General features: G+C 42.9%; 3 protein-coding genes across 3 annotated transcripts in view; all 3 read left to right on the forward strand.

Annotated features, from left to right (window-relative positions):
• The first annotated feature begins 11,612 nt into the window (after nt 1-11,612).
• Nucleotides 11,613-20,056, forward strand: LOC132320879 (E3 ubiquitin-protein ligase TRIM36-like). Its single transcript, XM_059834505.1, has 8 exons — nt 11,613-11,945; nt 13,400-13,546; nt 14,644-14,739; nt 15,680-15,933; nt 16,595-16,719; nt 17,274-17,567; nt 17,870-18,167; nt 19,702-20,056. Exons 1-8 carry the CDS (start codon nt 11,787-11,789, stop codon nt 20,054-20,056), a joined length of 1,728 nt encoding a protein of 575 aa, XP_059690488.1. The 5' UTR covers nt 11,613-11,786.
• A 15,425-nt stretch (nt 20,057-35,481) lies between these two features.
• On the forward strand, nt 35,482-48,796 carry LOC132320868 (E3 ubiquitin-protein ligase TRIM36-like). The gene is made up of 12 exons (XM_059834493.1): nt 35,482-35,501; nt 36,217-36,250; nt 36,888-37,121; nt 38,951-38,960; nt 40,360-40,685; nt 42,140-42,286; nt 43,384-43,479; nt 44,420-44,673; nt 45,335-45,459; nt 46,014-46,307; nt 46,610-46,907; nt 48,442-48,796. The coding sequence occupies exons 1-12, from the start codon at nt 35,482-35,484 to the stop codon at nt 48,794-48,796; spliced, it is 2,193 nt and encodes a 730-aa protein (XP_059690476.1).
• Nucleotides 48,797-69,977: 21,181 nt separating this feature from the next.
• The window catches only part of LOC132320878 (E3 ubiquitin-protein ligase TRIM36-like), an 8,274-nt gene continuing 6,642 nt past the window's right edge, over nt 69,978-71,609 (forward strand). The window contains exons 1-2 of the mRNA XM_059834504.1: nt 69,978-70,136; nt 71,591-71,609. The exon at nt 71,591-71,609 is cut by the window's right edge and continues 128 nt beyond it. Of these exons, the coding sequence (XP_059690487.1) occupies nt 69,978-70,136; nt 71,591-71,609 (178 nt within the window). The remainder of the gene's footprint in view (nt 70,137-71,590) is intronic.

Raw genomic sequence — 71,609 nt, forward strand, 5'->3', positions numbered from 1 at the left:
TGAAAAACAAACCAAGACATTCCCAAGCACCCCAGTCTTCCATGTTCCCCTCACTGCACTTCTATGAAACATCTCACAAATCAAAGAAAGTTAGCAGAATAATGCTCTTCATCTAGTACAGAATATTTCTTTAACTTTTTTAACAGCTTATGAAGATGTCCAAGACTTAAAAGCATTACATTTTGAACTACACGGTGCCTAAAGAGCACAGAAATAAGAAAACTCTCTTTCTAGAGTAATTTCTACACTGCAAAGCTAGGAACCAATTTTTTTAGCAGTGCAGTAAATGTCGAGAATGTATCAGACTGTAAACGATGCCAAATGCCACTGAAAACACTTAGGACACCACTTTCTGTTATTGCTATTCAGTGTATATTCATTCTGTCACATAATTACCATCTGGAGAATTCAGAGACTTACATTTATATAATTTCATAGTCTTTCATGCGACTATTTAAAGGAACCACCAGACAAAAATACAAAGAGACTGTCTCTTCTATTTTTAATCACTTTCAAAAAAATTAACAAGTTATGCTTTGCAAGGCAGTTAAATAAAGAAATTAGAATGAGTGCCTAATACTGAGCCCCTTCTATACAAATGATTCAACTAAACATGAGTACGGGTGAAATGCTTTCAGTACTGCACATACTAAGAATTCCTTCCTACATTACAGAAACACACATCTAGACTCATCCTTATACTGAATGGCTTTTACACAGATGAACACACCAGTACAACAACAGGGCACAACATGAGCTTTGAAAAAGGAAAACAAAGACAAAACTAACACTGACAAAGAAAGGTATAAGATGAAAAATACCAGGTTAGATCTTTTTCTTCTGAATTGTCCACAAATCACTCCTGCCAGGCTGTTTGTTAGACAGAGATCAAGACACTCAAGTTATTTACATTGTGACTGAAAGCCAGGTAGACACAAAGGGAAAGTTTCTTGCTAAAACAAAAGTTGTTAGTTGAAACTCAAACCATGTTAAGCCAGTTCTGGGGATGGAGGTAAAACACAGCGAAGGGTACGGTCACATTACCAGACACTACCGAGTCACACCAAAAGAATGGATTATTGTTCACCACCTGAGCTGTGGCAATGAGCGACAAACTGCCTCGGTTAGAGGCAAGTATGTGCCAGTTCCACATCTCCAGGCACCACCACCAGTAACTCCTCATGCTGCAGCGGTCCAGTCCTTTGGCTTATAAACATCAAATTTAAGCATGCTTTAGTGAGACAGAAGCAAAAGGGTCAGAAGAACTGCTGTAAGGAAAAGGGATCCACACTGTTAGTGCTGGAGGAACAGACAGGCACCTCTTGCTCCCGCTTGCATTTAAAAGAGCGTGTAGGTTGTTACAAACTTCTCCCTCAGCCTGCTTTGTGCTAAGGCTCTTTGCTGGAGCAGCCATTCTGTGAACAGAGCTCTAGTTCGCATTTGACATGCCACTTTAAATTGTCCATCGGTTCTATATCTAACGACAAAATACAGTTTTTCTTTGGTCTCTAGACCCAACATCATCATTGTCAAAATCATTGCTCTGTTTTATCTGGAAAGGACAGATCAGGACTGCATGCTTCATTCTGATAGGAGCAGTGGACCAGTTAATTGCCCTCTTCAGAAAGATCCAAACAAGCAATCAGGGATCTTCCCTACAGGCAGGGAGATGAGGCAAGTTCTTTGGACAGGTTTCAAATACCCAAACTCCAACAGGAGCAGACCATACTAAGAGATTTCCTTATCAGCAGAATTAATCTGCATCCTTCAAGTCCCTTCTTGGAGCAGCAAGGGCTTCTGCCATTCCAAAGTGCAAAGGCCCTGATTGCTAACCCACAAGGTAGGAAAAGGCTCTTCCTCCCTCCCAACAACACCGGACAAAGAAGTGCTCTCCAAAGTGGTGCTTTAGTCCCTGCAGAAAATCCCTCTCCCCGCTTTAGCAACTCAGGTTCCTAAGGTGCAAGGAAAACACGTCTCTGCCCCATGAAGCTGTCCGCTAACTGGTTTGGCTTGGTCAGTAACTGATAAAGCAAGAAAGAAACAGAAAAAGTATTTTTAAAACTTCAGCTTCTCCCTTAACATCTCTTTGCTATTATGATTCTGTGTCTGTAGAAATAAATGATATTCTTAAGGAGCCAAGCATTATAACTTGAACTATACGATGCTACCAATTGTATTTTCTTTATAATCCAGACAATGCAACAGGGGAGCAAAGCCAGGATAACTTGGAATCAGTTCAAAAATCTTTTGGAGTTAACTGATGAGTTTACGGTGAAACACTGACTTCATTACCATGTTTAAGAAACACTTGTATAACCAGGGCTCCGAAATGATGTTGGTATGCAGTCATGTCAAGGTCTAAATAACGTATCTGAAACAATTGCATAAGTCCTACGTGAGATGTGGTAAGCTATTCTCCTCTGTCTCCAACGGGCACTAGAACCTGCAGACTACCTGTCCAGCCATTGCTGAGGAAGAGCAAGATCACGTACAAACTCATACACCCAGAGCCAGCTGACCCACTACCAAAGGACAAGGCACCGGGAAGGAGATTTTAGTACAACGACAGAGCAGTACAAGGAAACCTACGCCAGAAATCCCACTCACGTGTAGTTTGTAGCCTTCAGAAGAGGAATTACATTCCCAGCTACACACCCTTCCCAAAACCAACTCAGAGCAAAGCCAATGTCCCTCCCACCTATGCACTAAGCCAACTTTTTCACCTCAACACCTGCCTTAGAAAAACAAAGAGAACACAGAAGTCTGCAGTAAGGAAGCAAAGGAGTGTCTTTTTTATCCAGGAATGTGAAGAAACTGCCCAAGTGCACAAGTGTGGAAAGCAACAGTCTCCACAGAAGAGAGGAAGCTGCTGCAATCGCGTGCGTGAGGCAGCACAGACACCTTTTCCCTCACTGCTTGAGTTCTCACACCCCTTGTACTGACAGGTCCGTAGGATGAAAACATTGGCAACACACCTTCACAGAATACATCAACTGCCAGACTCGGCGTGGCTCAAGTGTCGATACAAGCACAAGGGAGAGAAACATTCGAATATGCACATGCATTCTACAATTAAAAAAATAACTCTATAATTAAAGGGAATGATATACTTGGCAATGAGGTATAAAGCATAGGGGAAACCCACAAGACCAAGGGCTGTTGCTTAGCACATACATCACACCTGGCAGAGCCCACAAATAAGGGGTCTTGCTGCATATAGTGCAATGGCACCAAAAGATCCAGGACCAATATGTTACTTGTCAGAAAAATCACTACCAACTTCAGTAGCACTAAGGAGGTATGCTACACATCTTGGATTTCTCCTCCTCCACAGACATTTGCAGGGAATAATGTGCAGAGCATAGCCCACGCTGCTTGTAACTCATGAACTCACGATGTGGCTCTGTCTCTTTCCTCAAGGGTGGACCAAATTTTACTTGACCAACTACAGAGGAGAAAAGGAAAACAAGAATCGAAGTTGGACTGTAATTAGACCCAATTCAGCTCCAAAGGCTAACCAAAAAGGCAAATCCAGTTTAATGAGTGCATCACAGCCCCACTGATGGAAACTTCTGACATAGGCACACCCGCAACTTGTGCCTGCTGGAAACTAAGGGGCACAGAAAGTACTCTTCTGTCACAAAGGCAGCACGATCGCCACTTGCCCACCCGCTCATTAGGAAGGATGAGGAAAACCATTCCGCAAACAAGGCCGTCAAGTGCCCTCTTTAGAGCACCAATACAGATGTAATTTAGAGAAAACACGTTCTTTGGGGTGATTCAATAGCACTAAAGTGAATGAAGTTTGGAGAGAGCTTATCGCATCTTCTAGGAAAGCTCTTTGGCAGATGCTCTTTAACACTCCTTCCCACAATTTTAGCTTCAGAAAAGACAACTAAAGCTCCAAGGATTGCTCTGATTTAATTCAAGCAAAAGAATGACCACAGTTTGGGGGATGGAGTCTGCTTTTAATGGCCAGCGATCAACCACCTCCTTTCCTGATTTCTAAAGGACTGTTTCAGTTCAAAAGCAAAAACCACAACAAGAGACTAAATTAAGGCAGAAAAATCTTCCTCTGCCATTCTGCTACCTAGCACAATCTGGCATCACTCCGAATATCCCTGCTGCAGTGGCAGGGATACCAGTGGGATACCAGTGGGATACCAAACAGCTCTCAGAAAAGCTCAGGTTGCGTCCTGTTCTGTTAAGATGAAGCAATAGTGACATTTGCTGAAGTGCTGACAAAAGGGGTATTCAAATGTTTTACACTAATGTTTCTTTTGCATAGTCATCTAGAAACTATATCCGTAAGTGAAACAGCGTTTTTCTTTTCCTGAATATCACTAAAACTGTTTCTATATATGTCAGCTATGCAGAATACGAGTTGAAATAAGTGAATATCAATGATTATTTTAAGAATAGTTAATGTTGTCATAGTACACATGCTTACAGTTTATTTCAGAGCGTGTCTTTTCTCCTCTCCCATTTCTAATTGTCAAATGAATCCTCTGAGGCACTAGCAGAGGCTAGAAGTGAACAATAAAATACTTCAATTCCAAAATATATTCACTTTAAAGCCAGTATTGTGTACCTGGGTTTTAGCAGGTTTCTTTAGCATAATAGCAACAAAGACAGACAGAAATCAAGCGGAAGCTAAAAATAAAGATTGCATGTACTTTTTAGTACATGAAAGTTAGAATTATTTGGAGACATTTTATCTGTAGAGTGTCTTTAACTTCAAGACAAGGGTTTTTAAAACACTGGATTTGAGCAAGTGAAGACAATGCTGGCCGGCATTTGTCTTTGCTCAGATAACATTTCCTTTTTGGCCTCTCAGTTTAACGGTATTGATAGTTGGAAAGTCTTCACTAACATACAGTTAAGTATGAAGACAGGATGCAGTAACAGAATATCTGTTTTCTCTTGTTTATGAAACACTTCAGTCCTGCACCGCTTATCACCTTCCATAAGCGTGCTGTTTCTTCCCAGCTGTTAAAGCAGAAAGTCAGAAACTTTGTCTCTGACAAAACCGTAAGTGAAATGGAGTTTCAGAGTATTCCAAGAGAGAAAATAGAATCTGCAAGAAACACATACCAAACTGCTTGACAAAAACAACTACAGGATTGTTCTCTCCTTCTCATAAGAAAGCAAATGAGGAACAAAAGAACAAGTTCTGCAGAGGTAGAACACGATTTTTATGAATGCTTGCTTTGCAGATGAATGGAAACATAATTCCACAAAGAAACAGAAAGCAGAATGCACGACAGAAATCGGGACTGGAGAAGCAGTCCACACATACTGCTACAAAATTGTTGAAGGACAACCACAAACAAAATTTTAAAGTGTTTTCATCTCTTTCTCTTTGAGTGTCTCTCCCCCAAATATAATGAGTTTTGCTAAGGGCCTGGACGTGTGACAGAGCAGCACAACCAAAAGTAAAAGCAACCCTTGAGCCTGTTCCCAGATCACAAAACATTCTGTGGCTCAAGAAATCATAAGCATTTAGTTTTGTCGGCAAACGAAAACTTAATCTGAGTCTGTGATTAAAATGTATTCCCACCTCAGGATCATCGTCATCAAAATCACGGTAAGTGGAATGCTCAGAATTATTCATTTTATCCAAAAGTTCAATAGCAAGACTTGGATTTAATGGCTGGGTAACAAAAAGGATGCTGAAAGACAGAAGGAAAAACACAGATTAAAATTCCAACCACTCATATTAAGCATATTTTAATTTTAGAACTTAAAAAAAATCCCATACATAAATTTATACCTGTAGTAACTTTTCAGCTGTCGGTCCTTTTTTAGGATTTTTTCCTAAGTACCATTTTCACAGAATGATGGAAACTATTGGACCTGTAAAAGGAAGTGGTAGTCGTGAGAATCAATTGCCCAGTGAACTACATGATCATTATCTACTGAAACAGAAAAGTACTTGCCATTTCATTTTGTCCTTTAATTCAGGAGGCTGGAAGTTGCTTTTCATCATTAGCAGAAGCGCTCTAAAAAATCCAACAGTATTTCTGTGGGTTACATGGCAGTACATATCTGCCATGAATTTTGAATGCATTGTTTAGTTGGCAGGAAGAAGTCCATCCGTTTAAGAGATGCTACCAGGACAATATGATGCATTTATGCAGCACCTTTTCTTCCTACTGCAGCAACTTCTGGCGCCATCCTAAAGGGTAAAAGACATTTTTAGATAAAATTCTCGCCCCAAATCAAACATTCTTCTGTACGCAGCAGTTTACTACTCTTTTTCCTAAAGCTCTCAACCTGTAAGCTCACAGCATATACACTTACAGATGTGGATATAGACACATGCGTGCACGTGTGCGCGCGTGTGTGTAAAAAGTTACGTGATGTATCCATGAAGTTCTCCTCAATCACCTTCTAGTAACTAACAGGCAGTTTCCAAAACAGCTATTTAGGCTGTGGGACAACAGGAGGAAAATGTGTGCTCTAGGTTTGTCCACGCTAGCAACACCCACCTCTGCTGGCATCTACACCTCTGGCATGAAGTGCAGAATGGTTTGCCTTGCTGTGCCACCAAAGACCAATTTCTTCACACTGTTTCAAAGGTGGCAGCAGAGCCAAAGGGGCTTTGTTCTGGTCTGCGGCTGCTAGTTTATTTGGCCCCAAATAAACCACATCCGATGTCAGCGATGGGTAGTGTGCCAATGTAGACAAGGGCTTAGGAAGAGCTCCATCCTTTAAAGCCTGCCTGTAACATCGGGAAGTTTGGGGATGGCGGAGGTGGTTAAGGGGTAATAGAGTTATTCAGAAGCTTGCAAATTATTACTCAAAACATAGTTGGAAGGCTGACAACTCACGTCCTTACCAGTCCGTTCTCCCCCCGCCTCGGTTAAGTAACATGTTTCAGTTTGAATATACAGACTGTGCATTACTGGCATTATCAGAATCATTTCAAGCACAGTGTTTTGTATTTTTATGAAGGTGGTTTCTAAAGTAGATGTGAAATAACATCTTTACATGTGTTCTCTAGTTCTTTGTAACACCAGGCGTGCAGAAACATCACGGGCGTGGCCGCTGCGGGCGTGGCCGCCCCGGCGCCGCGCCCCTGGTGCCCGGGGGGAGCCTGGGGACGCGGCCGCCGGGTCGGGGTTTGTCGTCCCCTCCGCTGTTGCGCCCTGTGCTGCGGGGGGGCGGGGGGGGCGGTGGATTGGGGGGTGTTTGCCCCCCGCGGTGTGCGCCGGCAGCCTCGTCCCTGCCCGGCTGGGAGCGGCACCGGCGGCAGCCCGAGGTGCTGGGGCGGCGGGCAGGGCTGGCCCCTAGATCTTCAGACGGGGCTCGGTGCTGGCGGGGGAACCGCATAAATAAAGTCGGTCTGGTCTGGCGGCGGGCTGGACGGTGAAAACCCACCCGAGAGGGGACGAGCGGGCGCTGGGCAGCCGGTGTCCGCGCCCGCCACTTGATGCTTCGCTGGGTTTCGGTTGCCGTTGGCTCTCCCGGCAGATACTCCGGCCTCGGAGCGCAGTGCCAGATGGCTGTGGGGTCATTAAATTACTGAAGAGCTGCACAGATCCACGGGCGCCTCTTTGTGCAGGAAATAAATAAACAAACAGATAATGTTCCGGACTGGAACTATTAGCCTAACGAAGTCAAGGCAGTTCCAGTGCTTAAATGTGGATTACACGGCGGGAAAGCCTGTTGTTTAACCAGTCTGACACTTAATTTCTTTTTTCTCCCTCCCCCACCCCCCCTTCTTGAAAAGCGAGCGAGCGAGCTGAGTTAAACATATGGATTCCTATTGTTAAGAAGTATGGTTGCTTTCGTTTCACTAGGTCCTTGAGTGGAATTAAGACTACTCCCCTCCTCTCCTTTCCTCCCCTGCAAGGCAGACATGACCTAAAGATGAACCGAGTTTGCCTAGTGGCGGTGTTCATTTCAGTTGAAAGGAATGTTGTCAGTGCTTTCATAAATGTTAATTGAGATTTGTTTGCAGCGTTAACCAGCGGAATGCCTCAAACCAGCTAGAATGTGCGATTCTAGAATAGAACGATTATTCTAGAGAGCTGGGCTTTTGTGACATACAGACATACAGCTGTGCAGTAAGTCTTGCTGGCTCACGTTTTCTGCACTTACACTTGTTTTTCCCTCTTTCTGTCATGAAGGTTACCATTAAGGGTATCGAAAGAGAGCTCATCTGCCCAGCATGCAAGGAATTATTTACCCATCCACTGATCCTTCCTTGCCAGCACAATGTCTGTCACAAATGTGTGAAAGAAATACTCTCTGCATTTGAAGACTCTTTTGCTGATGGAGGCTCTGAATCCTCTAATCAGAGTAGCCCTCAAATTCAAAGCTCTTCTTCCAGCATGGACAGGATTAGTAGATCAGGTACGTATCGGAATTTTTGCGTGTTTTCCTTATTTTATGTGTTCGACTGACTTGAGCCGAATTGCGTCTGCATTGGTAAAATGTCTTCCCGGTACTCCTGATGCAGTTAAAGAGATGACTTAGGGATAGTGCGAGTCTTGTTCATTCTGTGGCAAGAACAATGGGAATATTTTTAAGGACAGTGCACTCTATTTCATATATAATAGATCAGTCTTTGTGGCGTCCTGTAAATCTTTGTAACCATTGTATTTGTTTATTCCTGTATTTCAGTTACATTGAGATACAGTAGCATCATGTTCAATAGCGTCGATGTTGAGGTGTAGATTTCAGCAGTTTTATTGCCTGTCAGTGGTACTGTTGAGGTGGTTCTCTCAGGTTTCGGCCAGCCTAAATTGAGTAGTTCGACTTCCTTCTGAGCCTCTGCAGACTTTGCAAATGATGGGTTTGTCCTACCCAATTCATTACGCTTACAATAAATCATTTTCCATAGACGATGGTTATTGCACGGTTGCAGAATTGGGAGACAGATGACTGTAAGAAGACTGCGCTAACCGCCTCTTCCAGTGTGGTCTGCTCTGGAAGCTTTAAGGAGCACTCCTCATGCTCTTTGTGATGTCACACTAGAAAGATTCTTACAGCTGTTGTGTAATCCACAGATGAGTTGTTCTTTTACACAGATACATCGAAAGTACTTCTTGAAAGAAACCTCATCTTGGCTTTTAGGCTTCCTTCTGACGTAACTGTCCACTTTAAAACCGCAGTCCGCAGTGATCTGGAAGAGTCGCCCACAAGACAAACCCTAAAGCTGTGTCTTGTATTTCGTATGTTACTAACGTTCATCATCCCCTTCCCAGTTTTCAAAGCTCAAATATTTTATTTCACCCACTTCTTTTAAACAACTCTTGAGTTGTTAGTACTGGTACTCTTTCAGGATCAGTTTGATAAGCAAATGCTGTGTTTGCTGTAGCTTGGCAGGTTGAGGCTTGCATCATTTGAGGGAATCCCCAAACGAAATAGCTAGTTGTCTTCATTACAGTCCTGTTTTCTGGATATGGGGTGCACAGCCCCACAATCACTGTTTAGCTCTGCATACATTTCAGCTGCTTTCTCAGCTCTCTCTACCTGCAGCGTTATGTGAAGTTTGAACGAAGAGAGCCCACTGGTGACTGCCATCTCCCAAATCCAAGTCTAGTCCCTTTTTTCCTCAGTAAGCATGATGTTCTGTCACGGCATTGTATGCATGGACTGAAGCGGTCACCGGTTTCCGCTGCAGCTGTCCACTACGTGGTTTTACAACGTGGACATCAGGGCACCAGGTTGGGTGCCTAAGGAGTGGTGGGCGCACCGTGGGTGACCTGGCCTCCTTGTGAGAACTGTGGCTTGCCAAGTGTGGGAGTATCAGACAGGCTGTGCGTGGGGACCAGGCCCCCCATGCTGCTTTCAGCAGTGTAAGTAAGGAGGTAATCCTTAATCTTCCGTGGAAAGCTGCCCTCCAGCTTGCTCTCTGTCGGGCAGTAGAAACAGTGATCTAGCATGATGGGGTGCGCAGGCAGTGCTGTGGCACCATCCACGCTGTGCACAGAGGAGGCAGAGCTCCCTTGGGAACCTGACATTTAGATGCTACTAGATGTCACCCATACTGTTCTGTTAATGCAGTCTAGCTGTTCTGCTCAGAACCTACAGAAAAGCATAAGACCAGCCGAGTTTGAGACTGACATTTATTCATGCTCTGGTTGTGGCTTCTTAGCTGATAGTGATGCATAACTACCATGGGGTACATTTTGAAGATTTTTAAAGGAACTAGTTTCTTACAGGAGTGTTGGTTTGGTTTTTTAAAGAGACTGGAAAGGGCGTGAGAGGTAGGGAGGTTTTGGATTGTTGGGTGAAGCACCCACAGAAGAGTGACACAAGGCAAGTGTCTTTTGGATAGCATCAAAGGACACTTCAAAAAGAAATGAAGCATCAACATTTCTGATGGGAAGATCCTCACTAAATACAGATGGGACCAAATTTCACTTTCTGAAGAAGAACCAATTTCAACACTAAGAATTCAGCTTGAAGTCATACCTCTATTTACAAATTAGTTATACCAACATGCCGTCATCTCAAGGGGATCTTAAAACCATGCTCCAGCTCGAGAGAATGGTTTTTTATTTCTTTGTAAGGGGAGGCTGAGAGGATACATGTTAAGCCTAAACACTGGCTTAACCTGCTTCAGTAATACATAAAGGACTAATTTTGATAGTTGTGCCCTGTGGGTTCATGAGTGAGACATGGGGATGCACTCTCTGTTTGATAGCCTCAAGAATGTTACCCTGTAAATAGTTTTTGGGTCTGTGTGAGCCATCCCCTGGAACAGGCTCCAAAGAATCCCTAGGCTTGCGACTTGACTTGAGCCTTGGATCACTTTATTTTGGAGAAGAGGGGAAATTTGTGCATAGCTGTTTCGTAGGAGGGCAGCTTCTCTACTGTCCCCTTTTGAAATGAAAAGAGATAAGCTGTACCCTTGTGTAACCATGCAGATCTGGGGTTCCCCAGTTCAAGGTAGAGGAATCTCTCAGACATAACCGTCTCAGCATCCCCTTTGGTGTGCGGGGCTTACTTAGCAGCCCTCCTTTATCAAGGCCGTTCAGCAAGGGCCAAGTCAGCCTCTACGTATTTGGACTGAATGATTTGGCTGAGATTTCGTACTGGTGATATCTAGTTCTCTTGTTTTCCTCTTTAGATTTTTATGATGCCTCTTGGGGTAAGCCAGATAAGTTTGACTCGGCCAAAGCAAACTTCAGGGAGCTCCAAGTTGGCTATATTTGTCTGGGAATAACCAGTCTCACTCTGGGAATAGACATCTTACACTTCAGCGTGTTACGAAGCTGTTGCTCTCTATGTGGGCAGCCAGTTAGCCTAAAACCAACTGGTTTCCGGAAGGTTTTGTGTTTAGTCTTTTGAAAGGCTGCGGCTTGAGTGCATGCAAAACTAGACGAAGAAGATAGGATTGGAATAGCTAAATTAACCTTACCGTAGAATTAAGTTTTAGAGCAGTAGTTTGTAATGCCCCCTGAACTCAGACATTACACTACCTTGTCATGGCAAATGTATTCTCTTTGGCTTGGCAGAGTGCATATGAATTGGTATTGTACTGGTTTGGATGATGTGCTACGATAGTTTGAAATTGGTTCATAAATTCCTGTGCTTCTCCCTTTAAAATCTAAACCTCTTCTGTTTACACTCCTCCTAAATCAGGATTTGGTGTCTACACAGGCAGAAAACGTAATTCACTGACTCCTAGATCGAGTCTGTTTCCTTGTCCGGGTTGCCAGCGGGATACTGATCTCGGAGAACGTGGCATCAATGGCTTATTTCGCAACTTTACTTTGGAAACCATTGTGGAAAGATACAGACAGGCAGCCAGGGCAGCCGTTGCTATTATGTGCGATTTCTGCAAACCTCCACCTCAAGAGGCCACAAAGAGCTGCATGGACTGCAGGGCAAGCTATTGCAACGAATGTTTCAAAATACACCATCCTTGGGGAACTGTGAAAGCCCAACATAAACATGTAGGACCAACCACCAACTTCAGACCCAAGGTAAGTATACCGTATCTTACAGAATTTGGGTTGCAGCATTTGCATATAGCTTCAGACATATCTGTGCAATGGTAGTTGCTTTTTGGGACCGTTGTTCCTTTTTTGACTATTGCTGTTATTCATTGAGTGAACCATAAGCTTTTGTTCTTGCTGACAGCATGACTGCAGTTTTGAACATGTCTGCCTGCACAGATGATTTTCCTGAAAGTTTCCTTCCCTCCTCGCACCTCCCCCCGAATCCAGCAGTCAATGACAATGGGATAGCTTATTGCATATTCTGCTGAATGACAGTCTTATGTACCAAGGTGCTAGCGAGACTGGTGTCTCTGGGCTTTTCACCATAGACTAAGATAACATTTGGGGCTTGAGAGTTGGTTTCAGAGATGGTTTGCAATTTTAGCTTAGTGTGTCCATATTTATGCTACTCACTTCTATTTTTGAGCCCTTTCCTGTCCTTTCTTGTATGTGTGTGCGTGTGTTAAAAGATGATGCTTTTAAAGCTTGACTGTTGGCACTGATGTCGTGTTCTCCTCCTTGACATGACACTGAAAAGCTTTCTCAAGAGCTTCTCTTTGGTAACATGGAGTAGATGGACCCAAATGTCTTTCAGTGCTCTGGAATGAGGCAAAGCATTTCTTTTTTTTTAAAACACACACGCACACATGTGCACAAGCACACCCACCCACCCCCACCCACCCCCTTTTAGACGGTTTTATCTGTTGCTTGAGCTTGGAGTTGAGCAGCACTTTTTTTGCCTCTTCGAGCAGTTACTTCAACGTGTTCAATTTTTGAAAGATTACTTTTAGCAAACACCAGCTTTTTCGCAATGCTGTTTAAGCTGGTACTGGAATTAACGCTCAGCATGAACAACTTGTAATTGGAGTCAGACAGAAAAAATGAAACACTGGAGCCTTTTATCTTTAAAATGACTGTGACTGGGGGTGTGGCTGCATTTCATCTGTTGCTCCAAGAGCAATGGCTATGTGGCTGATCAGAGTCTAGCTTAAATTTAAATCATTACAGTATTATGTCAACTCCTGCTTTAAGACAGTTCGTAGTTGTTTCAAGAGATGCTGGCATGGACACAGTTGAATTTGACAGCGTGGCTGTGTTATATATTGCATTTACAGCTCTGAACAGGAGTGTAGGGAGCTTGAGGCACACAAACAACTTCAGGGATTAGCAAAATGGTTGATTGCAGTATGGAGGCTACATGATGTGTACACAGACATCGCTACAGGTTTACTCACTGTGAACCTCGTGAAACTGTGTGTGTTCATCTGCTGGCTTTCACTGGCATAGACAAATATAAAAGGTGGAAGATAAACTGAATATAAAGAATCCACTGATGAAATCAGATGCTGCTGTGGGGTGATTTAGTGTTTTGATGGTTTGTTGGCCACCTCAGTTTTTGGAAGTACACCTGCATTCTCTCTGCTCTCTTTTTTTTTCAGATTTTGATGTGTCCAGAACATGAAATGGAGAGGGTAAACATGTACTGTGAAATCTGCAGAAGGCCTGTTTGTCATCTTTGTAAACTGGGTGGATGTCATGCAAACCATAGAGTAACAACCATGAGAACTGCCTACAAAACCCTTAAGGTAAAAGTAAATATTGTTGGACCTGGCCTTAAGAAGGGGAAAAGTACTGAGCTTCTGGTGTAAGGGCAAACTCCCTGTGGCAGGAAGCCAGGATGTGTGTTTAGAGGACACTGAACCAGTCATGAGGCATGCTGTTGTGCAACATCTGTTAATATCTATATTAGTGTGACATAGCGCACTTCTGAGAAACTGTATTTTCTATGAGGCTTGAAACATAACCTCTTAAAAGTCCTTCCACCTTGTTTTAGCCAACTGTATAGCAGTACTGACCAATGCAAAAGGTTTAAGCAGTTTATACTTTACAATCTAGCTTTTTTAAGGTAAGTGTCCTTGTGGCTTGGATTAGCTGATACTTCAGAAGCACTCCTGAAAAATTTGCATTGGAAGTATCTGTTGGGACCTTGTATGTTTCTGAAGTTGCATAGCTGTTAATTCGCAGTACAACAGGGAAGACTTGCAAACATTGCTTTGTTGTTAAAGAATGATTGCTTCTACCTCCTCTTCTTCCTTCTCTTCCTCTCTTGCTCACAAGAAAAAAAAAAAGGGGGGGCGGGGGTGGGGGGGAAGACCAGACCAGCCTGCCTTGTGCTCTTTGGCCTCCTTGCCTGTTTGCAAGGCTTTTCCTGTACAGCTGTTAACTCTTGCAAGTCGGGAAATGCAGAGACACTCATAAGTTCATGCTTTGAACCACTCATTCTTCTAGCAAATCTTACTACAAATGAGTTAATAACTAACGTGGCTTTTCTGTAAGTTTTAGTAACGTCCTGAAGCCTCATGTTCCTAGCCTAAGAGAAGGTGGCACTTGTGGCTGGGGAAGACTGAGCCAGCTGAGGCTGTTACCTCTTGTCCTTAGAGGCTGTTACCTCTTGTCCTTAGAGGCTGTGCCCCCAGTCCTGCCCACATCAGTGGCCTGATGTCCCTGTGCAGTCATTGCGGGTCACTGAGCAATTCTCCGCAGGGTTGCTGCTCATAACTGGTGGCAGGCTGTTGTCCTTGTAACTAGATAAAGCGAGTGCTAGCTGGATGACCTGCCTGTGCTGGTTGTCGGTTTGGGTGGGATACCCTTCTTCTGCTAGCTCGCTGTTTTGTTTTCACAGGAGAAGCTTTCAAAAGATATTGAGTACCTCATCAGTAAGGAGAGCCAGGTGAAAGCTCACATCACACAGCTGGATCTGCTGCTGAAAGAAACAGAGGTAAGAGTGTCTTCCGTGTTGGCTGGGGATAGCCCTTGCAGGGACACAGCAGAGACTCAAACTGTTTTCACTGAAGTGTTTCAAATCCTTTGGCTTTTTTCAGTTAGCCAGTAAAACAATTTCTGAACAGTTTGTGTTAGTCCTGAATCACAAATGGTAAGACCTAATCCTGACAGTGTTGGAAATATGGGCAACATACAGAGGGAAGTTAAGTTTTGGGTGCTGCTGTAAATTTAATTGAAAGAAAGCTTGTTTGATACCTTAATCAAAGAGAGGTGGGTTAGACTTACAGCTCTTGTGTATTAACGGTGCTTCACAATTTACACTGGCTGTTTGCCGCCTTGAGGATGTTGCAATAAAGTCAGAATGAAGAGTCAAATCTCCCTGCAGAAGAGTCAGAGCTGGGAGCTCACGTACAAGCTGAAAAACACAATGGCAGAAATTGCAGGAGCTCCTGGCCCTGCCTGCATCTTGATAAAGATTGTCTCTGTGCTTTGTAGTTCCTTTTATCCAGGGCACTAGTTAGAGGTGACCCTACAGTTCTGAGGGCATATGTGAGAAGCTGGGCTGGACCCCCATCTCAGTGTGGTTGGGGAAGGTGGAGGAGCACCTAGCTCTTGGGCATGAAGACTTCAGAAACTGACCTGTTTTTACAGTGCTTTTCCATGAGCTGTTTAGACACATGCTATGCGTAACTCAAGACATAATCAGAGGAATACTTTCCTGCTCTTCGTTCTCTGTGTTGATCCAGTAAACGCTCACTAGCTTGGGTGCAGTGCTGATCACATTTTCAGTGCTGATGGGCATAACAAAGCTCATTAGTCTTGTCTGTCAAATGGATGACTAGATTGCTGTGATACCTTGAACAACTTGAGGTATGTTTCTGTAGACAGCCACAGTGCTGTGGAATCTGTCTAAAATGTCTTTTGTTCCCTCCTAGTGCAACAGTGAACGAGCTAAAGAAGAAGCATCTCAGAGCTTTGAGAAATTATCTCATGTCCTAGAAGAGAAGAAGTCCGCAGCTCTTAGGGCAATTGAAACTTCTAAGAATTTAAGGCTGGAAAAATTGCAAACGCAAGCAGAGGAATATCAAGGGCTCCTGGAAAATAATGGCCTTGTAGGATATGCTCAAGAGGTGCTTAAAGAAACTGATCCATCTTGTTTTGTTCAAACAGCAAAACAGCTTCATGACAGGTATCTTAATTATCTTCTGTTTGAAGTACAGATACTGTTCCAGGATGTCTGGTCAGTCATATTCTTTTGACACCTGCTAGCAAAGTACTGAATGCAGTACCTTGTATTGCAAAGGCTCAGAGATGGTCCCAGTACCGTTCAGTAGAAATTGCTACATTACAGTGTGCGTTAAGAAACAGCAGTCAGGAGGGGCTCTGTCCTGTGACAACACGTGGCCTTGTTCAGTAGGACTGCACTGGAAGGGTAGCCCATTCAGCTCACTGACACATTCCTTTGCTCAGAGATTGTATCGGGTATTTGCAAGTTAATCTAACAGGTCTCTTCTGGCTTTAAAGTCTTTGATCTTAATAGCTGTTCTCCATTAGCGCTTCACATCTATTTTGTTCTTTGAACATAATGCCCCAAATTGTTAAAATGCTCTACCAGCTGAACGATTACCTCTTCATTATCTTTACACTGATACCTTTACACTGATGTACAAAAGACCTTAAATTTTGCATTTGAATTCTGTCTAGAGAGACAGAAATTTCTGGGAGACATCAGTAAGTACATGAAAACAGCACTTTTTATAAAGCAAAACCTAGCATTTTTAGTTTAAGGAATGCACACATGTGAATTCCCTTTTCTCTGTTCTGCCATCCCTTTGCTTCTGTGCTTTCAGAATCCAAAAAGCTACTGAATCTCTGAAGAGCTTCAGGCCAGCAGCTGAAACTACTTTTGAAGACTTTGTGGTGGACATAGCTAAGCAAGAAGAGATCCTTGGTGACTTGTCCTTCCATTCCAATGGTAAATTGCGAGAGCATCAGGTCTTTCTCAAGTTACGACTTGAAGGGCTTCTCTGGAAAGAGGCAAAACTTATGCAGGGCTGCAGCTGCAGAACTCAGTCTTGTGACTTGCATTGTCCCTTCTGTCTCTGTGATCCACAAGGCATTACCTGGCAGCAATGCTAGCTTCAGCTTTGAAAAAGAAGCTAAGATGCCGTTGCATTCAGTACCAGTTTACATTGGCTTCCAAAACATTGTAGTTAAGTAATACTAGGTCTTCCTAGAAGCTTTTTGTTAACATGACAGAAAAGAATAGGCTTTTAGATGCTTTTTTAGCTGCCAGCAAAAATAAACAATACAACTTTCGAAGTAAAAACAGAAAGTAAGGGATTTATGTAAGTGCATGAATGGAACCATCCTCATCTGTACTCTTTAACGGATTGAGTCAGATTTCTGCCCCCACCCCCACCCCCCCCAAGTACTATAGCCACTCAACAAAGGGCTTGTATGGTTAATTCTAAAACAACAGATATCTAAATTTGAGGGTTTTTTTCTCCTGAATCTCTGGCATTCCAGGTCTAGAAATACCAGAAATCAATGAAGAGCAGAGCAGAATGTACAACAAAGCTCTGATCAGCTGGGAATGCCCTGGGAAGACAGACTCAGCTGATATCTATGTTCTTGAGTATCGTAAGCTTAATAGAGAAGAGGAGAGTGCGACGTGGCAGGAGATCAAAGTTTGCAGCAAGAGCAAAGTAATATCTGATCTTGATGATGACAGCTCCTATGCCTTTAGAGTTCGAGGATATAAAGGGTCCATCTGTAGCCCTTGGAGCCGAGAAGTTATTTTGCGTACGCCTCCAGCTCCAGGTATTGGGTTTTCTTCTGTCCACAAGGTGTTGAATCTGTGTCTGTCGGTGTGAAGAGCTGTAGGTGGTTTCCAGTAGTTCCCAGACTTCTACTCTACTGTTACCGGTTGCGTAAATGTTTAGAAGCACTGTTAACAAACAGGTTAAGTAGGTGGCGTGCTGAGACCGTTTTAGCTTGCATGACGTTCCCTTAGCCTTTAAAAGTGAGAAATTCTGATGCCAGCATGACTTAAAATGTAGTTTATAAGCACAGAAGGCCAAATACTTAACTAAGAGGAAATTTTTTTGGATACTGTTTTTCAGTTTTCAGTTTTCTTTTTGATGACAAATGTGGGTACAACAGCGAACATCTCCTGCTGAACCCAGGAAGAACCTCTGTGGAAAGCAGGGCTGGATTTCCTCTACTGCTGGGATCTGAGCGCATGCAGGTCGGATGCTACACAACCCTGGATTACATCATTGGCGACACCGGGATTGCCAAAGGGAAGCACGTCTGGGCTTTTCGTGTGGAAGCCTATTCATACCTGGTGAAAGTGGGAGTTGTTTCTAGCAACCAGATACAGAAATTGTTCCATAATACCCATGATGTGACCAGCCCAAGGTAAATTGCAGACTCTTGCTCAATACATGTTTTATATAAGGAGATGGCTTTTTAAAAAATAAGTTAAGAGTGAGTCTGGTCGCAATTAGTACACAAGGTGAACCTAACTAGTGGAAAGTAGCTTGAAGGATATGCTGTAAGCAGGTTGTCCTGTTCATCCCCTGCTATTAGCAGAAAGGTGTTGTAATTATCCAGAGTCCTATTTTCATTCTTTTTGGGAAAGAAAGGAGGTTCCTATAGATGTCAAGATGTGCCAGTTAAAGCAAGAAGGTAAAAAAAAAGCATCACTTGCAAGATTGAAGCAATGTTTAATTGTCAATAGTAAGACTCTGCCTTAATTTCCTTAGCATACTAGGTTTGGCAGCCATTCAGAGGTACAATGTTCACTGTGTGTATCTGTGTATCTTTGCTGTAGCTTGCGTCACGGTGGATTCCAAGTCACTGGCTTATCCCAGGCTATACACTTGCATATGGTACTGGAGTGCTACTGATCCCAAGCCAAAGTACAGTGGACAAACCAATAAAAAGATTTCAGCTCTGAAGTATGGTTGTAGTAAGCCTGGATGTGTCTAGGAACTGCAGGCTGGGAGGCTATCTCCTGAGGACTCTTAACTTTTTCAGGAATGTAAAAAATGTATCAGCTTCCTCCTGTGTAACATACTGAAAGTGTAAGAACGCCTGTGTCTTGAGCTGCTTAAAGCCAGACGGAGGCTTTTTGCAAAGTGAGAAATTAGATCCTGATTTCCTGATTTCTTTTTCCTTATCCACACAAATACCTGGAAAACTTTGGCTGACACAAATCCAATCTCCCCCCAGACATCCCAAAAATGCAAACCTAGCTAGGGATTGTCGGCACAGAAGAATGTGTGCTTCTCCAGTGTGTCTTCATCTGGTGACAGAAGTAGGGGGCAAAAGCATGTAGACTGAACAAATCTGGCCACAAACTTTCCCCAGTAACCAGCTGGGAAACAGGGGTTCATGGAAACCTCCAGGCAGAGCGCTTTAAAAAAAACCAAACCACCAAACCAAAAACTTAAACCACTACTTTTTGTGTTGTGAATTTTAAAGACAATGTAATACAGCAGTGGTGAGGAAAACTCATAGGACAACAGTCATGTTAAATGTATTTACTCGTGTCATTTAACATTATGTAAATGAAGTTAAACATACCTTGTCTGTAATCATTAGTCATAGTCGCTAAATTACTTTTCAAGTTAACTAATTTGCTCTACCTGTAGGTTCATTAATGATTACCTAGCATGAGTACATTTAGATACATCCGCTCCTTAGTAAAGCCTTCTGTGGTCTTGTCCTCGTTAGCGTTTAGCTGTTATTTATTGTCTGAAGTGGCCCAAGTGAGTGTTCTCCACCTACTAAATGCGTCTTCCCTCCTGGCTTAGGTATATTTTTACCCCACAAGGTTTTGCAGGTGACCATGTGGTGTTTCTTGTCTTACAAAAATGTTTTCTCCAGTTCACATCACTGATCCCCCTTCAGAATTTGACAAAAGCAAATGGTTGTTTTTCTGTTCTAGGTACGAGCAAGACAGTGGTCATGACAGTGGGAGTGAAGATGCCTTCTTTGACTCACCACAGCCTTTCACACTGGTCACTTTAGGCATGAAGAAGTTCTTTATCCCCACAACACCTGCTGCCCCCAAGGATCCAGCGAGCAGAATCCTTCCCCTGCCATCGTGCTTGGGCATCTGCCTCGACTGTGACAAAGGCAAGGTGGGGTTCTACGACGCAGGCCGTATGAAATGCCTTTATGAGTGCGAGGTGGACTGCTCTGGCATAATGTACCCAGCATTTGCCTTAATGGGTGGTGCAGCAGTTCATCTTGAGGAACCTGTCACAGCAAAGTACGGGGAGTACCACGACGACATCTAGTGCAGTGATCTCTTCCCATTGCTGTTCTGAGGTGGAAGACGAGAGAGAGCAGAAGAATTCTACCTTAGTTTTCACTCCTGATTAATTACATTCTGTCCACATGTTGCTTACAAGCCTCTGGGTCATGCTTTTTTTAAACAAACGGTTCAGACACGTCCCACACTAGTGGGAAATGTTCTTCCAGGAACTCTCCTGCCTTTCTTGTGATCTGTGCAATGCTTTTCTCCACAGACTTTCTTCCCAGGGGGAAGCAGGGAAGAAGTTTGACTAGCAACCAAAATTACTCTTCGGGGGTAGAAATCTACCTTTTGTGTAACGTAAATCCTTACATAGTCAGTTTTGCATTTAATGAAATCAAAGCTGACAGCGTGTGATTGCCATTCTCCTTTCAAGAAATCTGCCTGAATGCCTCTGAGGGGTCAAATGCTTTCCAATTAACCCCTGAGCACCAGGGGTTGGGCCCTTCAGCACGAAATAACATTTGCAAAAATACAGTATAAAGCAGGGAGAAATCAGAACTGCAGCTGAACGTTTAGGTTTTATTTGGAAAGAGGAGGGTAAACTAGAATCTGATTGCATGTCATATACCTTTAATGTGACGGTAAGCTAAAACTCTAATTCTGACACCTGGTGTCGTGTAGTTGGTGGCATAATGGTAAGTTTCTTGACTCTTCCAGGCTTTTACTATAGGCTATATAAAAATATATAAAGTGCAATTCTACCTTAAACATCAGACTTACTTTAGAGTCCAAAATCAGAAGTGTTTGCATGTGTGAGTAATTGTACCTGGTATTTAGGCAAAAGCATATGAGTTACTGACATGAGTAATAATATGTGAACTTTTAAAAAAAAATCAGGTATTTCTTTTAATACTTGTTTCTATAAGTTAATTTTTGGATCTAGTAGCAGCTTGGTTTTTTAGTAAGAATGTTAAAAATGCACTGATTAAGTCCTGAGACCCGATTTCTGCCTTAAAGGATGTCTCACCTCAAATTTCTGTTCCTCTCCTTTTAAAAACTGTATCACATAGTAGTTTTGCGTAGAATCATAGAACCACAGAATGGTTTGGTTTGGAAGGGACCTGTAAAGATCATCTAGTCCAATCCCCCTGCCATGGGCAGGGACATCTTTCGCTAGATCAGGTTGCTCAAAGCCCTGTCCAACATAACCTTGAACACTTCCAGGGTTGGGACAGCCACAGCTTCTCTGGGCAACCTGTTCCAGGGTCTCACCACCCTCACCATTAGAAATTTCTTCCTTCTATCTAATCTAAATCTCCCTCTTTCTGTTTAAGCCCTCTTTATATATTGAAAGGCTGCAATGAAGTCTTCCCTGGAGCCTTCTCCAGGCTGAGCAACCCCAACTCTCTCAGCCTTTCTTCACAGGGAAGGTGTTCCAGCACTCTGACCATTTTTGTGGCCCATTTTACATCCCCCAGTCTGTACTGATACTGGGGATTGCCTGGACCCGAGTGCAGGACCTTGCACTTGGTCTTGGCGAATCTCACAGAATCACTAAGGTTGGAAAAGACCTGTAAGATCATCAAGTCCAACCATCAACCAACACCACCGTGCCCACTCATGAGGTTCACATGGGCCTGCTCCTCAGGCCTGTCAAGGTCCCTCTGAATGGCATCCCTTCCCTCTAGCGAATGAACTGCTCAGCTTGGTGTCATCTGCAAACTTGCTGAGGGTGCACTCAATCCCACTGTCTGTGTTGTTAATGAAGATACTAAATAATATTGGTGCCAGCACAGACCCTTGAGGGACCCCACTCGTTACTGGTTTCCACTTGGACATTGAGCTATTGACTATAACTCTTTGGACGTGGCCATCCAGCCAATTCCTTATCCGTTGAACAGTCCATACATCAAGCCCATCTCTCTCAAATTTAGAGATAAGAATGTTGTGGAGGATCGTATCAAAGGCCTTACACAAGTCCAGGTATATGACATCTGTAGCTCTTCCCTTGTCCACTCGTGCAGTCACTCCATCACAGAAGGTCACTAGATGAGTCAGGCATGATTTGCCCTTGGTGAACCCATGTTGGCTGTTTCTAATCACCTGCCTGTCTTCCATATGTCTTGACATATCTTCCAGGAGCATCTGTTAGGTGATCTTACTGGGCATGGAGGTGGACTGCATCTGTTTATAGAAATCTACGTAAAAAAACATTTGGGTACTTGCACTGTTAACTTGTGTTGTGGAAAAATAAGGCTATAAAGTGAAGGATGTTTCTTATACATACTTGGTGCTTTCTAATTTGGGGATATGCTTTCTAATTTGGGGATAGTGTTGCATCTTGATGAATGTGTGTGAAGTATGCTTACTAAGTACGTGTATACAGCTGTAGAGCTATGAAATGGGACCTGAAAATCACAATACACTTAAATGAATGTAGGTCATAATGCAAAACCTTTGTGTGCTTTGCTGTCTGAACTGTTGTACTGATCTGACCTGGAGTACTCCCCTCCAGTGTCCTCTCTCTTAAGCCCTTGTCCAGTGGCCACTGTCAGAAGAAATTGGCAGAAATGGTAATTGGCAGAAGTTCCATCTGCGACAGAGTGCGCCTGACAGCCCTTTTGGGGCTAGAAAGGCCCGGCAAGAGCAACTTCTTGTCTGGGTCTCACCCGCAAATGTTTCTGCCTTAGTAAGGCTGCGTGGAAGTACATTCCACAGCTTCATTATGCACTTGTGTCAGAAACACTTTGATGACCCAGGCAGCAGCTGTGAAGCAGTGGATATCTTCTGGAACTTCCTGTTGCAGGAGAAATGGCAAATTGTCCCTCGCTAGTTACCATTTAGGTAATTTCTTTTTGTAATAGATGGTTGTCATAGCCTTTCTTTCCTATTGTGCCCTCCCCTTCATGTTTCCTCTTGCTGGATGGAAGCCATTCTGTACTGGCGAGCATCCTGCTGCCCCTCTCTCTCCTCTTGCCTTCTGAGACTGACTGAAGGAGCCCTCCATACAGACACTCTGTTGTTGTGAAGGATGACAAAATGCTGGGTTTTCCTTCTTTCCATAGTCCTGAAACCGTATTTGCCTTTTTGGTCAATACCGAGTATTAAGCTGACATTTACCAAGTTTCTTCTGCAGTGTTTTCCACACAATCCTGATGGTGAGTTGTAAACAAGCTGTGCACATACAGGGTTTCCCCACCTGGTGTGTTATTTTGCATTTGTTAATACTGAGTTTCATCTGCTCGTTTACCTGGTCACTTAGTCCTGAGGGCCTCCTGCAGCTCTTCAGTCACTTCTAGACTTGAATGTTCCTGAGTAGCTTCATAGGTAACACAAACGTCATCATTCTTTTGTTGGCTTGCTTTTCCAGATCTTGGAGCAACTTCAGTTGTAGTCAGATGCAGCAAATCTCTTTCTGCTGTTAAAATTTATTGTTTCTTCCACTTTTTTTCCCCTCAGTCATTTATTAAACCATGACTAGCAAGTCAAGCACTGAGAACTTCTACATGTTAGTACACTCTGTTGAGTAGATGAGTCATGTTCTTGTGTGTGTGAGCCCAGTAGTCAAATAGACCCGGGAGGCAGGATTCTCTCTGCAGTAGCTGTGACTTCTCCCATTGTATAATCACCATTTGTCTGTTCATCTACCAAACTTAGTATTGGCTTAAAGCTATAGATGATAGGGTTGAACTTTCTCATTTGTTGTTCCCAGACCAAATCTCTTTCCACAGACAAATATATAATTTTTGATTCCTCAGCTTCAGAAACCGGTCTAAATTAAGGGTTTATGTCATGGTTAGCACGCCACAGTTCCACATTTGGATTCTTTAGAAGCATCTGGACCAATACCACCAGGCTTTGGCCTTTCATTCTTTCATGGAAATACTCATAAACTGAACACTATCTTAGATATGACGACAGTCTCTCAGACTCATTTATTTTAAAAAGATTAAATTTTACTGGTTTGACAATATAGAAGTAAAAAATTAAAGATTTAGGGGTTTTTTTCTACTATAGCTTTATCTTACATTACTTTAAGATGTGCTCTGCTATGCAATTACTTATTCTCCTGGACAGAGACTGACGCCACTTTAAACATTTACCTACCTTTTGATATGTCTGTTTGTATCTATCTCATTCTGAGTTTAAAAATTGATTTGGCTTTTGGTGTCACCTGAATACTTAGGATGCATTCATTACAGTACTCTATGGTGCTTAGTCCAGCTTATTAAATAAAAACACACACTGTCAGAGGCACTGACAACACACTGTCAGATTTTTTCCGCTACGATGGAAGTGTCACCTTTCAGAAATACAGTTCAACAGTACTTGCCTATCCAGATACTTATTTTTCCAGAACAAGTTTCTTCCTACGAAACAGCACTTTACAATGTAGACTAAGCTAAGAAAGGTGTGGTATTGTGTGGATCTTTGTGCAATATAGCTGTTTGGTGACTACTGTGTGATTTGCAAAGCTTCATGCAGGTGTGAATCATGTAGACACTTTTTAGATGTCTAAAGCTTGAGCAAAAAGGCCTTGTTTAAAAACATTCTGACATTAAAAAGGCAAATTAGGAAAATATGTCAGGAGACAAATTGGCTACTCCATCTAGTGAATTGGCTAAATTACAACGGCCTTTGCAATCTTCCCTATTGGCTTTAGAAACTAACCAGTGGCTGTTGTCAAACATATTACCAAAATGGGAAAAGGTCAATGTGGAAGACCATGAATTTCGTTGTAGATGCACTCGGTGTGGCCCAAGATAACCTGTCTTTGGTTCTCAGTTGTATCCAGGCTCAACTGTGGGCGCAATCAGTGGCCGCTTCAATCATAAGAGAGGGTGAAGAAGGCAATCTCCCCACCGAGATTCGGAAAATAATTTGAGATAGTGCCACTGATTTAGAGAAAAAACTCCAGTCCTGGTGGAATTTGGTAAACTTTACCCACGATCCCATCACAAGTACAGCCACAACTTTTGTATTAACTAGACATAATGCTTCAATATATTCCATCTACCCTGTTATTGCATTAGGATTGAATCACAGTAATACTACATATCATAAATTGGAGGATGATGAATCAATTAACTCGTTTGGCATCTATACTTGATGCACATAATCAGCTTAACTGATTAAAATGAAAGTATTGAAATAATTTTCAGAACTTTCACAGGGGGGAACTTTTGTAAATACTCTGATTTTTTAAAAAAATAATCAAGAATTAATCATATAGAAAGGTTAAATTTGATTAATCAATAAAATAATAAAATACAAATGCATATGTTAGGATTGTTCCGTTAGAAACAATAACCATAGGAACCTCACCAGGGAGTCGCTGTTCCATACTAAGGAACTAACAGTAATGAGATGGAACGATGAAGAACTGAATAGAAAAGTCTGGTTTGAGTCCCGTGACAATGTGACCTGATATGCACCAATGATGCTGCTTGGAAAATTCCTTACCTTTCCCATCTTGATTCAAATATCAAGAATGCCAATCAATAGATATTAATAGAAGTAACCATTGATTATTTTAAGGATGGATATTGATAGAATAGTATAATCCAGAGAGCGATTAATAAAAATTAAATTTTATATATTCTGTATGAAGGTAACGAGGTATGACTTATCTGTGATTTCATCATAAACTAACTGCTGAACAATGTAGCACTGTGAATAGGCAGGATTTGCTTGTCAAGAGAATGATAAGTTGTAGACCTGGTCAGGAAACCGAGGAAAACTTAAGAAGATTCCAAGAATGGGATTTTGCAACCAACCTGAGCAAAGATGGCGTTCAACTAAAGGACACCATGAGGAAGACTATGGATGACCACCAGAGGACCTTAGACGACCACCTGTGTACCTGAAGGCGCATGCCTCACGAGCTTTTACATATATTAACGAGTTCTCGGAAATCGTATGAATATGTTAATATTCATGGAAATATGGAAATATGATGAATATGTATACTTTGATTGTATATAACTTTTGTAGCAGAGAAACTAGGCACGCACACGTGGTGGAGTGATCCCCTGTGCGTCCAGCGCTGCAATAAAGAAGTGCCTGCTCACCTACATGCAGTGTATACATGAGTTTTTATATTGCAGATTTGTAACAAACTGGTATTATTTTTCAGCTCACTATGAAAGGGAGGAAAGATTTTTTGCCACAATACTTCCTTGCAGATAAGGATAACCTGAATGAAAATATTTTTATTTGCTCAACATGACCTTTTGTTTTGAATCAGAACAACAATAAGCTCTGTTGCTCAGAAATGGGGCTTCTGGGGCTAGAAGCCAAATTCTCGTACAGATTCCCCTGGGCTGACCCCACCACTGCTGAGTACAACACGTCACCTCTGGGAGGTGGATGCACTTACACATACAGCAACAGCTCTGCAGAAGCTGGGTTTAAGAGCCCTTACTCCCGCCTTCTCTCTACCCCACGCACCTCCCTCCACCACACTGACACAGCCATTGCAACGCCACACAGGGAACCCGAACGGGGAACCGACCTGGTGGAAACAAGAACCTGAAAGAAGCTGCACGTTCTTCCTCAGCATGTCACGTACTTGAGACTGCTTCTGAACATAGGCTTAATTACAGCAAAAACCTTTCAACTGACAGAAATTGGGTCCTACCACACCAGCTCAGGTAGGTTCCCGAGACTGTCATCGTGATGGCTGCCGCAATACAAGATGAACACTCATACATGTCGTTAGCCATTGGATTTTCAGGTGCTTCTCCCAGGATCAATAGCATAAAACTCAAAAATTGTTCCAGAGCAAAGGTGCACATATTTTTGCAGAAGATTACTTTGATCTAAACCATTTACTGAGCTCACTGCAAATGCAATGCTCAGCGCTCCCACTTATTTGAGTCTGTATCCAAACAAATGCTTTTAAAGTACACAGAAAGATAGGGAAAAATATGGGAGAAGCATTTGTTTGAGGTCTACCCTACGTGAAGTCTAATGTGCAAGGAAGGTAAGACTGTTTTTGTTTTTTTTTTTTAAAGACCGGCATACCTCTGCTGCTCCTGAGGCAAAGGAGATTGTCAGAAAACAGCTGCCAAAACACAGTGCAATGACCGGAATAGGAACAGGAGGAACTCAAAATGACAGGAAGCAGAATGTGCAAGACAATCTGAAACGGCGGAAGGTGCCCAAGTTAGTAAGTTCCTCAGAAACTTGTTGTCTAGGTGCAGAAAAACTAAAAAAGACCTATCCTGAAAAAGAGAAGAGCCCTGTACCTAGAGCACAATATTCTATTATTCTGTCTTTAGATATGAATCAAAGGGGTACATTTGTAGAAGATCAAAGAGGAGTACTATCTTGTTCTTGTCTGTTTGCCATTTGCATGAAGGGATATTGGGGTTTGGACACGGAATTTTCCCTGCAAACAAGACCTTTACTGAATTTCTCCGTCCTTCTGGCAGATCCAGGTAGCTGTTTCAGGAGCACAGTGGCAGAGGGAGGGAGAAGAGGAAAAGGAGAGGAATGCTTTTTAAGGGTAACCACATCGTAGCTGTCAAGTTTTTAAAAGGTAATGTGCATGGTGACTGCATAAGCTGCCATACGATCCATCCAGCTGTGCCAAATGCGAGGTAATAGGTAAAAAAACTCTCACGCACTCCCCAGATTTGCTCCCAACCTTGACTGTATACCTTTTATGACTCATGATGCCCCCAATATGTCTCAATTTCTGATGATTTTTTGGGGGCAGGATCTTACAGACACGTTGCTGCGCAAAAGAGTTGCTGCTCATAAGGTATTTTATAAACCCAGTAGAACAGCATGGGAAAGACCCCAGCAGTAGTAGGTGATATATTATGCTTCTGAAAAAGTAGTTTTTTCCTCTTGATGATGTTTGAAAAATCCACATATCACTTTTCTCACTGAACGTAGCCGAAGCCAATACTGTCAGAGCAGGAGCGGGGAGTGGGGGAAGGACAGAGACAGAGAGAGAAAGTCTGATCAGTGTGTGCTGGTCCACAACAGAAGAAGGAACCAACTACTAAATAGTTCTCCTAGTTTCAAGAAGGATTAGGTCTTACTGGAAAAACCTCACAAATGGGTGAAGCATTGCCACCAAACCAGAATTCTCCTCTTTGATTCACAATGAGCACAGGAGGTTGTGAAGAAAGCAGTGAAACACAGAAAGTGCTGTCGATTGACTTTAAAAACCCTCCCACGAATGGGACAACAACAGTACTTTATAAGCTTGGTCATAGTAATAATTTTTGAAGAGGGTACTGAACGGCATGGGGCAAAAGAAGGATGGGAAAGGACAGTCCAGTTAGGAGACATGTTCTCAGCTGTCTCTCAGACCCCCAGATACGAGGCTAGCAAGACATGCGACAAACACTGAAAGTATCCTGAAAAAGGCAGGTTTTAAAAAGTGTTAAACTGAAAAGATGAAACCAAAAGAAAACCAAACCGAAAACCCAAAACCACACTCCCCAAACCAGAGCTATTGCACACGATGGAGGTGCTCCAACCGCGTACAGAGAAATCTAAGCTACTCATCTCAACACAATTTATGAAACATTTTCATAATCAAGCAATACAGGAAATTCCTTCCACGAACGGGGAAGACAGTCTAAGCTCTCAGTAACTATGGTATTGGCAGATTCACGTCACACCAAGCCAACTCATGCCAAAACAAACAAACAAATCCAAAACAAAAAACACCACATGGAAAACAAACCAAGACATTCCCAAGCACCCCAGTCTTCCATGTTCCCCTCACTGCACTTCTATGCAACATCTCACAAATCAAAGAAAGTTAGCAGAATAATGCTCTTCATCTAGTACAGAATATTTCTTTAACTTCTTTAACAGTATATGAAGATGTCCAAGACTTAAAAGCATTACATTTTGAACTACACAGTGCCTAAAGAGCACAGAAATAAGAAAACTCTCTTTCTAGAGTAATTTCTACACTGGGAACCAATTTTTTTAGCAGTGCAGTAAATGTCGAGAATGTATCAGACTGTAAACGATGCCAAATGCCACTGAAAACACTTAGGACACCACTTTCTGTTATTGCTATTCAGTGTATATTCATTCTGTCACATAATTACCATCTGGAGAATTCAGAGACTTACATTTATATAATTTCATAGTCTTTCATGCGACTATTTAAAGGAACCACCAGACAAAAATACAAAGAGACTGTCTCTTCTATTTTTAATCACTTTCAAAAAAATTAACAAGTTATGCTTTGCAAGGCAGTTAAATAAAGAAATTAGAATGAGTGCCTAATACTGAGCCCCTTCTATACAAATGATTCAACTAAACATGAATACGGGTGAAATGCTTTCAGTACTGCACATACTAAGAATTCCTTCCTACATTACAGAAACACACATCTAGACTCATCCTTATACTGAATGGCTTTTACACAGATGAACACACCAGTACAACAACAGGGCACAACATGAGCTTTGAAAAAGGAAAACAAAGACAAAACTAACACTGACAAAGAAAGGTATAAGATGAAAAATACCAGGTTAGATCTTGCAGTGTAGTATTTTTCTTCTGAATTGTCCAAAAATCACTCCTGCCAGGCTGTTTGTTAGACAGAGATCAAGACACTCAAGTTATTTACATTGTGACTGAAAGCCAGGTAGACACAAAGGGAAAGTTTCTTGCTAAAACAAAAGTTGTTAGTTGAAACTCAAACCATGTTAAGCCAGTTCTGGGGATGGAGGTAAAACACAGCGAAGGGTACGGTCACATTACCAGACACTACCGAGTCACACCAAAAGAATGGATTATTGTTCACCACCTGAGCTGTGGCAATGAGCGACAAACTGCCTCAGTTAGAGGCAAGTATGTGCCAGTTCCACATCTCCAGGCACCACCACCACCAGTAACTCCTCATGCTGCAGCGGTCCAGTCCTTTGGCTTATAAACATCAAATTTAAGCATGCTTTAGTGAGACAGAAGCAAAAGGGTCAGAAGAACTGCTGTAAGGAAAAGGGATCCACACTGTTAGTGCTGGAGGAACAGACAGGCACCTCTTGCTCCCGCTTGCATTTAAAAGAGCGTGTAGGTTGTTACAAACTTCTCCCTCAGCCTGCTTTGTGCTAAGGCTCTTTGCTGGAGCAGCCATTCTGTGAACAGAGCTCTAGTTCGCATTTGACATGCCACTTTAAATTGTCCATCGGTTCTATATCTAATGACAAAATACAGTTTTTCTTTGGTCTCTAGACCCAACATCATCATTTTCAAAATCATAGCTCTGTTTTATCTGGAAAGGACAGATCAGGACTGCATGCTTCATTCTGATAGGAGCAGTGGACCAGTTAATTGCCCTCTTCAGAAAGATCCAAACAAGCAATCAGGGATCTTCCCTACAGGCAGGGAGATGAGGCAAGTTCTTTGGACAGGTTTCAAATACCCAAACTCCAACAGGAGCAGACCATACTAAGAGATTTCCTTATCAGCAGAATTAATCTGGATCCTTCAAGTCCCTTCTTGGAGCAGCAAGGGCTTCTGCCATTCCAAAGTGCAAAGGCCCTGATTGCTAACCCACAAGGTAGGAAAAGGCTCTGCTCCTCCCTCCCAACAACACCGGACAAAGAAGTGCTCTCCAAAGTGGTGCTTTAGTCCCTGCAGAAAATCCCTCTCCCCGGTTTAGCAACTCAGGTTCCTAAGGTGCAAGGAAAACACGTCTCTGCCCCATGAAGCTGTCCGCTAACTGGTTTGGTTTGGTCAGTAACTGATAAAGCAAGAAAGAAACAGAAAAAGTATTTTTCAAACTTCAGCTTCTCCCTTAACATCTCTTTGCAATTATGATTCTGTGTCTGTAGAAATAAATGACATTCTTAAGGAGCCAAGCATTATAATTTCAACTACACGATGCTACCAATTGTATTTTCTTTATAATCCAGACAATGCAACAGGGGAGCAAAGCCAGGATAACTTGGAATCAGTTCAAAAATCTTTTGGAGTTTACGGTGATGAGTTTATGGTGAAACACTGACTTCATTACCATGTTTAGGAAACACTTGTATAACCAGGGCTCCGAAATGATGTTGGTATGCAGTCATGTCAAGGTCTAAATAACGTATCTGAAACAATTGCATAAGTCCTACGTGAGATGTGGTAAGCTATTCTCCTCTGTCTCCAACGGGCACTAGAACCTGCAGACTACCTGTCCAGCCATTGCTGAGGAAGAGCAAGATCACGTACAAACTCATACACCCAGAGCCAGCTGACCCACTACCAAAGGACAAGGCACGGGGAAGGAGATTTTAGTACAACGACAGAGCAGTACAAGGAAACCTACGCCAGAAATCCCACTCACGTGTAGTTTGTAGCCTTCAGAAGAGAAATTACATTCCCAGCTACACACCCTTCCCAAAACCAACTCAGAGCAAAGCCAATGTCCCTCCCACCTATGCACTAAGCCAACTTTTTCACCTCAACACCTGCCTTAGAAAAACAAAGAGAACACAGAAGTCTGCAGTAAGGAAGCAAAGGAGTGTCTTTTTTATCCAGGAATGTGAAGAAACTGCCCAAGTGCACAAGTGTGGAAAGCAACAGTCTCCACAGAAGAGAGGAAGCTGCTGCAATCGCGTGCGTGAGGCAGCACAGACACCTTTTCCCTCACTGCTTGAGTTCTCACACCCCTTGTACTGACAGGTCCGTAGGATGAAAACATTGGCAACACACCTTCACAGAATACATCAACTGCCAGACTCGGCGTGGCTCAAGTGTCAATACAAGGACAAGGGAGAGAAACATTCGAATATGCACAGTAATTCTACAATTAAAAAAATAACTCTATAATTAAAGGGAATGATATACTTGGCAATGAGGTATAAAGCATAGGGGAAACCCACAAGACCAAGGGCTGTTGCTTAGCACATACATCACACCTGGCAGAGCCCACAAATAAGGGGTCTTGCTGCATATAGTGCAATGGCACCAAAAGATCCAGGACCAATATGTTACTTGTCAGAAAAATCACTACCAACTTCAGTAGCGCTAAGGAGGTATGCTACACATCTTGGATTTCTCCTCCTCCACAGACATTTGCAGGGAATAATGTGCAGAGCATAGCCCACGCTGCTTGTAACTCACGAACTCACGATGTGGCTCCGTCTCTTCCCTCAAGGGTGGACCAAATTTTACTTGACCAACTACAGAGGAGAAAAGGAAAACAAGAATCGAAGTTGGACTGTAATTAGACCCAATTCAGCTCCAAAGGCTAACCAAAAAGGCAAATCCAGTTTAATGAGTGCATCACAGCCCCACTGATGGAAACTTCTGACACAGGCACACCCCCAACTTGTGCCTGCTGGAAACTAAGGGGCACAGAAAGTACTCTTCTGTCACAAAGGCAGCACGATCGCCACTTGCCCCACCCGCTCATTAGGAAGGATGAGGAAAACCATTCAGCAAACAAGGCCGTCAAGTGCCCTCTTTAGAGCACCAATACAGATGTAATTTAGAGAAAACACGTTCTTTGGGGCGATTCAATAGCACTAAAGAGCCATGAATGAAGTTTGGAGAGAGCTTATCGCATCTTCTAGGAAAGCTCTTTGGCAGACACTCTTTAACACTCCTTCCCACAATTTTAGCTTCAGAAAAGACAACTAAAGCTCCAAGGATTGCTCTGATTTAATTCAAGCAAAAGAATGACCACAGTTTGGGGGATGGAGTCTGCTTTTAATGGCCAGCGATCAACCACCTCCTTTCCTGATTTCTAAAGGACTGTTTCAGTTCAAAAGCAAAAACCACAACAAGAGACTAAATTAAGGCAGAAAAATCTTCCTCTGCCATTCTGCTACCTAGCACAATCTGGCATCACTCCGAATATCCCTGCTGCAGTGGCAGGGATACCAGTGGGATACCAGTGGGATACCAAACAGCTCTCAGAAGAGCTCAGGTTGCGTCCTGTTCTGTTAAGATGAAGCAATAGTGACATTTGCTGAAGTGCTGACAAAAGGAGCATTCAAATGTTTTACACTAATGTTTCTTTTGCATAGTCATCTAGAAACTATATCCGTAAGTGAAACAGCGTAAGATTTTCTTTTCCTGAATATCACTAAAACTGTTTCTATATACGTCAGCTATGCAGAATACGAGTTGAAATAAGTGAATATCAATGATTATTTTAAGAATAGTTAATGTTGTCATAGTACACATGCTTACAGTTTATTTCAGAGCGTGTCTTTTCTCCTCTCCCATTTCTACTTGTCAAATGAATCCTCTGAGGCACTAGCAGAGGCTAGAAGTGAACAATAAAATACTTCAATTCCAAAATATATTCACTTTAAAGCCAGTATTGTGTACCTGGGTTTTAGCAGGTTTCTTTAGCATAATAGCAACAAAGACAGACAGAAATCAAGCGGAAGCTAAAAATAAAGATTGCATGTACTTTTTAGTACATGAAAGTTAGAATTATTTGGAGACATTTTATCTGTAGAGTGTCTTTAACTTCAAGACAAGGGTTTTTCAAACACTGGATTTGAGCAAGTAAAGACAATGCTGGCCGGCATTTGTCTTTGCTCAGATAACATTTCCTTTTTGGCCTCTCAGTTTAACGGTATTGATAGTTGGAAAGTCTTCACTAACATACAGTTAAGTATGAAGACAGGATGCAGTAACAGAATATCTGTTTTCTCTTGTTTATGAAACACTTCAGTCCTGCACCGCTTATCACCTTCCATAAGCGTGCTGTTTCTTCCCAGCTGTTAAAGCAGAAAGTCAGAAACTTTGTCTTTGACAAAACCTGTAGGTGAAATGGAGTTTCAGAGTATTCCAAGAGAGAAAATAGAATCTGCAAGAAACACATAGCAAACTGCTTGACAAAAACAACTACAGGATCGTTCTCTCCTTCTCATAAGAAAGCAAATGAGGAACAAAAGAACAAGTTCTGCAGAGGTAGAACACGATTTTTATGAATGCTTGCTTTGCAGATGAATGGAAACATAATTCCACAAAGAAACAGAAAGCAGAATGCACGCCAGAACTCGGGACTGGAGAAGCAGTCCACACATACTGCTGCAAAATTGTTGAAGGACAACCGCAAACAAAATTTTAAAGTGTTTTCATCTCTTTCTCTTTGAGTGTCTCTCCCCCAAATATAATGAGTTTTGCTAAGGGCCTGTACGTGTGACAGAGCAGCACAACCAAAAGTAAAAGCAACCCTTGAGCCTGTTCCCAGATCACAAAACATTCTGTGGCTCAAGAAAGCATAAGCATTTAGTTTTGTCGGCAAACGAAAACTTAATCTGAGTCTGTGATTAAAATGTATTCCCACCTCAGGATCATCGTCATCAAAATCACGGTAAGTGGAATGCTCAGAATTATTCATTTTATCCAAAAGTTCAATAGCAAGACTTGGATTTAATGGCTGGGTAACAAAAAGGATGCTGAAAGACAGAAGGAAAAACACAGATTAAAATTCCAACCACTCATATTAAGCATATTTTAATTTTAGAACTTAAAAAAAATCCCATACATAAATTTATACCTGTAGTAACTTTTCAGCTGTCGGTCTTTTTTTAGGATTTTTTTCTAAGTACCATTTTCACAGAATGATGGAAACTATTGGACCTGCAAAAGGAAGTGGTAAACATGAGAATCAATTGCCCAGTGAACTACATGATCATTATCTACTGAAACAGAAAAGTACTTGCCATTTCATTTTGTCCTTTAATTCAGGAGGCTGGAAGTTGCTTTCCATCATTAGCAGAAGCGCTCTAAAAAATCCAAGAGTATTTCTGTAGGTTACATGGCAGTACATATCTGACATGAATTTTGAAGACATTGTTTAGTTGGCAGGAAGAAGTCCATCCATTTAAGAGATGCTACCAGGACAACATGATGCATTTATGCAGCACCTTTTCTTCCTACTGCAGCAACTTCTGGCGCCATCCTAAAGGGTAAAAGACATTTTTAGATAAAATTCTCGCCCCAAATCAAACATTCTTCTGTACGCAGCAGTTTACTACTCTTTTTCCTAAAGCTCTCAACCTGTAAGCTCACAGCATATACACTTACAGATGTGGATATAGACACATGCGTGCACGTGTGCGCGCGTGTGTGTAAAAAGTTACGTGATGTATCCATGAAGTTCTCCTCAATCACCTTCTAGTAACTAACAAGCAGTTTCCAAAACAGCTATTTAGGCTGTGGGACAACAGGAGGAAAATGTGTGCTCTAGGTTTGTCCACGCTAGCAACACCCACCTCTGCTGGCATCCACACCTCTGGCATGAAGTGTAGAATGGTTTGCCTTGCTGTGCCACCAAAGACCAATTTCTTCACACTGTTTCAAAGGTGGCAGCAGAGCCAAAGGGGCTTTGTTCTGGTCTGCGGCTGCTAGTTTATTTGGCCCCAAATAAACCACATCCGATGTCAGCGATGGGTAGTGTGCCAATGTAGACAAGGGCTTAGGAAGAGCTCCATCCTTTAAAGCCTGCCTGTAACATCGGGAAGTTTGGGGATGGCGGAGGTGGTTAAGGGGTAATAGAGTTATTCAGAAGCTTGCAAATTATTACTCAAAACATAGTTGGAAGGCTGACAACTCACGTCCTTACCAGTCCGTTCTCCCCCCGCCTCGGTTAAGTAACATGTTTCAGTTTGAATATACAGACTGTGCATTACTGGCATTATCAGAATCATTTCAAGCACAGTGTTTTGTATTTTTATGAAGGTGGTTTCTAAAGCAGATGTGAAATAACATCTTTACATGTGTTCTCTAGTTCTTTGTAACACCAGGCGTGCAGAAACATCACGGGCGTGGCCGCTGCCGCTGCGGGCGTGGCCGCCCCGGCGCCGCGCCCCTGGTGCCCGGGGGGAGCCTGGGGACGCGGCCGCCGGGTCGGGGTTTGTCGTCCCCTCCGCTGTTGCGCCCTGTGCTGCGGGGGGGCGGGGGGGGCGGTGGATTGGGGGGTGTTTGCCCCCCGCGGTGTGCGCCGGCAGCCTCGTCCCTGCCCGGCTGGGAGCGGCACCGGCGGCAGCCCGAGGTGCTGGGGCGGCGGGCAGGGCTGGCCCCTAGATCTTCAGACGGGGCTCGGTGCTGGCGGGGGAACCGCATAAATAAAGTCGGTCTGGTCTGGCGGCGGGCTGGACGGTGAAAACCCACCCGAGAGGGGACGAGCGGGCGCTGGGCAGCCGGTGTCCGCGCCCACCACTTGATGCTTCGCTGGGTTTCGGTTGCCGTTGGCTCTCCCGGCAGATACTCCGGCCTCGGAGCGCAGTGCCAGATGGCTGTGGGGTCATTAAATTACTGAAGAGCTGCACAGATCCACGGGCGGCTCTTTGTGCAGGAAATAAATAAACAAACAGATAATGTTCCGGACTGGAACTATTAGCCTAACGAAGTCAAGGCAGTTCCAGTGCTTAAATGTGGATTACACGGCGGGAAAGCCTGTTGTTTAACCAGTCTGACACTTAATTTCTTTTTTCTCCCTCCCCCACCCCCCCTTCTTGAAAAGCGAGCGAGCGAGCTGAGTTAAACATATGGATTCCTATTGTTAAGAAGTATGGTTGCTTTCGTTTCACTAGGTCCTTGAGTGGAATTAAGACTACTCCCCTCCTCTCCTTTCCTCCCCTGCAAGGCAGACATGACCTAAAGATGAACCGAGTTTGCCTAGTGGCGGTGTTCATTTCAGTTGAAAGGAATGTTGTCAGTGCTTTCATAAATGTTAATTGAGATTTGTTTGCAGCGTTAACCAGCGGAATGCCTCAAACCAGCTAGAATGTGCGATTCTAGAATAGAACGATTATTCTAGAGAGCTGGGCTTTTGTGACATACAGACATACAGCTGTGCAGTAAGTCTTGCTGGCTCACGTTTTCTGCACTTACACTTGTTTTTCCCTCTTTCTGTCATGAAGGTTACCATTAAGGGTATCGAAAGAGAGCTCATCTGCCCAGCATGCAAGGAATTATTTACCCATCCACTGATCCTTCCTTGCCAGCACAATGTCTGTCACAAATGTGTGAAAGAAATACTCTCTGCATTTGAAGACTCTTTTGCTGATGGAGGCTCTGAATCCTCTAATCAGAGTAGCCCTCAAATTCAAAGCTCTTCTTCCAGCATGGACAGGATTAGTAGATCAGGTACGTATCGGAATTTTTGCGTGTTTTCCTTATTTTATGTGTTCGACTGACTTGAGCCGAATTGCGTCTGCATTGGTAAAATGTCTTCCCGGTACTCCTGATGCAGTTAAAGAGATGACTTAGGGATAGTGCGAGTCTTGTTCATTCTGTGGCAAGAACAATGGGAATATTTTTAAGGACAGTGCACTCTATTTCATATATAATAGATCAGTCTTTGTGGCGTCCTGTAAATCTTTGTAACCATTGTATTTGTTTATTCCTGTATTTCAGTTACATTGAGATGCAGTAGCATCATGTTCAATAGCGTCGATGTTGAGGTGTAGATTTCAGCAGTTTTATTGCCTGTCAGTGGTACTGTTGAGGTGGTTCTCTCAGGTTTCGGCCAGCCTAAATTGAGTAGTTCGACTTCCTTCTGAGCCTCTGCAGACTTTGCAAATGATGGGTTTGTCCTACCCAATTCATTACGCTTACAATAAATCATTTTCCATAGACGATGGTTATTGCACGGTTGCAGAATTGGGAGACAGATGACTGTAAGAAGACTGCGCTAACCGCCTCTTCCAGTGTGGTCTGCTCTGGAAGCTTTAAGGAGCACTCCTCATGCTCTTTGTGATGTCACACTAGAAAGATTCTTACAGCTGTTGTGTAATCCACAGATGAGTTGTTCTTTTACACAGATACATCGAAAGTACTTCTTGAAAGAAACCTCATCTTGGCTTTTAGGCTTCCTTCTGACGTAACTGTCCACTTTAAAACCGCAGTCCGCAGTGATCTGGAAGAGTCGCCCACAAGACAAACCCTAAAGCTGTGTCTTGTATTTCGTATGTTACTAACGTTCATCATCCCCTTCCCAGTTTTCAAAGCTCAAATATTTTATTTCACCCACTTCTTTTAAACAACTCTTGAGTTGTTAGTACTGGTACTCTTTCAGGATCAGTTTGATAAGCAAATGCTGTGTTTGCTGTAGCTTGGCAGGTTGAGGCTTGCATCATTTGAGGGAATCCCCAAACGAAATAGCTAGTTGTCTTCATTACAGTCCTGTTTTCTGGATATGGGGTGCACAGCCCCACAATCACTGTTTAGCTCTGCATACATTTCAGCTGCTTTCTCAGCTCTCTCTACCTGCAGCGTTATGTGAAGTTTGAACGAAGAGAGCCCACTGGTGACTGCCATCTCCCAAATCCAAGTCTAGTCCCTTTTTTCCTCAGTAAGCATGATGTTCTGTCACGGCATTGTATGCATGGACTGAAGCGGTCACCGGTTTCCGCTGCAGCTGTCCACTACGTGGTTTTACAACGTGGACATCAGGGCACCAGGTTGGGTGCCTAAGGAGTGGTGGGCGCACCGTGGGTGACCTGGCCTCCTTGTGAGAACTGTGGCTTGCCAAGTGTGGGAGTATCAGACAGGCTGTGCGTGGGGACCAGGCCCCCCATGCTGCTTTCAGCAGTGTAAGTAAGGAGGTAATCCTTAATCTTCCGTGGAAAGCTGCCCTCCAGCTTGCTCTCTGTCGGGCAGTAGAAACAGTGATCTAGCATGATGGGGTGCGCAGGCAGTGCTGTGGCACCATCCACGCTGTGCACAGAGGAGGCAGAGCTCCCTTGGGAACCTGACATTTAGATGCTACTAGATGTCACCCATACTGTTCTGTTAATGCAGTCTAGCTGTTCTGCTCAGAACCTACAGAAAAGCATAAGACCAGCCGAGTTTGAGACTGACATTTATTCATGCTCTGGTTGTGGCTTCTTAGCTGATAGTGATGCATAACTACCATGGGGTACATTTTGAAGATTTTTAAAGGAACTAGTTTCTTACAGGAGTGTTGGTTTGTTTTTTTAAAGAGACTGGAAAGGGCGTGAGAGGTAGGGAGGTTTTGGATTGTTGGGTGAAGCACCCACAGAAGAGTGACACAAGGCAAGTGTCTTTTGGATAGCATCAAAGGACACTTCAAAAAGAAATGAAGCATCAACATTTCTGATGGGAAGATCCTCACTAAATACAGATGGGACCAAATTTCACTTTCTGAAGAAGAACCAATTTCAACACTAAGAATTCAGCTTGAAGTCATACCTCTATTTACAAATTAGTTATACCAACATGCCGTCATCTCAAGGGGATCTTAAAACCATGCTCCAGCTCGAGAGAATGGTTTTTTATTTCTTTGTAAGGGGAGGCTGAGAGGATACATGTTAAGCCTAAACACTGGCTTAACCTGCTTCAGTAATACATAAAGGACTAATTTTGATAGTTGTGCCCTGTGGGTTCATGAGTGAGACATGGGGATGCACTCTCTGTTTGATAGCCTCAAGAATGTTACCCTGTAAATAGTTTTTGGGTCTGTGTGAGCCATCCCCTGGAACAGGCTCCAAAGAATCCCTAGGCTTGCGACTTGACTTGAGCCTTGGATCACTTTATTTTGGAGAAGAGGGGAAATTTGTGCATAGCTGTTTCGTAGGAGGGCAGCTTCTCTACTGTCCCCTTTTGAAATGAAAAGAGATAAGCTGTACCCTTGTGTAACCATGCAGATCTGGGGTTCCCCAGTTCAAGGTAGAGGAATCTCTCAGACATAACCGTCTCAGCATCCCCTTTGGTGTGCGGGGCTTACTTAGCAGCCCTCCTTTATCAAGGCCGTTCAGCAAGGGCCAAGTCAGCCTCTACGTATTTGGACTGAATGATTTGGCTGAGATTTCGTACTGGTGATATCTAGTTCTCTTGTTTTCCTCTTTATATTTTTATGATGCCTCTTGGGGTAAGCCAGATAAGTTTGACTCGGCCAAAGCAAACTTCAGGGAGCTCCAAGTTGGCTATATTTGTCTGGGAATAACCAGTCTCACTCTGGGAATAGACATCTTACACTTCAGCGTGTTACGAAGCTGTTGCTCTCTATGTGGGCAGCCAGTTAGCCTAAAACCAACTGGTTTCCGGAAGGTTTTGTGTTTAGTCTTTTGAAAGGCTGCGGCTTGAGTGCATGCAAAACTAGACGAAGAAGATAGGATTGGAATAGCTAAATTAACCTTACCGTAGAATTAAGTTTTAGAGCAGTAGTTTGTAATGCCCCCTGAACTCAGACATTACACTACCTTGTCATGGCAAATGTATTCTCTTTGGCTTGGCAGAGTGCATATGAATTGGTATTGTACTGGTTTGGATGATGTGCTACGATAGTTTGAAATTGGTTCATAAATTCCTGTGCTTCTCCCTTTAAAATCTAAACCTCTTCTGTTTACACTCCTCCTAAATCAGGATTTGGTGTCTACACAGGCAGAAAACGTAATTCACTGACTCCTAGATCGAGTCTGTTTCCTTGTCCGGGTTGCCAGCGGGATACTGATCTCGGAGAACGTGGCATCAATGGCTTATTTCGCAACTTTACTTTGGAAACCATTGTGGAAAGATACAGACAGGCAGCCAGGGCAGCCGTTGCTATTATGTGCGATTTCTGCAAACCTCCACCTCAAGAGGCCACAAAGAGCTGCATGGACTGCAGGGCAAGCTATTGCAACGAATGTTTCAAAATACACCATCCTTGGGGAACTGTGAAAGCCCAACATAAACATGTAGGACCAACCACCAACTTCAGACCCAAGGTAAGTATCCCGTATCTTACAGAATTTGGGTTGCAGCATTTGCATATAGCTTCAGACATATCTGTGCAATGGTAGTTGCTTTTTGGGACCGTTGTTCCTTTTTTGACTATTGCTGTTATTCATTGAGTGAACCATAAGCTTTTGTTCTTGCTGACAGCATGACTGCAGTTTTGAACATGTCTGCCTGCACAGATGATTTTCCTGAAAGTTTCCTTCCCTCCTCGCACCTCCCCCCGAATCCAGCAGTCAATGACAATGGGATAGCTTATTGCATATTCTGCTGAATGACAGTCTTATGTACCAAGGTGCTAGCGAGACTGGTGTCTTTGGGCTTTTCACCATAGACTAAGATAACATTTGGGGCTTGAGAGTTGGTTTCAGAGATGGTTTGCAATTTTAGCTTAGTGTGTCCATATTTATGCTACTCACTTCTATTTTTGAGCCCTTTCCTGTCCTTTCTTGTATGTGTGTGCGTGTGTTAAAAGATGATGCTTTTAAAGCTTGACTGTTGGCACTGATGTCGTGTTCTCCTCCTTGACATGACACTGAAAAGCTTTCTCAAGAGCTTCTCTTTGGTAACATGGAGTAGATGGACCCAAATGTCTTTCAGTGCTCTGGAACGAGGCAAAGCATTTGTTTTTTTTTAAAACACACACGCACACATGTGCACAAGCACACCCACCCACCCCCACCCACCCCCTTTTAGACGGTTTTATCTGTTGCTTGAGCTTGGAGTTGAGCAGCACTTTTTTTGCCTCTTCGAGCAGTTACTTCAACGTGTTCAATTTTTGAAAGATTACTTTTAGCAAACACCAGCTTTTTCGCAATGCTGTTTAAGCTGGTACTGGAATTAACGCTCAGCATGAACAACTTGTAATTGGAGTCAGACAGAAAAAATGAAACACTGGAGCCTTTTATCTTTAAAATGACTGTGACTGGGGGTGTGGCTGCATTTCATCTGTTGCTCCAAGAGCAATGGCTATGTGGCTGATCAGAGTCTAGCTTAAATTTAAATCATTACAGTATTATGTCAACTCCTGCTTTAAGACAGTTCGTAGTTGTTTCAAGAGATGCTGGCATGGACACAGTTGAATTTGACAGCGTGGCTGTGTTATATATTGCATTTACAGCTCTGAACAGGAGTGTAGGGAGCTTGAGGCACACAAACAACTTCAGGGATTAGCAAAATGGTTGATTGCAGTATGGAGGCTACATGATGTGTACACAGACATCGCTACAGGTTTACTCACTGTGAACCTCGTGAAACTGTGTGTGTTCATCTGCTGGCTTTCACTGGCATAGACAAATATAAAAGGTGGAAGATAAACTGAATATAAAGAATCCACTGATGAAATCAGATGCTGCTGTGGGGTGATTTAGTGTTTTGATGGTTTGTTGGCCACCTCAGTTTTTGGAAGTACACCTGCATTCTCTCTGCTCTCTTTTTTTTTCAGATTTTGATGTGTCCAGAACATGAAATGGAGAGGGTAAACATGTACTGTGAAATCTGCAGAAGGCCTGTTTGTCATCTTTGTAAACTGGGTGGATGTCATGCAAACCATAGAGTAACAACCATGAGAACTGCCTACAAAACCCTTAAGGTAAAAGTAAATATTGTTGGACCTGGCCTTAAGAAGGGGAAAAGTACTGAGCTTCTGGTGTAAGGGCAAACTCCCTGTGGCAGGAAGCCAGGATGTGTGTTTAGAGGACACTGAACCAGTCATGAGGCATGCTGTTGTGCAACATCTGTTAATATCTATATTAGTGTGACATAGCGCACTTCTGAGAAACTGTATTTTCTATGAGGCTTGAAACATAACCTCTTAAAAGTCCTTCCACCTTGTTTTAGCCAACTGTATAGCAGTACTGACCAATGCAAAAGGTTTAAGCAGTTTATACTTTACAATCTAGCTTTTTTAAGGTAAGTGTCCTTGTGGCTTGGATTAGCTGATACTTCAGAAGCACTCCTGAAAAATTTGCATTGGAAGTATCTGTTGGGACCTTGTATGTTTCTGAAGTTGCATAGCTGTTAATTCGCAGTACAACAGGGAAGACTTGCAAACATTGCTTTGTTGTTAAAGAATGATTGCTTCTACCTCCTCTTCTTCCTTCTCTTCCTCTCTTGCTCACAAGAAAAAAAAAAAGGGGGGGCGGGGGTGGGGGGGAAGACCAGACCAGCCTGCCTTGTGCTCTTTGGCCTCCTTGCCTGTTTGCAAGGCTTTTCCTGTACAGCTGTTAACTCTTGCAAGTCGGGAAATGCAGAGACACTCATAAGTTCATGCTTTGAACCACTCATTCTTCTAGCAAATCTTACTACAAATGAGTTAATAACTAACGTGGCTTTTCTGTAAGTTTTAGTAACGTCCTGAAGCCTCATGTTCCTAGCCTAAGAGAAGGTGGCACTTGTGGCTGGGGAAGACTGAGCCAGCTGAGGCTGTTACCTCTTGTCCTTAGAGGCTGTTACCTCTTGTCCTTAGAGGCTGTGCCCCCAGTCCTGCCCACATCAGTGGCCTGATGTCCCTGTGCAGTCATTGCGGGTCACTGAGCAATTCTCCGCAGGGTTGCTGCTCATAACTGGTGGCAGGCTGTTGTCCTTGTAACTAGATAAAGCGAGTGCTAGCTGGATGACCTGCCTGTGCTGGTTGTCGGTTTGGGTGGGATACCCTTCTTCTGCTAGCTCGCTGTTTTGTTTTCACAGGAGAAGCTTTCAAAAGATATTGAGTACCTCATCAGTAAGGAGAGCCAGGTGAAAGCTCACATCACACAGCTGGATCTGCTGCTGAAAGAAACAGAGGTAAGAGTGTCTTCCGTGTTGGCTGGGGATAGCCCTTGCAGGGACACAGCAGAGACTCAAACTGTTTTCACTGAAGTGTTTCAAATCCTTTGGCTTTTTTCAGTTAGCCAGTAAAACAATTTCTGAACAGTTTGTGTTAGTCCTGAATCACAAATGGTAAGACCTAATCCTGACAGTGTTGGAAATATGGGCAACATACAGAGGGAAGTTAAGTTTTGGGTGCTGCTGTAAATTTAATTGAAAGAAAGCTTGTTTGATACCTTAATCAAAGAGAGGTGGGTTAGACTTACAGCTCTTGTGTATTAACGGTGCTTCACAATTTACACTGGCTGTTTGCCGCCTTGAGGATGTTGCAATAAAGTCAGAATGAAGAGTAAAATCTCCCTGCAGAAGAGTCAGAGCTGGGAGCTCACGTACAAGCTGAAAAACACAATGGCAGAAATTGCAGGAGCTCCTGGCCCTGCCTGCATCTTGATAAAGATTGTCTCTGTGCTTTGTAGTTCCTTTTATCCAGGGCACTAGTTAGAGGTGACCCTACAGTTCTGAGGGCATATGTGAGAAGCTGGGCTGGACCCCCATCTCAGTGTGGTTGGGGAAGGTGGAGGAGCACCTAGCTCTTGGGCATGAAGACTTCAGAAACTGACCTGTTTCTACAGTGCTTTTCCATGAGCTGTTTAGACACGTGCTATGCGTAACTCAAGACATAATCAGAGGAATACTTTCCTGCTCTTCGTTCTCTGTGTTGATCCAGTAAACGCTCACTAGCTTGGGTGCAGTGCTGATCACATTTTCAGTGCTGATGGGCATAACAAAGCTCATTAGTCTTGTCTGTCAAATGGATGACTAGATTGCTGTGATACCTTGAACAACTTGAGGTATGTTTCTGTACACAGCCACAGTGCTGTGGAATCTGTCTAAAATGTCTTTTGTTCCCTCCTAGTGCAACAGTGAACGAGCTAAAGAAGAAGCATCTCAGAGCTTTGAGAAATTATCTCATGTCCTAGAAGAGAAGAAGTCCGCAGCTCTTAGGGCAATTGAAACTTCTAAGAATTTAAGGCTGGAAAAATTGCAAACGCAAGCAGAGGAATATCAAGGGCTCCTGGAAAATAATGGCCTTGTAGGATATGCTCAAGAGGTGCTTAAAGAAACTGATCCATCTTGTTTTGTTCAAACAGCAAAACAGCTTCATGACAGGTATCTTAATTATCTTCTGTTTGAAGTACAGATACTGTTCCAGGATGTCTGGTCAGTCATATTCTTTTGACACCTGCTAGCAAAGTACTGAATGCAGTACCTTGTATTGCAAAGGCTCAGAGATGGTCCCAGTACCGTTCAGTAGAAATTGCTACATTACAGTGTGCGTTAAGAAACAGCAGTCAGGAGGGGCTCTGTCCTGTGACAACACGTGGCCTTGTTCAGTAGGACTGCACTGGAAGGGTAGCCCATTCAGCTCACTGACACATTCCTTTGCTCAGAGATTGTATCGGGTATTTGCAAGTTAATCTAACAGGTCTCTTCTGGCTTTAAAGTCTTTGATCTTAATAGCTGTTCTCCATTAGCGCTTCACATCTATTTTGTTCTTTGAACATAATGCCCCAAATTGTTAAAATGCTCTACCAGCTGAACGATTACCTCTTCATTATCTTTACACTGATACCTTTACACTGATGTACAAAAGACCTTAAATTTTGCATTTGAATTCTGTCTAGAGAGACAGAAATTTCTGGGAGACATCAGTAAGTACATGAAAACAGCACTTTTTATAAAGCAAAACCTAGCATTTTTAGTTTAAGGAATGCACACATGTGAATTCCCTTTTCTCTGTTCTGCCATCCCTTTGCTTCTGTGCTTTCAGAATCCAAAAAGCTACTGAATCTCTGAAGAGCTTCAGGCCAGCAGCTGAAACTACTTTTGAAGACTTTGTGGTGGACATAGCTAAGCAAGAAGAGATCCTTGGTGACTTGTCCTTCCATTCCAATGGTAAATTGCGAGAGCATCAGGTCTTTCTCAAGTTACGACTTGAAGGGCTTCTCTGGAAAGAGGCAAAACTTATGCAGGGCTGCAGCTGCAGAACTCAGTCTTGTGACTTGCATTGTCCCTTCTGTCTCTGTGATCCACAAGGCATTACCTGGCAGCAATGCTAGCTTCAGCTTTGAAAAAGAAGCTAAGATGCCGTTGCATTCAGTACCAGTTTACATTGGCTTCCAAAACATTGTAGTTAAGTAATACTAGGTCTTCCTAGAAGCTTTTTGTTAACATGACAGAAAAGAATAGGCTTTTAGATGCTTTTTTAGCTGCCAGCAAAAATAAACAATACAACTTTCGAAGTAAAAACAGAAAGTAAGGGATTTATGTAAGTGCATGAATGGAACCATCCTCATCTGTACTCTTTAACGGATTGAGTCAGATTTCTGCCCCCACCCCCACCCCCCCCAAGTACTATAGCCACTCAACAAAGGGCTTGTATGGTTAATTCTAAAACAACAGATATCTAAATTTGAGGGTTTTTTTCTCCTGAATCTCTGGCATTCCAGGTCTAGAAATACCAGAAATCAATGAAGAGCAGAGCAGAATGTACAACAAAGCTCTGATCAGCTGGGAATGCCCTGGGAAGACAGACTCAGCTGATATCTATGTTCTTGAGTATCGTAAGCTTAATAGAGAAGAGGAGAGTGCGACGTGGCAGGAGATCAAAGTTTGCAGCAAGAGCAAAGTAATATCTGATCTTGATGATGACAGCTCCTATGCCTTTAGAGTTCGAGGATATAAAGGGTCCATCTGTAGCCCTTGGAGCCGAGAAGTTATTTTGCGTACGCCTCCAGCTCCAGGTATTGGGTTTTCTTCTGTCCACAAGGTGTTGAATCTGTGTCTGTCGGTGTGAAGAGCTGTAGGTGGTTTCCAGTAGTTCCCAGACTTCTACTCTACTGTTACCGGTTGCGTAAATGTTTAGAAGCACTGTTAACAAACAGGTTAAGTAGGTGGCGTGCTGAGACCGTTTTAGCTTGCATGACGTTCCCTTAGCCTTTAAAAGTGAGAAATTCTGATGCCAGCATGACTTAAAATGTAGTTTATAAGCACAGAAGGCCAAATACTTAACTAAGAGGAAATTTTTTTGGATACTGTTTTTCAGTTTTCAGTTTTCTTTTTGATGACAAATGTGGGTACAACAGCGAACATCTCCTGCTGAACCCAGGAAGAACCTCTGTGGAAAGCAGGGCTGGATTTCCTCTACTGCTGGGATCTGAGCGCATGCAGGTCGGATGCTACACAACCCTGGATTACATCATTGGCGACACCGGGATTGCCAAAGGGAAGCACGTCTGGGCTTTTCGTGTGGAAGCCTATTCATACCTGGTGAAAGTGGGAGTTGTTTCTAGCAACCAGATACAGAAATTGTTCCATAATACCCATGATGTGACCAGCCCAAGGTAAATTGCAGACTCTTGCTCAATACATGTTTTATATAAGGAGATGGCTTTTTAAAAAATAAGTTAAGAGTGAGTCTGGTCGCAATTAGTACACAAGGTGAACCTAACTAGTGGAAAGTAGCTTGAAGGATATGCTGTAAGCAGGTTGTCCTGTTCATCCCCTGCTATTAGCAGAAAGGTGTTGTAATTATCCAGAGTCCTATTTTCATTCTTTTTGGGAAAGAAAGGAGGTTCCTATAGATGTCAAGATGTGCCAGTTAAAGCAAGAAGGTAAAAAAAAAGCATCACTTGCAAGATTGAAGCAATGTTTAATTGTCAATAGTAAGACTCTGCCTTAATTTCCTTAGCATACTAGGTTTGGCAGCCATTCAGAGGTACAATGTTCACTGTGTGTATCTGTGTATCTTTGCTGTAGCTTGCGTCACGGTGGATTCCAAGTCACTGGCTTATCCCAGGCTATACACTTGCATATGGTACTGGAGTGCTACTGATCCCAAGCCAAAGTACAGTGGACAAACCAATAAAAAGATTTCAGCTCTGAAGTATGGTTGTAGTAAGCCTGGATGTGTCTAGGAACTGCAGGCTGGGAGGCTATCTCCTGAGGACTCTTAACTTTTTCAGGAATGTAAAAAATGTATCAGCTTCCTCCTGTGTAACATACTGAAAGTGTAAGAACGCCTGTGTCTTGAGCTGCTTAAAGCCAGACGGAGGCTTTTTGCAAAGTGAGAAATTAGATCCTGATTTCCTGATTTCTTTTTCCTTATCCACACAAATACCTGGAAAACTTTGGCTGACACAAATCCAATCTCCCCCCAGACATCCCAAAAATGCAAACCTAGCTAGGGATTGTCGGCACAGAAGAATGTGTGCTTCTCCAGTGTGTCTTCATCTGGTGACAGAAGTAGGGGGCAAAAGCATGTAGACTGAACAAATCTGGCCACAAACTTTCCCCAGTAACCAGCTGGGAAACAGGGGTTCATGGAAACCTCCAGGCAGAGCGCTTTAAAAAAAACCAAACCACCAAACCAAAAACTTAAACCACTACTTTTTGTGTTGTGAATTTTAAAGACAATTTAATACAGCAGTGGTGAGGAAAACTCATAGGACAACAGTCATGTTAAATGTATTTACTCGTGTCATTTAACATTATGTAAATGAAGTTAAACATACCTTGTCTGTAATCATTAGTCATAGTCGCTAAATTACTTTTCAAGTTAACTAATTTGCTATACCTGTAGGTTCATTAATGATTACCTAGCATGAGTACATTTAGATACATCCGCTCCTTAGTAAAGCCTTCTGTGGTCTTGTCCTCGTTAGCGTTTAGCTGTTATTTATTGTCTGAAGTGGCCCAAGTGAGTGTTCTCCACCTACTAAATGCGTCTTCCCTCCTGGCTTAGGTATATTTTTACCCCACAAGGTTTTGCAGGTGACCATGTGGTGTTTCTTGTCTTACAAAAATGTTTTCTCCAGTTCACATCACTGATCCCCCTTCAGAATTTGACAAAAGCAAATGGTTGTTTTTCTGTTCTAGGTACGAGCAAGACAGTGGTCATGACAGTGGGAGTGAAGATGCCTTCTTTGACTCACCACAGCCTTTCACACTGGTCACTTTAGGCATGAAGAAGTTCTTTATCCCCACAACACCTGCTGCCCCCAAGGATCCAGCGAGCAGAATCCTTCCCCTGCCATCGTGCTTGGGCATCTGCCTCGACTGTGACAAAGGCAAGGTGGGGTTCTACGACGCAGGCCGTATGAAATGCCTTTATGAGTGCGAGGTGGACTGCTCTGGCATAATGTACCCAGCATTTGCCTTAATGGGTGGTGCAGCAGTTCATCTTGAGGAACCTGTCACAGCAAAGTACGGGGAGTACCACGACGACATCTAGTGCAGTGATCTCTTCCCATTGCTGTTCTGAGGTGGAAGACGAGAGAGAGCAGAAGAATTCTACCTTAGTTTTCACTCCTGATTAATTACATTCTGTCCACATGTTGCTTACAAGCCTCTGGGTCATGCTTTTTTTAAACAAACGGTTCAGACACGTCCCACACTAGTGGGAAATGTTCTTCCAGGAACTCTCCTGCCTTTCTTGTGATCTGTGCAATGCTTTTCTCCACAGACTTTCTTCCCAGGGGGAAGCAGGGAAGAAGTTTGACTAGCAACCAAAATTACTCTTCGGGGGTAGAAATCTACCTTTTGTGTAACGTAAATCCTTACATAGTCAGTTTTGCATTTAATGAAATCAAAGCTGACAGCGTGTGATTGCCATTCTCCTTTCAAGAAATCTGCCTGAATGCCTCTGAGGGGTCAAATGCTTTCCAATTAACCCCTGAGCACCAGGGGTTGGGCCCTTCAGCACGAAATAACATTTGCAAAAATACAGTATAAAGCAGGGAGAAATCAGAACTGCAGCTGAACGTTTAGGTTTTATTTGGAAAGAGGAGGGTAAACTAGAATCTGATTGCATGTCATATACCTTTAATGTGACTGTAAGCTAAAACTCTAATTCTGACACCTGGTGTCGTGTAGTTGGTGGCATAATGGTAAGTTTCTTGACTCTTCCAGGCTTTTACTATAGGCTATATAAAAATATATAAAGTGCAATTCTACCTTAAACATCAGACTTACTTTAGAGTCCAAAATCAGAAGTGTTTGCATGTGTGAGTAATTGTACCTGGTATTTAGGCAAAAGCATATGAGTTACTGACATGAGTAATAATATGTGAACTTTTAAAAAAAAATCAGGTATTTCTTTTAATACTTGTTTCTATAAGTTAATTTTTGGATCTAGTAGCAGCTTGGTTTTTTAGTAAGAATGTTAAAAATGCACTGATTAAGTCCTGAGACCCGATTTCTGCCTTAAAGGATGTCTCACCTCAAATTTCTGTTCCTCTCCTTTTAAAAACTGTATCACATAGTAGTTTTGCGTAGAATCATAGAACCACAGAATGGTTTGGTTTGGAAGGGACCTGTAAAGATCATCTAGTCCAATCCCCCTGCCATGGGCAGGGACATCTTTCGCTAGATCAGGTTGCTCAAAGCCCTGTCCAACATAACCTTGAACACTTCCAGGGTTGGGACAGCCACAGCTTCTCTGGGCAACCTGTTCCAGGGTCTCACCACCCTCACCATTAGAAATTTCTTCCTTCTATCTAATCTAAATCTCCCTCTTTCTGTTTAAGCCCTCTTTATATATTGAAAGGCTGCAATGAAGTCTTCCCTGGAGCCTTCTCCAGGCTGAGCAACCCCAACTCTCTCAGCCTTTCTTCACAGGGAAGGTGTTCCAGCACTCTGACCATTTTTGTGGCCCATTTTACATCCCCCAGTCTGTACTGATACTGGGGATTGCCTGGACCCGAGTGCAGGACCTTGCACTTGGTCTTGGCGAATCTCACAGAATCACAGAATCACTAAGGTTGGAAAAGACCTGTAAGATCATCAAGTCCAACCATCAACCAACACCACCGTGCCCACTCATGAGGTTCACATGGGCCTGCTCCTCAGGCCTGTCAAGGTCCCTCTGAATGGCATCCCTTCCCTCTAGCGAATGAACTGCTCAGCTTGGTGTCATCTGCAAACTTGCTGAGGGTGCACTCAATCCCACTGTCTGTGTTGTTAATGAAGACACTAAATAATATTGGTGCCAGCACAGACCCTTGAGGGACCCCACTCGTTACTGGTTTCCACTTGGACATTGAGCTATTGACTATAACTCTTTGGACGTGGCCATCCAGCCAATTCCTTATCCATTGAACAGTCCATACATCAAGCCCATCTCTCTCAAATTTAGAGATAAGAATGTTGTGGAGGATCGTATCAAAGGCCTTACACAAGTCCAGGTATATGACATCTGTAGCTCTTCCCTTGTCCACTCGTGCAGTCACTCCATCACAGAAGGTCACTAGATGAGTCAGGCATGATTTGCCCTTGGTGAACCCATGTTGGCTGTTTCTAATCACCTGCCTGTCTTCCATATGTCTTGACATATCTTCCAGGAGCATCTGTTAGGTGATCTTACTGGGCATGGAGGTGGACTGCATCTGTTTATAGAAATCTACGTAAAAAAACATTTGGGTACTTGCACTGTTAACTTGTGTTGTGGAAAAATAAGGCTATAAAGTGAAGGATGTTTCTTATACATACTTGGTGCTTTCTAATTTGGGGATATGCTTTCTAATTTGGGGATAGTGTTGCATCTTGATGAATGTGTGTGAAGTATGCTTACTAAGTACGTGTATACAGCTGTAGAGCTATGAAATGGGACCTGAAAATCACAATACACTTAAATGAATGTAGGTCATAATGCAAAACCTTTGTGTGCTTTGCTGTCTGAACTGTTGTACTGATCTGACCTGGAGTACTCCCCTCCAGTGTCCTCTCTCTTAAGCCCTTGTCCAGTGGCCACTGTCAGAAGAAATTGGCAGAAATGGTAATTGGCAGAAGTTCCATCTGCGACAGAGTGCGCCTGACAGCCCTTTTGGGGCTAGAAAGGCCCGGCAAGAGCAACTTCTTGTCTGGGTCTCACCCGCAAATGTTTCTGCCTTAGTAAGGCTGCGTGGAAGTACATTCCACAGCTTCATTATGCACTTGTGTCAGAAACACTTTGATGACCCAGGCAGCAGCTGTGAAGCAGTGGATATCTTCTGGAACTTCCTGTTGCAGGAGAAATGGCAAATTGTCCCTCGCTAGTTACCATTTAGGTAATTTCTTTTTGTAATAGATGGTTGTCATAGCCTTTCTTTCCTATTGTGCCCTCCCCTTCATGTTTCCTCTTGCTGGATGGAAGCCATTCTGTACTGGCGAGCATCCTGCTGCCCCTCTCTCTCCTCTTGCCTTCTGAGACTGACTGAAGGAGCCCTCCATACAGACACTCTGTTGTTGTGAAGGATGACAAAATGCTGGGTTTTCCTTCTTTCCATAGTCCTGAAACCGTATTTGCCTTTTTGGTCAATACCGAGTATTAAGCTGACATTTACCAAGTTTCTTCTGCAGTGTTTTCCACACAATCCTGATGGTGAGTTGTAAACAAGCTGTGCACATACAGGGTTTCCCCACCTGGTGTGTTATTTTGCATTTGTTAATACTGAGTTTCATCTGCTCGTTTACCTGGTCACTTAGTCCTGAGGGCCTCCTGCAGCTCTTCAGTCACTTCTAGACTTGAATGTTCCTGAGTAGCTTCATAGGTAACACAAACGTCATCATTCTTTTGTTGGCTTGCTTTTCCAGATCTTGGAGCAACTTCAGTTGTAGTCAGATGCAGCAAATCTCTTTCTGCTGTTAAAATTTATTGTTTCTTCCACTTTTTTTCCCCTCAGTCATTTATTAAACCATGACTAGCAAGTCAAGCACTGAGAACTTCTACATGTTAGTACACTCTGTTGAGTAGATGAGTCATGTTCTTGTGTGTGTGAGCCCAGTAGTCAAATAGACCCGGGAGGCAGGATTCTCTCTGCAGTAGCTGTGACTTCTCCCATTGTATAATCACCATTTGTCTGTTCATCTACCAAACTTAGTATTGGCTTAAAGCTATAGATGATAGGGTTGAACTTTCTCATTTGTTGTTCCCAGACCAAATCTCTTTCCACAGACAAATATATAATTTTTGATTCCTCAGCTTCAGAAATCGGTCTAAATTAAGGGTTTATGTCATGGTTAGCACGCCACAGTTCCACATTTGGATTCTTTAGAAGCATCTGGACCAATACCACCAGGCTTTGGCCTTTCATTCTTTCATGGAAATACTCATAAACTGAACACTATCTTAGCTATGACGACAGTCTCTCAGACTCATTTATTTTAAAAAGATTAAATTTTACTGGTTTGACAATATAGAAGTAAAAAATTAAAGATTGAGGGTTTTTTTTTCTGCTATAGCTTTATCTTACATTACTTTAAGATGTGCTCTGCTATGCAATTACTTATTCTCCTGGACAGAGACTGATGCCACTTTAAACATTTACCTACCTTTTGATATGTCTGTTTGTATCTATCTCATTCTGAGTTTAAAAATTGATTTGGCTTTTGGTGTCACCTGAATACTTAGGATGCATTCATTACAGTACTCTATGGTGCTTAGTCCAGCTTATTAAATAAAAACACACACTGTCAGAGGCACTGACAACACACTGTCAGATTTTTTCCGCTACGATGGAAGTGTCACCTTTCAGAAATACAGTTCAACAGTACTTGCCTATCCAGATACTTATTTTTCCAGAACAAGTTTCTTCCTACGAAACAGCACTTTACAATGTAGACTAAGCTAAGAATGGTGTGGTATTGTGTGGATCTTTGTGCAATATAGCTGTTTGGTGACTACTGTGTGATTTGCAAAGCTTCATGCAGGTGTGAATCATGTAGACACTTTTTAGATGTCTAAAGCTTGAGCAAAAAGGCCTTGTTTAAACACATTCTGACATTAAAAAGGCAAATTAGGAAAATATGTCAGGAGACAAATTGGCTACTCCATCTAGTGAATTGGCTAAATTACAACGGCCTTTGCAATCTTCCCTATTGGCTTTAGAAACTAACCAGTGGCTGTTGTCAAACATATTACCAAAATGGGAAAAGGTCAATGTGGAAGACCATGAATTTCGTTGTAGATGCACTCGGTGTGGCCCAAGATAACCTGTCTTTGGTTCTCAGTTGTATCCAGGCTCAACTGTGGGCGCAATCAGTGGCCGCTTCAATCATAAGAGAGGGTGAAGAAGGCAATCTCCCCACCGAGATTCGGAAAATAATTTGAGATAGTGCCACTGATTTAGAGAAAAAACTCCAGTCCTGGTGGAATTTGGTAAACTTTACCCACGATCCCATCACAAGTACAGCCACAACTTTTGTATTAACTAGACATAATGCTTCAATATATTCCATCTACCCTGTTATTGCATTAGGATTGAATCACAATGGAACCATACTCTATCCATTTGAGCATAGAGTATGGGCCCAAGAAGTGGGACAGAAATGGCAAACTGTGGATTTGGATTCTTGTATTGTACGAGAACAACAAGGGTTCATCTGTGAAGGTAATGCAATCAGAGGTCAGGATATCTGTTTAGATACTGAACAAAATCATTTTGAGTCATTTTGAAACTCGCCCTGACGAAAACCCTGAAACACTGCTTATATAGATGTATGGGTAAGGGCTGTGTATGTTTGAGAACAGCTTGTGATTTTATATCCGTAGATGATGTAGTTATACATACTAGGAATCACTCCAATTTTTGTGTTTGCAATTTCACTGAAATCACGGGATGTGATTTTTCTTACTTGGCTCCAGTCACATCTCACCAGCTCTTGCAATCGAATTATACATGAACTCAGGAACTGTTGCCTGCACCCATTGGAATGAATCTCACTTTAGTGAAACAATTGCTACAACAACCAGGATTTAATCAAAATTTTGAAAAAGGTCAAGGGAAACAGACACAGAACTTTAATAACTGTTCATCACAATGTGGAAGAAATACACTGTGTTTTAGAGAGGGTGGAAAAGGTGCAGAACATAAATGGTGGGACACTCTTTTCGGATGGTCACCTACTGCTACAGGCATCCTAAATGAGTTATGCCACCCCATCGTTATTCTCCTGATACTGATTTTGATCAGTCTTGTTTTCTCAGTAATACTACATATCATAAATTGGAGGATGATGGATCGATTAACTCGTTTGGCATCTATACTTGATGCACATAATCTGCTTAACTGATTAAAATGAACGTATTGAAATAATTTTCAAAACTTTCACAGGGGGGAACTTTTGTAAATACTCTGATTTTTAAAAAAAATAATCAAGAATTAATCATATAGAAAGGTTAAATTTGATTAATCAATAAAATAATAAAATACAAATGCATATGTTAGGATTGTTCCGTTAGAAACAATAACCATAGGAACCTCACCAGGGAGTCGCTGTTCCATACTAAGGAACTAACAGTAATGAGATGGAACGATGAAGAACTGAATAGAAAAGTCTGGTTTGAGTCCCGTGACAATGTGACCTGATATGCACCAATGATGCTGCTTGGAAAATTCCTTACCTTTCCCATCTTGATTCAAATATCAAGAATGCCAATCAATAGATATTAATAGAAGTAACCATTGATTATTTTAAGGATGGATATTGATAGAATAGTATAATCCAGAGAGCGATTAATAAAAATTAAATTTTATATATTCTGTATGAAGGTAACGAGGTATGACTTATCTGTGATTTCATCATAAACTAACTGCTGAACAATGTAGCACTGTGAATAGGCAGGATTTGCTTGTCAAGAGAATGATAAGTTGTAGACCTGGTCAGGAAACCGAGGAAAACTTAAGAAGATTCCAAGAATGGAATTTTGCAACCAACCTGAGCGAAGATGGCGTTCAACTGAAGGACACCATGAGGAAGACTATGGACGACCACCAGAGGACCTTAGACGACCACCTGTGTACCTGAAGGCCCATGCCTCACGAGCTTTTACATATATTAATGAGTTCTCGGAAATCGTATGAATATGTTAATTGTTTCCTGGAAATATGATGAATATGTATACTTTGATTGTATATAACTTTTGTAGCAGAGAAACTAGGCACGCACACGTGGTGGAGTGATCCCCTGTGCGTCCAGCGCTGCAATAAAGAAGTGCCTGCTCACCCACATGCAGTGTATACATGAGTTTTTATATTACAGATTTGTAACAAACTGGTATTATTTTTCAGCTCACTATGAAAGGGAAGAAAGATTTTTTGCCACAATACTTCCTTGCAGATAAGGATAACCTGAATGAAAATATTTTTATTTGCTCAACATGACCTTTTGTTTTGAATCAGAACAACAATAAGCTCTGTTGCTCAGAAATGGGGCTTCTGGGGCTAGAAGCCAAATTCTCGTACAGATTCCCCTGGGCTGACCCCACCACTGCTGAGTACAACACGTCACCTCTGGGAGGTGGATGCACTTACACATACAGCAACAGCTCTGCAGAAGCTGGGTTTAAGAGCCCTTACTCCCGCCTTCTCTCTACCCCACGCACCTCCCTCCACCACACTGACACAGCCATTGCAACGCCACACAGGGAACCCGAACGGGGAACCGACCTGGTGGAAACAAGAACCTGAAAGAAGCTGCACGTTCTTCCTCAGCATGTCACGTACTTGAGACTGCTTCTGAACATAGGCTTAATTACAGCAAAAACCTTTCAACTGACAGAAATTGGGTCCTACCACACCAGCTCAGGTAGGTTCCCGAGACTGTCATCGTGGTGGCTGCCGCAATACAAGATGAACACTCATACATGTCGTTAGCCATTGGATTTTCAGGTGCTTCTCCCAGGATCAATAGCATAAAACTCAAAAATTGTTCCAGAGCAAAGGTGCACATATTTTTGCAGAAGATTACTTTGATCTAAACCATTTACTGAGCTCACTGCAAATGCAATGCTCAGCGCTCCCACTTATTTGAGTCTGTATCCAAACAAATGCTTTTAAAGTACACAGAAAGATAGGGAAAAATATGGGAGAAGCATTTGTTTGAGGTCTACCCTACGTGAAGTCTAATGTGCAAGGAAGGTAAGACTGTTTTTGTTTTTTTTTTTTAAAGACCGGCATACCTCTGCTGCTCCTGAGGCAAAGGAGATTGTCAGAAAACAGCTGCCAAAACACAGTGCAATGACCGGAATAGGAACAGGAGGAACTCAAAATGACAGGAAGCAGAATGTGCAAGACAATCTGAAACGGCGGAAGGTGCCCAAGTTAGTAAGTTCCTCAGAAACTTGTTGTCTAGGTGCAGAAAAACTAAAAAAGACCTATCCTGAAAAAGAGAAGAGCCCTGTACCTAGAGCACAATATTCTATTATTCTGTCTTTAGATATGAATCAAAGGGGTACATTTGTAGAAGATCAAAGAGGAGTACTATCTTGTTCTTGTCTGTTTGCCATTTGCATGAAGGGATACTGGGGTTTGGACACGGAATTTTCCCTGCAAACAAGACCTTGACTGAATTTCTCCATCCTTCTGGCAGATCCAGGTAGCTGTTTCAGGAGCACAGATGCAGAGGGAGGGAGAAGAGGAAAAGGAGAGGAATGCTTTTTAAGGGTAACCACATCGTAGCTGTCAAGTTTTTAAAAGGTAATGTGCATGGTGACTGCATAAGCTGCCATACGATCCATCCAGCTGTGCCAAATGCGAGGTAATAGGTAAAAAAACTCTCACGCACTCCCCAGATTTGCTCCCAACCTCGACTGTATACCTTTTATGACTCATGATGCCCCCAATATGTCTCAATTTCTGATGATTTTTTGGGGGCAGGATCTTACAGACACGTTGCTGCGCAAAAGAGTTGCTGCTCATAAGGTATTTTATAAACCCAGTAGAACAGCATGGGAAAGACCCCAGCAGTAGTAGGTGATATATTATGCTTCTGAAAAAGTAGTTTTTTCCTCTTGATGATGTTTGAAAAATCCACATATCACTTTTCTCACTGAACATAGCCGAAGCCAATACTGTCAAGAGCAGGAGCGGGGAGTGGGGGAAGGACAGAGACAGAGAGAGAAAGTCTGATCAGTGTGTGCTGGTCCACAACAGAAGAAGGAACCAACTACTAAATAGTTCTCCTAGTTTCAAGAAGGATTAGGTCTTACTGGAAAAACCTCACAAATGGGTGAAGCATTGCCACCAAACCAGAATTCTCCTCTTTGATTCACAATGAGCACAGGAGGTTGTGAAGAAAGCAGTGAAACACAGAAAGTGCTGTCGATTGACTTTAAAAACCCTCCCACGAATGGGACAACAACAGTACTTTATAAGCTTGGTCATAGTAATAATTTTTGAAGAGGGTACTGAACGGCATGGGGCAAAAGAAGGATGGGAAAGGACAGTCCAGTTAGGAGACATGTTCTCAGCTGTCTCTCAGACCCCCAGATACGAGGCTAGCAAGACATGCGACAAACACTGAAAGTATCCTGAAAAAGGCAGGTTTTAAAAAGTGTTAAACTGAAAAGATGAAACCAAAAGAAAACCAAACCGAAAACCCAAAACCACACTCCCCAAACCAGAGCTATTGCACACGATGGAGGTGCTCCAACCGCGTACAGAGAAATCTAAGCTACTCATCTCAACACAATTTATGAAACATTTTCATAATCAAGCAATACAGGAAATTCCTTCCACGAACGGGGAAGACAGTCTAAGCTCTCAGTAACTATGGTATTGGCAGATTCACGTCACACCAAGCCAACTCATGCCAAAACAAACAAACAAATCCAAAACAAAAAACACCACATGGAAAACAAACCAAGACATTCCCAAGCACCCCAGTCTTCCATGTTCCCCTCACTGCACTTCTATGCAACATCTCACAAATCAAAGAAAGTTAGCAGAATAATGCTCTTCATCTAGTACAGAATATTTCTTTAACTTCTTTAACAGTATATGAAGATGTCCAAGACTTAAAAGCATTACATTTTGAACTACACAGTGCCTAAAGAGCACAGAAATAAGAAAACTCTCTTTCTAGAGTAATTTCTACACTGGGAACCAATTTTTTTAGCAGTGCAGTAAATGTCGAGAATGTATCAGACTGTAAACGATGCCAAATGCCACTGAAAACACTTAGGACACCACTTTCTGTTATTGCTATTCAGTGTATATTCATTCTGTCACATAATTACCATCTGGAGAATTCAGAGACTTACATTTATATAATTTCATAGTCTTTCATGCGACTATTTAAAGGAACCACCAGACAAAAATACAAAGAGACTGTCTCTTCTATTTTTAATCACTTTCAAAAAAATTAACAAGTTATGCTTTGCAAGGCAGTTAAATAAAGAAATTAGAATGAGTGCCTAATACTGAGCCCCTTCTATACAAATGATTCAACTAAACATGAGTACGGGTGAAATGCTTTCAGTACTGCACATACTAAGAATTCCTTCCTACATTACAGAAACACACATCTAGACTCATCCTTATACTGAATGGCTTTTACACAGATGAACACACCAGTACAACAACAGGGCACAACATGAGCTTTGAAAAAGGAAAACAAAGACAAAACTAACACTGACAAAGAAAGGTATAAGATGAAAAATACCAGGTTAGATCTTGCAGTGTAGTATTTTTCTTCTGAATTGTCCAAAAATCACTCCTGCCAGGCTGTTTGTTAGACAGAGATCAAGACACTCAAGTTATTTACATTGTGACTGAAAGCCAGGTAGACACAAAGGGAAAGTTTCTTGCTAAAACAAAAGTTGTTAGTTGAAACTCAAACCATGTTAAGCCAGTTCTGGGGATGGAGGTAAAACACAGCGAAGGGTACGGTCACATTACCAGACACTACCGAGTCACACCAAAAGAATGGATTATTGTTCACCACCTGAGCTGTGGCAATGAGCGACAAACTGCCTCGGTTAGAGGCAAGTATGTGCCAGTTCCACATCTCCAGGCACCACCACCAGTAACTCCTCATGCTGCAGCGGTCCAGTCCTTTGGCTTATAAACATCAAATTTAAGCATGCTTTAGTGAGACAGAAGCAAAAGGGTCAGAAGAACTGCTGTAAGGAAAAGGGATCCACACTGTTAGTGCTGGAGGAACAGACAGGCACCTCTTGCTCCCGCTTGCATTTAAAAGAGCGTGTAGGTTGTTACAAACTTCTCCCTCAGCCTGCTTTGTGCTAAGGCTCTTTGCTGGAGCAGCCATTCTGTGAACAGAGCTCTAGTTCGCATTTGACATGCCACTTTAAATTGTCCATCGGTTCTATATCTAACGACAAAATACAGTTTTTCTTTGGTCTCTAGACCCAACATCATCATTTTCAAAATCATTGCTCTGTTTTATCTGGAAAGGACAGATCAGGACTGCATGCTTCATTCTGATAGGAGCAGTGGACCAGTTAATTGCCCTCTTCAGAAAGATCCAAACAAGCAATCAGGGATCTTCCCTACAGGCAGGGAGATGAGGCAAGTTCTTTGGACAGGTTTCAAATACCCAAACTCCAACAGGAGCAGACCATACTAAGAGATTTCCTTATCAGCAGAATTAATCTGCATCGTTCAAGTCCCTTCTTGGAGCAGCAAGGGCTTCTGCCATTCCAAAGTGCAAAGGCCCTGATTGCTAACCCACAAGGTAGGAAAAGGCTCTGCTCCTCCCTCCCAACAACACCGGACAAAGAAGTGCTCTCCAAAGTGGTGCTTTAGTCCCTGCAGAAAATCCCTCTCCCCGCTTTAGCAACTCAGGTTCCTAAGGTGCAAGGAAAACACGTCTCTGCCCCATGAAGCTGTCCGCTAACTGGTTTGGTTTGGTCAGTAACTGATAAAGCAAGAAAGAAACAGAAAAAGTATTTTTAAAACTTCAGCTTCTCCCTTAACATCTCTTTGCAATTATGATTCTGTGTCTGTAGAAATAAATGACATTCTTAAGGAGCCAAGCATTATAATTTCAACTACACGATGCTACCAATTGTATTTTCTTTATAATCCAGACAATGCAACAGGGGAGCAAAGCCAGGATAACTTGGAATCAGTTCAAAAATCTTTTGGAGTTTACGGTGATGAGTTTATGGTGAAACACTGACTTCATTACCATGTTTAGGAAACACTTGTATAACCAGGGCTCCGAAATGATGTTGGTATGCAGTCATGTCAAGGTCTAAATAACGTATCTGAAACAATTGCATAAGTCCTACGTGAGATGTGGTAAGCTATTCTCCCCTGTCTCCAACGGGCACTAGAACCTGCAGACTACCTGTCCAGCCATTGCTGAGGAAGAGCAAGATCACGTACAAACTCATACACCCAGAGCCAGCTGACCCACTACCAAAGGACAAGGCACCGGGAAGGAGATTTTAGTACAACGACAGAGCAGTACAAGGAAACCTACGCCAGAAATCCCACTCACATGTAGTTTGTAGCCTTCAGAAGAGAAATTACATTCCCAGCTACACACCCTTCCCAAAACCAACTCAGAGCAAAGCCAATGTCCCTCCCACCTATGCACTAAGCCAACTTTTTCACCTCAACACCTGCCTTAGAAAAACAAAGAGAACACAGAAGTCTGCAGTAAGGAAGCAAAGGAGTGTTTTTTTTATCCAGGAATGTGAAGAAACTGCCCAAGTGTGGAAGCAACAGTCTCCACAGAAGAGAGGAAGCTGCTGCAATCGTGTGCATGAGGCAGCACAGACACCTTTTCCCTCACTGCTTGAGTTCTCACACCCCTTGTACTGACAGGTCCGTAGGATGAAAACATTGGCAACACACCTTCACAGAATACATCAACTGCCAGACTCGGCGTGGCTCAAGTGTCAATACAAGGACAAGGGAGAGAAACATTCGAATATGCACAGTAATTCTACAATTAAAAAAATAACTCTATAATTAAAGGGAATGATATACTTGGCAATGAGGTAAAAAGCATAGGGGAAACCCAGAAGACCAAGGACTGTTGCTTAGCACATACATCACACCTGGCAGAGCCCACAAATAAGGGGTCTTGCTGCATATAGTGCAATGGCACCAAAAGATCCAGGACCAATATGTTACTTGTCAGAAAAATCACTACCAACTTCAGTAGCATTAAGGAGGTATGCTACACATCTTGGATTTCTCCTCCTCCACAGACATTTGCAGGGAATAATGTGCAGAGCATAGCCCACGCTGCTTGTAACTCACGAACTCACGATGTGGCTCCGTCTCTTCCCTCAACGGTGGACCAAATTTTACTTGACCAACTACAGAGGAGAAAAGGAAAACAAGAATCGAAGTTGGACTGTAATTAGACCCAATTCAGCTCCAAAGGCTAACCAAAAAGGCAAATCCAGTTTAATGAGTGCATCACAGCCCCACTGATGGAAACTTCTGACACAGGCACACCCCCAACTTGTGCCTGCTGGAAACTAAGGGGCACAGAAAGTACTCTTCTGTCACAAAGGCAGCACGATCGCCACTTGCCCCACCCGCTCATTAGGAAGGATGAGGAAAACCATTCAGCAAACAAGGCCGTCAAGTGCCCTCTTTAGAGCACCAATACAGATGTAATTTAGAGAAAACACGTTCTTTGGGGCGATTCAATAGCACTAAAGAGCCATGAATGAAGTTTGGAGAGAGCTTATCGCATCTTCTAGGAAAGCTCTTTGGCAGACACTCTTTAACACTCCTTCCCACAATTTTAGCTTCAGAAAAGACAACTAAAGCTCCAAGGATTGCTCTGATTTAATTCAAGCAAAAGAATGACCACAGTTTGGGGGATGGAGTCTGCTTTTAATGGCCAGCGATCAACCACCTCCTTTCCTGATTTCTAAAGGACTGTTTCAGTTCAAAAGCAAAAACCACAACAAGAGACTAAATTAAGGCAGAAAAATCTTCCTCTGCCATTCTGCTACCTAGCACAATCTGGCATCACTCCGAATATCCCTGCTGCAGTGGCAGGGATACCAGTGGGATACCAGTGGGATACCAAACAGCTCTCAGAAGAGCTCAGGTTGCGTCCTGTTCTGTTAAGATGAAGCAATAGTGACATTTGCTGAAGTGCTGACAAAAGGAGCATTCAAATGTTTTACACTAATGTTTCTTTTGCATAGTCATCTAGAAACTATATCCGTAAGTGAAACAGCGTAAGATTTTCTTTTCCTGAATATCACTAAAACTGTTTCTATATACGTCAGCTATGCAGAATACGAGTTGAAATAAGTGAATATCAATGATTATTTTAAGAATAGTTAATGTTGTCATAGTACACATGCTTACAGTTTATTTCAGAGCGTGTCTTTTCTCCTCTCCCATTTCTAATTGTCAAATGAATCCTCTGAGGCACTAGCAGAGGCTAGAAGTGAACAATAAAATACTTCAATTCCAAAATATATTCACTTTAAAGCCAGTATTGTGTACCTGGGTTTTAGCAGGTTTCTTTAGCATAATAGCAACAAAGACAGACAGAAATCAAGCGGAAGCTAAAAATAAAGATTGCATGTACTTTTTAGTACATGAAAGTTAGAATTATTTGGAGACATTTTATCTGTAGAGTGTCTTTAACTTCAAGACAAGGGTTTTTCAAACACTGGATTTGAGCAAGTAAAGACAATGCTGGCCGGCATTTGTCTTTGCTCAGATAACATTTCCTTTTTGGCCTCTCAGTTTAACGGTATTGATAGTTGGAAAGTCTTCACTAACATACAGTTAAGTATGAAGACAGGATGCAGTAACAGAATATCTGTTTTCTCTTGTTTATGAAACACTTCAGTCCTGCACCGCTTATCACCTTCCATAAGCGTGCTGTTTCTTCCCAGCTGTTAAAGCAGAAAGTCAGAAACTTTGTCTCTGACAAAACCTGTAGGTGAAATGGAGTTTCAGAGTATTCCAAGAGAGAAAATAGAATCTGCAAGAAACACATAGCAAACTGCTTGACAAAAACAACTACAGGATCGTTCTCTCCTTCTCATAAGAAAGCAAATGAGGAACAAAAGAACAAGTTCTGCAGAGGTAGAACACGATTTTTATGAATGCTTGCTTTGCAGATGAATGGAAACATAATTCCACAAAGAAACAGAAAGCAGAATGCACGCCAGAACTCGGGACTGGAGAAGCAGTCCACACATACTGCTGCAAAATTGTTGAAGGACAACCGCAAACAAAATTTTAAAGTGTTTTCATCTCTTTCTCTTTGAGTGTCTCTCCCCCAAATATAATGAGTTTTGCTAAGGGCCTGTACGTGTGACAGAGCAGCACAACCAAAAGTAAAAGCAACCCTTGAGCCTGTTCCCAGATCACAAAACATTCTGTGGCTCAAGAAATCATAAGCATTTAGTTTTGTCGGCAAACGAAAACTTAATCTGAGTCTGTGATTAAAATGTATTCCCACCTCAGGATCATCGCCATCAAAATCACGGTAAGTGGAATGCTCAGAATTATTCATTTTATCCAAAAGTTCAATAGCAAGACTTGGATTTAATGGCTGGGTAACAAAAAGGATGCTGAAAGACAGAAGGAAAAACACAGATTAAAATTCCAACCACTCATATTAAGCATATTTTAATTTTAGAACTTAAAAAAAATCCCATACATAAATTTATACCTGTAGTAACTTTTCAGCTGTCGGTCCTTTTTTAGGATTTTTTTCTAAGTACCATTTTCACAGAATGATGGAAACTATTGGACCTGTAAAAGGAAGTGGTAGTCGTGAGAATCAATTGCCCAGTGAACTACATGATCATTATCTACTGAAACAGAAAAGTACTTGCCATTTCATTTTGTCCTTTAATTCAGGAGGCTGGAAGTTGCTTTCCATCATTAGCAGAAGCGCTCTAAAAAATCCAAGAGTATTTCTGTGGGTTACATGGCAGTACATATCTGACATGAATTTTGAATACATTGTTTAGTTGGCAGGAAGAAGTCCATCCATTTAAGAGATGCTACCAGGACAATATGATGCATTTATGCAGCACCTTTTCTTCCTACTGCAGCAACTTCTGGCGCCATCCTAAAGGGTAAAAGACATTTTTAGATAAAATTCTCGCCCCAAATCAAACATTCTTCTGTACGCAGCAGTTTACTACTCTTTTTCCTAAAGCTCTCAACCTGTAAGCTCACAGCATATACACTTACAGATGTGGATATAGACACATGCGTGCACGTGTGCGCGCGTGTGTGTAAAAAGTTACGTGATGTATCCATGAAGTTCTCCTCAATCACCTTCTAGTAACTAACAAGCAGTTTCCAAAACAGCTATTTAGGCTGTGGGACAACAGGAGGAAAATGTGTGCTCTAGGTTTGTCCACGCTAGCAACACCCACCTCTGCTGGCATCCACACCTCTGGCATGAAGTGCAGAATGGTTTGCCTTGCTGTGCCACCAAAGACCAATTTCTTCACACTGTTTCAAAGGTGGCAGCAGAGCCAAAGGGGCTTTGTTCTGGTCTGCGGCTGCTAGTTTATTTGGCCCCAAATAAACCACATCCGATGTCAGCGATGGGTAGTGTGCCAATGTAGACAAGGGCTTAGGAAGAGCTCCATCCTTTAAAGCCTGCCTGTAACATCGGGAAGTTTGGGGATGGCGGAGGTGGTTAAGGGGTAATAGAGTTATTCAGAAGCTTGCAAATTATTACTCAAAACATAGTTGGAAGGCTGACAACTCACGTCCTTACCAGTCCGTTCTCCCCCCGCCTCGGTTAAGTAACATGTTTCAGTTTGAATATACAGACTGTGCATTACTGGCATTATCAGAATCATTTCAAGCACAGTGTTTTGTATTTTTATGAAGGTGGTTTCTAAAGTAGATGTGAAATAACATCTTTACATGTGTTCTCTAGTTCTTTGTAACACCAGGCGTGCAGAAACATCACGGGCGTGGCCGCTGCCGCTGCGGGCGTGGCCGCCCCGGCGCCACGCCCCTGGTGCCCGGGGGGAGCCTGGGGACGCGGCCGCCGGGTCGGGGTTTGTCGTCCCCTCCGCTGTTGCGCCCTGTGCTGCGGGGGGGCGGGGGGGGCGGTGGATTGGGGGGTGTTTGCCCCCCGCGGTGTGCGCCGGCAGCCTCGTCCCTGCCCGGCTGGGAGCGGCACCGGCGGCAGCCCGAGGTGCTGGGGCGGCGGGCAGGGCTGGCCCCTAGATCTTCAGACGGGGCTCGGTGCTGGCGGGGGAACCGCATAAATAAAGTCGGTCTGGTCTGGCGGCGGGCTGGACGGTGAAAACCCACCCGAGAGGGGACGAGCGGGCGCTGGGCAGCCGGTGTCCGCGCCCACCACTTGATGCTTCGCTGGGTTTCGGTTGCCGTTGGCTCTCCCGGCAGATACTCCGGCCTCGGAGCGCAGTGCCAGATGGCTGTGGGGTCATTAAATTACTGAAGAGCTGCACAGATCCACGGGCGGCTCTTTGTGCAGGAAATAAATAAACAAACAGATAATGTTCCGGACTGGAACTATTAGCCTAACGAAGTCAAGGCAGTTCCAGTGCTTAAATGTGGATTACATGGCGGGAAAGCCTGTTGTTTAACCAGTCTGACACTTAATTTCTTTTTTCTCCCTCCCCCACCCCCCCTTCTTGAAAAGCGAGCGAGCGAGCTGAGTTAAACATATGGATTCCTATTGTTAAGAAGTATGGTTGCTTTCGTTTCACTAGGTCCTTGAGTGGAATTAAGACTACTCCCCTCCTCTCCTTTCCTCCCCTGCAAGGCAGACATGACCTAAAGATGAACCGAGTTTGCCTAGTGGCGGTGTTCATTTCAGTTGAAAGGAATGTTGTCAGTGCTTTCATAAATGTTAATTGAGATTTGTTTGCAGTGTTAACCAGCGGAATGCCTCAAACCAGCTAGAATGTGTGATTCTAGAATAGAACGATTATTCTAGAGAGCTGGGCTTTTGTGACATACAGACATACAGCTGTGCAGTAAGTCTTGCTGGCTCACGTTTTCTGCACTTACACTTGGTTTTCTCTCTTTCTGTCATGAAGGTTACCATTAAGGGTATCGAAAGAGAGCTCATCTGCCCAGCATGCAAGGAATTATTTACCCATCCACTGATCCTTCCTTGCCAGCACAATGTCTGTCACAAATGTGTGAAAGAAATACTCTCTGCATTTGAAGACTCTTTCGCTGATGGAGGCTCTGAATCCTCTAATCAGAGTAGCCCTCAAATTCAAAGCTCTTCTTCCAGCATGGACAGGATTAGTAGATCAGGTACGTATCGGAATTTTTGCGTGTTTTCCTTATTTTATGTGTTCGACTGACTTGAGCCGAATTGCGTCTGCATTGGTAAAATGTCTTCCCGGTACTCCTGATGCAGTTAAAGAGATGACTTAGGGATAGTGCGAGTCTTGTTCATTCTGTGGCAAGAACAATGGGAATATTTTTAAGGACAGTGCACTCTATTTCATATATAATAGATCAGTCTTTGTGGCGTCCTGTAAATCTCTGTAACCATTGTATTTGTTTATTCCTGTATTTCAGTTACATTGAGACGCAGTAGCATCATGTTCAATAGCGTCGATGTTGAGGTGTAGATTTCAGCAGTTTTATTGCCTGTCAGTGGTACTGTTGAGGTGGTTCTCTCAGGTTTCGGCCAGCCTAAATTGAGTAGTTCGACTTCCTTCTGAGCCTCTGCAGACTTTGCAAATGATGGTTTTGTCCTACCCAATTCATTACGCTTACAATAAATCATTTTCCATAGATGATGGTTATTGCACGGTTGCAGAATTGGGAGACAGATGACTGTAAGAAGACTGCGCTAACCGTCTCTTCCAGTGTGGTCTGCTCTGGAAGCTTTAAGGAGCACTCCTCATGCTCTTTGTGATGTCACACTAGAAAGATTCTTACAGCTGTTGTGTAATCCACAGATGAGTTGTTCTTTTACACAGATACATCGAAAGTACTTCTTGAAAGAAACCTCATCTTGGCTTTTAGGCTTCCTTCTGACGTAACTGTCCACTTTAAAACCGCAGTCCGCAGTGATCTGGAAGAGTCGCCCACAAGACAAACCCTAAAGCTGTGTCTTGTATTTCGTATGTTACTAACGTTCATCATCCCCTTCCCAGTTTTCAAAGCTCAAATATTTTATTTCACCCACTTCTTTTAAACAACTCTTGAGTTGTTAGTACTGGTACTCTTTCAGGATCAGTTTGATAAGCAAATGCTGTGTTTGCTGTAGCTTGGCAGGTTGAGGCTTGCATCATTTGAGGGAATCCCCAAACGAAATAGCTAGTTGTCTTCATTACAGTCCTGTTTTCTGGATATGGGGTGCACAGCCCCACAATCACTGTTTAGCTCTGCATACATTTCAGCTGCTTTCTCAGCTCTCTCTACCTGCAGCGTTATGTGAAGTTTGAATGAAGAGAGCCCACTGGTGACTGCCATCTCCCAAATCCAAGTCTAGTCCCTTTTTTCCTCAGTAAGCATGATGTTCTGTCACGGCATTGTATGCATGGACTGAAGCGGTCACCGGTTTCCGCTGCAGCTGTCCACTACGTGGTTTTACAACGTGGACATCAGGGCACCAGGTTGGGTGCCTAAGGAGTGGTGGGCGCACCGTGGGTGACCTGACCTCCTTGTGAGAACTGTGGCTTGCCAAGTGTGGCAGTATCAGACAGGCTGTGCGTGGGGACCAGGCCCCCCATGCTGCTTTCAGCAGTGTAAGTAAGGAGGTAATCCTTAATCTTCCGTGGAAAGCTGCCCTCCAGCTTGCTCTCTGTCGGGCAGTAGAAATAGTGGTCTAGCATGATGGGGTGCGCAGGCAGTGCTGTGGCACCGTCCACGCTGTGCACAGAGGAGGCAGAGCTCCCTTGGGAACCTGACATTTAGATGCTACTAGATGTCACCCATACTGTTCTGTTAATGCAGTCTAGCTGTTCTGCTCAGAACCTACAGAAAAGCATGAGACCAGCCGAGTTTGAGACTGACATTTATTCATGCTCTGGTTGTGGCTTCTTAGCTGATAGTGATGCATAACTACCATGGGGTACATTTTGAAGATTTTTAAAGGAACTAGTTTCTTACAGGAGTGTTGGTTTGTTTTTTTAAAGAGACTGGAAAGGGCGTGAGAGGTAGGGAGGTTTTGGATTGTTGGGTGAAGCACCCACAGAAGAGTGACACAAGGCAAGTGTCTTTTGGATACCATCAAAGGACACTTCAAAAAGAAATGAAGCATCAACATTTCTGATGGGAAGATCCTCACTAAATACAGATGGGACCAAATTTCACTTTCTGAAGAAGAACCAATTTCAACACTAAGAATTCAGCTTGAAGTCATACCTCTCTCTATTTACAAATTAGTTATACCAACATGCAGTCATCTCAAGGGGATCTTAAAACCATGCTCCAGCTCGAGAGAATGGTTTTTTATTTCTTTGTAAGGGGAGGCTGAGAGGATACATGTTAAGCCTAAACACTGGCTTAACCTGCTTCAGTAATACATAAAGGACTAATTTTGACAGTTGTGCCCTGTGGGTTCATGAGTGAGACATGGGGATGCACTCTCTGTTTGATAGCCTCAAGAATGTTACCCTGTAAATAGTTTTTGGGTCTGTGTGAGCCATCCCCTGGAACAGGCTCCAAAGAATCCCTAGGCTTGCGACTTGACTTGAGCCTTGGATCACTTTATTTTGGAGAAGAGGGGAAATTTGTGCATAGCTGTTTCGTAGGAGGGCAGCTTCTCTACTGTCCCCTTTTGAAATGAAAAGAGATAAGCTGTACCCTTGTGTAACCATGCGGATCTGGGGTTCCCCAGTTCAAGGTAGAGGAATCTCTCAGACATAACCGTCTCAGCATCCCCTTTGGTGTGCGGGGCTTACTTAGCAGCCCTCCTTTATCAAGGCCGTTCAGCAAGGGCCAAGTCAGCCTCTACGTATTTGGACTGAATGATTTGGCTGAGATTTCGTACTGGTGATATCTAGTTCTCTTGTTTTCCTCTTTAGATTTTTATGATGCCTCTTGGGGTAAGCCAGATAAGTTTGACTCGGCCAAAGCAAACTTCAGGGAGCTCCAAGTTGGCTATATTTGTCTGGGAATAACCAGTCTCACTCTGGGAATAGACATCTTACACTTCAGCGTGTTACGAAGCTGTTGCTCTCTATGTGGGCAGCCAGTTAGCCTAAAACCAACTGGTTTCCGGAAGGTTTTGTGTTTAGTCTTTTGAAAGGCTGCGGCTTGAGTGCATGCAAAACTAGACGAAGAAGATAGGATTGGAATAGCTAAATTAACCTTACCATAGAATTAAGTTTTAGAGCAGTAGTTTGTAATGCCCCCTGAACTCAGACATTACACTACCTTGTCATGGCAAATGTATTCTCTTTGGCTTGGCAGAGTGCATATGAATTGGTATTGTACTGGTTTGGATGATGTGCTACGATAGTTTGAAATTGGTTCATAAATTCCTGTGCTTCTCCCTTTAAAATCTAAACCTCTTCTGTTTACACTCCTCCTAAATCAGGATTTGGTGTCTACACAGGCAGAAAACGTAATTCACTGACTCCTAGATCGAGTCTGTTTCCTTGTCCGGGTTGCCAGCGGGATACTGATCTCGGAGAACGTGGCATCAATGGCTTATTTCGCAACTTTACTTTGGAAACCATTGTGGAAAGATACAGACAGGCAGCCAGGGCAGCCGTTGCTATTATGTGCGATTTCTGCAAACCTCCACCTCAAGAGGCCACAAAGAGCTGCATGGACTGCAGGGCAAGCTATTGCAACGAATGTTTCAAAATACACCATCCTTGGGGAACTGTGAAAGCCCAACATAAACATGTAGGACCAACCACCAACTTCAGACCCAAGGTAAGTATCCCGTATCTTACAGAATTTGGGTTGCAGCATTTGCATATAGCTTCAGACATATCTGTGCAATGGTAGTTGCTTTTTGGGACCGTTGTTCCTTTTTTGACTATTGCTGTTATTCATTGAGTGAACCATAAGCTTTTGTTCTTGCTGACAGCATGACTGCAGTTTTGAACATGTCTGCCTGCACAGATGATTTTCCTGAAAGTTTCCTTCCCTCCTCGCACCTCCCCCCGAATCCAGCAGTCAATGACAATGGGATAGCTTATTGCATATTCTGCTGAATGACAGTCTTATGTACCAAGGTGCTAGCGAGACTGGTGTCTTTGGGCTTTTCACCATAGACTAAGATAACATTTGGGGCTTGAGAGTTGGTTTCAGAGATGGTTTGCAATTTTAGCTTAGTGTGTCCATATTTATGCTACTCACTTCTATTTTTGAGCCCTTTCCTGTCCTTTCTTGTATGTGTGTGCGTGTGTTAAAAGATGATGCTTTTAAAGCTTGACTGTTGGCACTGATGTCGTGTTCTCCTCCTTGACATGACACTGAAAAGCTTTCTCAAGAGCTTCTCTTTGGTAACATGGAGTAGATGGACCCAAATGTCTTTCAGTGCTCTGGAATGAGGCAAAGCATTTCTTTTTTTTTAAAACACACGCGCACACATGTGCACAAGCACACCCACCCACACCCACCCACCCCCTTTTAGACGGTTTTATCTGTTGCTTGAGCTTGGAGTTGAGCAGCACTTTTTTTGCCTCTTCGAGCAGTTACTTCAACGTGTTCAATTTTTGAAAGATTACTTTTAGCAAACACCAGCTTTTTCGCAATGCTGTTTAAGCTGGTACTGGAATTAACGCTCAGCATGAACAACTTGTAATTGGAGTCAGACAGAAAAAATGAAACACTGGAGCCTTTTCTCTTTAAAATGACTGTGACTGGTGGTGTGGCTGCATTTCATCTGTTGCTCCAAGAGCAATGGCTATGTGGCTGATCAGAGTCTAGCTTAAATTTAAATCATTACAGTATTATGTCAACTCCTGCCTTAAGACAGTTCGTAGTTGTTTCAAGAGATGCTGGCATGGACACAGTTAAATTTGGCAGCGTGGCTGTGTTATATATTGCATTTACAGCTCTGAACAGGAGTGTAGGGAGCTTGAGGCACGCAAACAACTTCAGGGATTAGCAAAATGGTTGATTGCAGTATGGAGGCTACATGATGTGTACACAGACATCGCTACAGGTTTACTCACTGTGAACCTCGTGAAACTGTGTGTGTTCATCTGCTGGCTTTCACTGGCATAGACAAATATAAAAGGTGGAAGATAAACTGAATATAAAGAATCCACTGATGAAATCAGATGCTGCTGTGGGGTGATTTAGTGTTTTGATGGTTTGTTGGCCACCTCAGTTTTTGGAAGTACGTCTGCATTCTCTCTGCTCTCTTTTTTTTTCAGATTTTGATGTGTCCAGAAC

Source organism: Gavia stellata, unplaced genomic scaffold (assembly GCF_030936135.1).
Source record: "Gavia stellata isolate bGavSte3 unplaced genomic scaffold, bGavSte3.hap2 HAP2_SCAFFOLD_34, whole genome shotgun sequence".
Taxonomy (NCBI): Eukaryota; Metazoa; Chordata; class Aves; order Gaviiformes; family Gaviidae; genus Gavia; species Gavia stellata.

Excerpts from the sequence above, each read along its gene's own strand:
- LOC132320868 (XM_059834493.1), top strand. The coding sequence starts at position 35,482 with ATGGCGGAGGTGGTTAAGGG. Across the intron at positions 35,502-36,216 it reads ATGGCGGAGGTGGTTAAGGG|ATACTCCGGCCTCGGAGCGC; the intron begins GTAATAGAGTTA and ends CTCTCCCGGCAG. Across the intron at positions 36,251-36,887 it reads GAGCGCAGTGCCAGATGGCT|GGTATCGAAAGAGAGCTCAT; the intron begins GTGGGGTCATTA and ends GTTACCATTAAG.
- LOC132320879 (XM_059834505.1), top strand. The coding sequence starts at position 11,787 with ATGTGCGATTTCTGCAAACCTCCACCTCAAGAGGCCACAAAGAGCTGC. Across the intron at positions 15,934-16,594 it reads GCAAAACAGCTTCATGACAG|AATCCAAAAAGCTACTGAAT; the intron begins GTATCTTAATTA and ends CTGTGCTTTCAG. Across the intron at positions 16,720-17,273 it reads CTTGTCCTTCCATTCCAATG|GTCTAGAAATACCAGAAATC; the intron begins GTAAATTGCGAG and ends CTGGCATTCCAG.